This window comes from Argiope bruennichi, chromosome 10 (genome assembly GCF_947563725.1).
Source record: "Argiope bruennichi chromosome 10, qqArgBrue1.1, whole genome shotgun sequence".
NCBI lineage: Eukaryota > Metazoa > Arthropoda > Arachnida > Araneae > Araneidae > Argiope > Argiope bruennichi.
In genome coordinates, this window is record NC_079160.1 from 72,391,670 (window position 1) to 72,459,871 (window position 68,202).

The window sequence follows — 68,202 nt, forward strand, 5'->3', positions numbered from 1 at the left end:
ATCTTTTGATCTGTATTTTTCGCATGTATGCAAACGCAATAATGAAGAAATGCAACGACTTAAATAAAATTTTGAATGTGATATTATTTAAAAGCGTATTCAAAAGGTATTCAAAGTGTATTTATTCTGTATCAAATTTTGGTTTCAATCTGTCCGGAAAAAAGGCTTCCAAATGCATATTTGGTTTTCTTTATTATACTATGAAGCACATAACTCATACGTGCGAGACTCTTAGAATTCGGTGCACTCGGGGCTTTCATAGCCATCCTCAAAATCACAGTTTTATTCAGGGTAGGAGAAAGGGGGGGGGGGAAGGATAACACATTTTTCAAAGATATCCTAGAAAGTTTTATGAGACTTTGATTTTATGCGGTGCTCCCAAGTTTGTGCAAGACACTTTCTTCCTAACAACATTATTCCAAGTGGTAGATCTACACTTGGCTACAGACTTCGCTGGCATACAATTGTACTATATGTTAGAGAATTTCTGATATAAATCAGTAAATAGAAACGTCCCACTGTGTGAAAAAAATAAACAAAGCAAGTAACGATGTGCGGTGATTTCTTCTAATGCTGTGCTGTAGGATGTACAGACTCTGTACAATATGCCTTATTAGCCAGAAAGTGTGAGAAAATCAATATTTACAATCGGATGTGTATAGGACTTAATATGCATTACGAAGTGCAGCGACTAATGACAGACACTTAAACATGTTCTTACTCATCTTCTCCCCTTCCCCTTCTTTCTCTGATTCATTCCACGAAATACCCAAAATCAGTTTCCTCAATATGTTGAAAATCAGGGATTGAATCTTCACCAAGAAAAAAAAAAAAAAAGAATCTCAAAACCTAATTTAAGTGCAGAAAAAAACACACATTTAAAAACACAAAATGGATTCTAAGGTCTTGGAAAAGAAACCAATGATTCAAGTCAGATAAAAACACACATCTACACCAATGTCTGCTATGCTTTATATAACAAATTAAAATCTACAACTTCGAGAAATGAATGGAATCATATCGAACAGCCAACAGTTTTATAAATATACACCCAACAGTCTCAGTTATCACAAAAGGAATTGCTGATCTACTTAGAAACACAAATTTTTACATAATGCAACCAACCGAGGAAAACCCCGTTGAGATAATTATTAAATATCTCCCTGTGGAAACCACTATGTTTGAAATCGAACTCAAAGCCTTTGGTTCTATATCCTAAAATAGCTAAGATCAGACAACAGAAAACGAAAGTTCCATAGTCAAAATATCTAAATGAAATCAAAGGAGATCAGGCAAAGTAAATCGATAAATTAAAAAAAAAAACATTAATGTACTTGAAGATTATTGTAGAAAAGTTTCGAACAAAAACTAAGATTCACACAACGCAGGAAATGTAATTGTTCCCACCGTGCGTCTAACATATGCCAAATTAAGTTTGGAAGTCTGAAATGTGGGAATAGCCATCACTTCAGGGACAATCACATAAAAGAAAAACTTTCTCACTTCTATTTGAAATCCATTTCCATGATACAATAAGAAGATGGCACAGCTGAAAATCAATTTGATTATTCAAGAAAATTTTGACAATTATTTCGGCTTCTATAAACTGAGTTCTCTGTTAATTATGCAGACAGCAGAAAATCGAGCTGTGTTCTTCATTTTTTTTCTTGTATAGTCTCTAAATTCTTCAAAAAAAAAAAAAAAATGTAAAATTTGACAATGGTGCCTATTTTCACGATGCGAGGATTTAAAAAAATCTACACTGACCTAGACTTCCAGGATGGGCGTAAAACCCGTTAATGCGGCTAATTATAATAAACTAAACTAATTAAGAGAAAAAATCACAACGATTCGTATAACTTCAATAGTGATGTGAGTAAACTGCAGACATTTTTCTGAGGGAAAAAATGGCAGTCCTTAGATGTCGAAAAATCTTATGTTATGGAATGGAGAAAACCATTTTTTTTTCAGAATATCTTAAATGATTGCTATGAAAATGCAAAGGAAACAATGAAAATTAGCAACATTCCAGAATACCCCTATTAAAACAAATTAATGTATGAAAACATACTTGTAAAAAGGTATGATGTGATCGGAATAGTAGTTGAGTCTAAGGGAATGGATCTTCAATTTCCTTAATTATTTTAAACACATCGGCGGATAAAATTATCGAAATTAATATACAACAGTTTATGATAGGCAATTTATGAAACTTTCACATTGTGATATCTTAAAATAGAAGGCGATAAGGTAGATGATCATTGTTGATGTAGAAGTCAAACTTTTATATGAAATAAAAATTTGACAAAATCAAAACAGTGGCTGGGAAACTCTGTTGAGTCTCCCTCTCTTTTAAATAGGGGACTATAAATTAATGTTTTTCTCTTGAAAATGGAAACTAGTATGAGGCAGTAAACCAATAATGATACATTAAGAAGACATGAGCTTTTATGTAAAATCCAAATTATTTAAATCGGACAAGCTATAAGGCTGAGCGACTGGTTCTTTGGTTTTCCTGATTGTTTTCAATATAGAAACAAATAACAACTGGAAGAAAATTTATGGACACAATAAGGAGAGAGGTCAAACATTACAAAAACAAATAAATCTTTGAACTATGTGATTTCCTTTGGTTAAACGGGCAATAGCTATTCGGCAGTTTATTTCAGTACCATATGAAATATTCTTTAAGCACATTTTTATTTCTTTCATTGTTGCGTGCAAAAGACGAGTTGAAATAAAGTCTACTACATATCGCAATGGAAAGAAGCAAAGAAACGAAGAAGTAATATCAAAAGATTTATGCAGACATATACAAAAGATGAACATTTTATCAAACAGAGCTTCTGAGAATCGTGGCCCGATAAGAAAGAAACAAAAATAGTTATCCTTTTTCTTTCTTTCGCTTTTTTTTTTCAATGCTAAGTGCCTAAGAGTTTAAGAACCTAACCTATAAGAACCTAAAAGTTTGGAATTAAGAAAAAAAGCTATTGGGAGTATTCTTGCTTTGAATTTCTGATATATGAAAAGGTACGGTATTCAAATGAAAAGGTACGAAACGACACTGTGAGTATAAATGAAGACTTTATTCAAAGATACACCATAGGCTTGAGCACAATGGTTAACAGCCGAAGGATTCCTTGTTCCCAGAATTCCTGCAGCCGTGACGAAACTCAGTCCTTCACAGCGTCCTTGTGTTCGCCGTCCAAGTTGAAGCGCTTCTCTTTCAGAGGTTTTTTTTTTTTTTTTTTTTTTCAGGGGACCAAACACATGAAAATCGCAGGGCGATGTGTCTAGGCTGTAGGGTGGATGGTCGAGTTGCTCCCCCTTGAACTTGACCAGTTCCCCGTGTGTGACTCTGGAGAAGTGTGGACGCACGTTATCATGGAGAAGAACCACATCCTCCGTGAGTAGTCCCGGTCTTTTGTTCTTGATAGACCTGCGTAGTCTTTGGAGTGTCTCACCGTACACATCGGAGAAAGAAACGGTGAGCAACACCTTGCCTGATGACTCCACGGCTTTGAACTTTTTTGTGTTTTGGCTCAAAATTTGACAGGTGTCTACATTTTATATGTTAAATCTGCCTACCGAATCTTATCTATCTAGCTGTCTTCGTTTAGTAGTTATCGTCTTAACTTAGATTCGATTATCTTCTTAACTTAAATCTATTCTGACTTCCTCAGAATAGATTTTACTCAAAATTTGATAGAAATTTGTAAATTCGGTGTAAAGGCCTTAAATCAAATTTCAACCATCTAGATCAAAGCGTTTCCGAGTTATTCGTGCCACAGATAGACGGACGGTCATTTTCCAAAAATGTGTTTTTCAAACTTAGGGAGGTTTAAATCGTGGAGATTCTTCAACATTTCGAGTTCAAGTTTTTTGACGATTGCCATACTTTATACTGCGCATACGAGAAAGTAAAAAAACTTAAAAGTGTCATGTAGTTGACGAAAATGTGAACATATTATGTTGAATGATGAAAAGTATCATCAAGAATTCGTCAATCGTCATCGTCAATTCAGGATTCTTAACTCTTCAATCTTCCCCGTATGTTGCCGAAATATGTTTCTGCTAAGCTTCTTTCGAAATATTCTTCTGTTAAGTTTGGAGAAATCAATCCAGTAAACCTTTGAAATCTCATCTCTCATCGTTGGTAGAATCAAAAGTTCGATAAACAGCTACAGTTTAGATGTTAAAACTACAAACCGAATTTCACATTTCTTGCGTATTTCGTATGAATAATCGGTTTCCAATACTAAGAAACAGATTCATTGAGAGGCATTATCTTCTAATAGAATTGTAATTTCAAAATTTGACACATATATACGTCTGATGATTAAGCCTTTCAAAATTTCATTCATCTAGCTTTTTTAATTTATTATGTTCTCATAGGGTTAAGTGGGCATGTAGACTGATTTCTTTTAGAAAGGTTCCATTAAAAATTTCTTTCAAATTAATACTTCTAATGTAAAGATTAAATTATTAATTCCATCCTTCTAATTCCTTTGAATGGATGTAATTTCAAATATACTTTTTTTTCTCTGTAGAAATTCCATAAATTTTAGTAGAAATTTATTTGAGGACTACAGCTCCTGTATAATTTCCGTATATAACTTGTATACTGACAAGTGAAAATGGTTTATTCCAAAGATTGCAATCATTCAGTTATGTAACCAAATAAGTTTATTGTCACTATCTTGTCTAATAATTTCTTTATAGTATAATATTTCCATAAATTAAAATTTTATTATTATAGTATTATTAGAAAAATCTTCAAATATTTAACATTCGCTTAGAGCATTGAATATATTAAAATGTAGAATTTCATGTAAAAATCATGTGTAATATTTTCATTATAATACAATAAGCCTGCGAAAAAAACTTAAATAAATATATCCGCCATTCTTCCATTTAAAAATACAATTCCTCCCTTTAATAAACACTGATAATTTCATTGATTTAAAATAAATTTACGGTATTAGCAAGCCACTAATAAAAGATTTTTTTAAAAATAAAAATAGATAAAGATTGTATTTTATTCGTTATAAAAACTAAGATGGTTATTAATTCTTTAGGGTAGGATTAATTAAAGATTCTGAATGATGAATAATTTTGAAAAGTAATGGAAATGTTTCACAATTAATAAAAAACAATAAAAAAAATTGTAAAAGCATCCTTATATTGTGGATAAATCTGAATAGCTCTGATCATTCTTCCAAAATTTCAGTGCATAAAAATGAAGGAAAAGACTTTTTTTTTTTTTTTTTTTTTCAGTTAACAAAATGAGATTTATTTTTTGATATAATGTCCCCATTGGGTTGGTTCATTTTGAGCAGGATTTTCAGTAAACAAATTAAATATATCTCAAAAACTACTGCGAATTTAGGAACGAATTTTCATGGATCTGTATGAAATGACCTGCTGGATTATACTGGTAAAAAAATCTGGGTGTCCATATTAATTAACTGTGTTGATTAACTCAGTTCATTAGTTTGTTGATTGGAACAAGCTCGTCCCCTCGAGTCATGTCTATCGACACTATTTCTGTGAAGATCCAATAATGAATTTAAAAAAATAATCACAGAGGTGTTCCATGACTTCCCAATGATTTTTAAGTTTGCAATAAAAAATTGTCACGATTACATTTGGCAAGAAATCATCCGAAAAAAAAAAAATTCAAATTTGGCGAATATACATTAATTTTATAAGTTAATATCTTTTATCGATTGGTTTAAGAAATATAACGCTCGCATTTGTGATCAAGTTTTTTTTTATTAAGCTAATAATGCCAAAGAGATCGACGAAAAGTGAATATGGTAGTCATTCCGAAAGAGATTCGTGTTTGATTTGAATACTTAAAAATTTAGAAATAAAAAAGTTGTCAGATTTGTTATTTTCACTGAATGCTGAAATATAGCAATTGAAAATGAAAATATTAAACTCGAAGATGCTAATTAAAAGTATGGAAAGTCTCAGTTCCGTAGAAAATGCAATGCATCGGAAGTCATACATGCCGGTAAATCAAAATAAACAAATAAGAAAATTCGGATGCACTGTATATAAAAATTAAAATAGGAAGAGTAAAGAAGAGAGGAGGGCAAAGAGGATAAGAGATCGCAAAAAATCACTATGAGTATGATAACAAAAATATCATCACATTAATATTTTATTGATAATAGAGATGCATCATAGTTGCAATTTCAATGAAATGTTCATTTTAATTGCAGAATTTTCCTATGAGAGAAAATATAGAATGCTAAAAAATAATGCGTGATGTTTAAAGAACAGTGTTTTAATTTTAATTTTCTTTTTTTACTTTTTTTTAAGGAAATTCTGTTATGCCAAATCAGAAACAGATTCGTTCCTGTCTCAAGATCGAAATAATTTTTTAACGATTATCGTAATCGTTATCAAAGATGAACGAGTAAAAGCGGAAGTAGATTGTTGATTTCGAAACCGGTTCATTCTCGATGACTGATGTTTCTTGAAGTTTGAGTTTTATTTACGTAAATAAAGTTGTTTTTGTTTTGAACGAAATGGATGACGATTTTGAATATTACATTACTTTTCCAGTAATCGCTGAACCTGTAATTAATAAAGAACCTGTTATTATTTTGTTTGGATGGGCCGGTTGTGTTGATAGATATTTAGCAAAATATAGTGAAATATATCAAAAGAAAGGGTAATAATAATATTTTTAATTTCTTTATGTCATGAAAAACTGTGTACTAAATTATGATTGAAATTAAATTTTATGTTTCAGGTTAGGGTTTTAAATTATTTATTAAAAGCTTAGAGATGGATTAAGCGAATGTCCCAAGTTTTTTTTATTGTTTTGATCGAATTGTTTTTTGCATTCTTCTTAACAAAAATAAAACAATATGCGCATTTTTATAATCAATAAATATCTTGGTGGTGTTTAATTTTATCTCTGCATTATTTAAATTATATGAATGTTAAATTTAAAAAAAATTCTGGAATTCCTTTTTTATTTTTAAAAAATAATTTTCGTTGTTTTCTTTCCTTCTTTAGATGTACTACTATTCGTTATATAACATCTCCTAATGTTGTTTCGCCGAGATGTATTGATGAGAAGAAAATTCACAATCTTGCTGGAAATGTTATAAATTTATTACTTGATATGAAGTTTGACAAGCATCCTATATTTTTTCATGTGTTCAGTAATGGTGGTGCTACTGTATACAGATACGTTTCAGAATTAATGAGAAAAAAACATCCAGATGATTTTCAGGTAAAAATATTAAATTATTTCGTCCTTTTTTTTTTTTGTTACATTATACTAAAATGACTCAAGTTAAAAGTTGTTTAAAACTAAAATTTAATTTACTCTTTCAAATTTATTCATATTACCATCATTAAATTGTGTAATTATTTTAAGCATTTTTATAATTATATTTTTTATATATTTATTTTTTCTTATATCACGACTGTTTTACCTAAAAATGGAAAATGAAATTATTTGTGAAAATTATGTATACTTTTTAATGATATATTTAGATATTTTACTTTTAATTATGATAAAAGTAACATTGAATGTTTCCATAAATTTTATTCAATGACTTGTGTGAAAGCAATTCAATTTCTTTGATTGCGGTTCAAAATTTATTTAGTTCTAATATAATGTTAATTAGTAGTCAAAATGTTTCTTTTTAGAACTATTAATTTCCTCTTTGTCCTTTTTTGAAGTCTTTGATGCTTTTGCTTATTTTTATTATAAATTTGGTGTTATACAGTGCCAAAGTTTTTTTTTTTATCATTACACTTATAATTATCTAAAAATATCTTTTTGGCAGTTTTTAGTCTGTATGAAAGTATAAATCAGTGCTTCTTAGATATTTGCAAAATCTTATAAAAATAGTTTCTTTTAAATTATTCTTAATTCTTTTTTTGAATCTGAACACTAATGCCATATATATTGACAGAAATTATGTAAAAGAATTTTCAAATGAAAAATTAGTTTTTATTTTTTATTTTGATGTGTAATGGATTATAAAATAAAAAGTGTATGAATTAAAGTCATTCAAAATAATAACTTTCACTAAAAAAACGCGATTTTGTTAATTATAAATCTCGTCTGTCTTATTACAGATGAATCCTTAAGTTTGTTGCTCTTTAACTAAAGTTGAATATAAATTATTCTACAGATGCCCTAAATTTTATCTCTTATTATATATTTATCTAAATTTCAGATGCTGTTGAAATTGCTGTAGCAATCTATTGTTTTGAATCCCCCAATATATGAATTTTTTTGCAATTAGGCCTGCTTTTTAATGAAGCCCAAAGCAAATAAATTCAAATTCAAGTATCATCTCAGATCTTAAATTTGGAATGGCATTTATATACTGACTTTTAGCCCAAGTGTCACTGAGGTAAAGAGTGGCCGAAAGCAGTCTTGAACAATATGTATGTACGGACATTTTGAGAAATTTAAAACTTGACATACATGAGCACTTCTTGCTAGCTATCAATCCCATTGGTGAATGCCTTCTTAAATGCACTGCAGGTGTTTGCTTTCTCTTACCCAATGCATTTCTCTCTGGATCCACATTCAGTGAATTTCAATCAAAATGTCTCAGTAGAAATAAACATTTTGATTAGAAGCAGCAAGACGATATTCCATATCATGCTGGCCACCTTCTATTTCACATCACACTGGTTCTGGCCAATTTTCTGTATTAATGGATTTTGTAATAGTTTATTCCATTATAGCTTTAGATTTAAAAAAAAAAAGGAAGAAGGGGGGTGGGGAAGTAATTTTGTATCAATGGCCCCTTTTTTCTTCTTTAATTGTGTGTAGTTTTCTCAGTATAAATCATTTCTTTTGTGACCCTTAACATGGACACTCTGTGTAATAACTAGGTGACCAATTATATCTAAAGTAATATTAAATATAGTTGGAAAGAGTCCATAGAGTTTTTAATGATTGAAATATGTGCGCAGTATTAACAATCTAGTTCATGATTTCTTAAGCTGTAGATTTAATCCCAAGTGAGATTACTGAAAAAATTTTGTGATGATTAAAACTTTTATAGGTTTTTCATCTTTTGGTTTATCCTCTTAATGTAAGGAAATATAATGAAGAAAATTATATTAACTAAAAATATGTCATTAAAAGCTGTTGAATAATTATTTTAAACTTTAATTTATCATTTTTCTTATTTATTGTTTTACTTTGGATTATGAAATTGTTATTTTTCCCAAAACAGGGTAATGAATTAAAGTTTTTATCTGGATCACAAAATTTCTCACTTATATTAATTCATTTATTTAATAAGGATATATATAAATGTTTGGGGCTTTTTATTCTTAAAAATGTGCAGTTTTAAAAACAAGTCTAATTTCTGAAAAATCTAGGTATTAGATATAAAATACTCTCTAAAATTTTGAATTATTTTATTAGTTCCCTCCTAAACTATTGTTTTTATAGGTGCATTCTCTAAGTAATTAATGTATGTTTTCTTTCACTTTATTTATGAAATATCAATATGAAGGAGACATTATGATTCTATTTGCATTAAACCATTTTGTGAAACTTTGAGATTTCTAGGGAACATCTGTAAGATTAAAAATAATAAGGTTACTATAATGAAGTTATAGGTTATAGTGTGAAACAGAAGCAACAAACAAGTAATTTCAAATTATGCATCTTTCTAAATAGGTTTTGTAAGCTGCATTCCTATATGTACTGTCAGGAAGTTTAATGAAATTAGACTGAGATGGATATGTAAGAAATTGAATGTCTGTGTGAAGTAAAGTTTTTGATAGTGCTGTAATTTTTACATTAATAAATGGCATGCCAGCTGTACTGATATGTCCAAAATTGAATCATTAGAAAATTGCACTATGTGACATACAATTAATCTCCTACACATTCTTCCTTTGATTGGCGATTTCACCATTGTTATCCAAAAAACAAAACCATATTGCAGCATACTGATCCTATTCGGAGGAAATTACAGTATGATTTTGCTTTTGTTTCTTTCAGTTCATTTGTAGCTTTAGCATGTGCCATGATCCTTAGTCTCCTCAGTGTGCTGAATTCTTCATATCAGAATTTCTTGATATATGCAATCATCTATTGGAGTTTTTAAAAGTTTTACCAGATAGATTAATGCTGTTACAACCACAATCCGATTTTGGTCTGAGTGTGTTTTTATGAATATATTGATCTTAAAGAAAATAGTGATATTTTTATCAGATCTAGCTTATGCATTTTTTCTTTTATAGATCAAAGGATGCATTTTTGACAGTTGTCCTGCTAAAGTAAGAGCATCCGGTTTTATCCGAGCAACTCTGGCTATGACAGATGGCAGTCTTGTCAAGAGATACATGATTGCCTTTGTAGCCTTAGTGCGTGCCATGATCCTTGGTGTCTATAGTGCACTGCTGAGCTTCTTCACTGGGAAAATCAATTATTACTTGCTGTGGAATGCACTTGTGGAGGAACCCAATATTTGTCCCCAACTGTTTCTCTTCTCAAAAGCGGACAACGTCTGTTGTTGGGACACTATCCAAGAATTTGCTGACTACAGGAAAAAGAAGGGAGTTGATGTTAAGGTAGTTTTGTTTGAAGAATCTGAGCATGTTAAACATTTGGTTAAGTATAGAGATGAATATCTGAATCATGTCTATAGCTTTATAGATGAAAATGTAGAATCGGGTAGCCCTTGCAATTAACAGAAAATGTGAATAATAACTGAGTGGTATTTGTTTGAATGGATTTGCACCTTAATTTAATGAAGTAGAATATTTTCATGAAATATGTGTTTTCATTTGTTATAGGGTGTCAAGAAAATATAATTTGCTGGGATTGGTGCATATATTTTATTAAACATAAAGAATACTTTCTCAGATTTGTCGTAGTGTTTCAGGTGCTTACTTAAGAAATATTTTATTTATTTGCTTTTTGGTTTTATGCACAAATATTAAATTCTGGTCATAATTTTAACATTTAAATTTGTTACTTGCATTTTAAAAATGGCTAACTTTAAAAAATTTGATAGGATTGTAACTTTTAGTTCTTGGCAATTTATAATTCATTGCATCTACACAATGTATTATTTCAGAAACTAAATTTGTTACATTTATAAACCTTTTTTTATTATTATTCAAAAACATTTAGGCTTCAAATTGAGTGTAATTATAGCATATAATTGAGAATTCTTAAAATACAACTTAAACATTTATTATTCTGAAAAAATACTTTAAAAAAAACGTATGATATATAAACAGTCGTTTTAATTTTTATCCTCATTTTAATACTGTTCTTTCATTCAGGACATTTTTAATGCTTAAAATATTCATTAAGAAATTGAAATGCAATGGTTTTCTTGATTCTTTTTAATTCTTTATTTTTCGAAATTTATTGGTAACTAAGAGAAAATACAGTTTTTTGTAACACATATTTTTATTAACAAATAAACACATTCATTCTTTTTCTTTCTTTCATTAAATGATTAAGAAAGTGTCATGCATTATATTTCATTACATCATCATAATTAGTGTAAACCAGAACTATTTATAATCCGGAGCTTTGATCATTGATTATTTATTTCATTTCATTTTCATCAAGTATGAATTTTGTATTTATTTGAAATGTATCATTTTCAATATTTTATTTTAATACATCTTTCATAAGAAGAAAAAAAATTCACAATATAGAGTGTCTGAATTGAAGGTATTCAAAAGTAATGCTTTATACTGAGCGAGCCAGGCATACTTAGTTATAAATTCTAGTTGGATTAAAGAGGGTAGGAAACTCTTCGGGTTTCTTTTGCAAGCTAATAAAGTGCAATGTGAGTACCATTGATATATTTAAACCCAAAAGTTAATTGAACTTTTGATCAAGTATTAGTAGGTTTTATTAAATGTGTCATGTAGGTGTTGTACTATTTTAAACCTTTTACAAATAAACTTTTTTTACTAGTGCATAGTCATTTTACCTCTTTCGTATATGCACAAACATTTTTAAAATTCTAACACATGCCAAGGACAGTTTAGCCCCTAACTTTTAGACAATACTTCCTTAATTGGTTCCTTTAGCAAAACTGTAATCTTAACATTAATATATGATTATTTTTTCATCTAGACAAATTATATTCAGTTAAAAATATGCTTTTGTAGATTTTATTTACCATTTTCATTATTCATGGGATTATTTATTTATCAACCTCTGTTGCTTGCATTGGTTCTCTGCCATATGTAAAATAAATCTGAACAGAATTTAATGTGCCAGGAAAGAATTTAATCACAAATTTTTTCTTGTATTTTCTACTGTGATGTTCTCTATCCATGACAATACAGGAAGTAATAACTGTAGCTTAAAGAATTTTTAATAAAAGGAATTTTTAGATTCAAAAACAGTTCACAGTTAGTTTTCCAAGCTGAAAAGTCTAGCAGCAATAAATTAAGAAATTGGTAGCTTAGATAGTGGAGTATTTCCTTCTCAAATCTAATATCTAGGAAATTTTAATCACTGTCAATATGCGCATGGATAACTGTGTAACAAATTTAGATAAAATAATGACTACACATTGAAGAAGTTGATTATTAACGGCATTACATTTTGATAACTAAATATGCTTGATTCTATCAGTATAAATCTTTATTACTTGATACTGTTAGGTTGGACACTTTGTATTTCAGTTGCACACTATCTCTTTGCATGTCTCTTTCTCACAGGTACCACTCTCAATTATTGAATTTCTATACTAATAAGAAAAGGCATGTTTCAGGTAGTTGTATTTTTATTTATTAAAATAATATTATTTTTCCGGTGATCTGATATAACTTTATATATATATATTATTATCTGATATACTTGTGATATAACACTTTTATGCTACTTAATGATTTCTGTTTAAGAAGTGCAATTGTTAAGTTTTTATTTATTTATTTTCTGTATTTAATGTCCCTATTATATGTTTCTGCTGACGATGCACATTTCAGAAGATCCCATTCCAGGTATTGAGGATCAATATAACTGTTGAATAGCATTTGAATGATATTTTTTAATTAGATATATCTTCTGATACCAGTAATCTTTGTAATATTTTGTAAAAGAATCTGCAATGCCCCCCTCTTCCCCCTCAATAAAGATTATTCAAGCGAATTAAATAACAATTTTTACCTATTTAATTTAATTGCAGTTATCTGTATCAGTCATTAAGGGTATCTTATGTATGACATTATCTAAAAGTCAAATTATCTATTTTGTTTGCAATAAATTTTTTGTAGGAGAAAATGTTTCAAAAGATACTAAAGTCTTTGAATTTTTTTAAACATTCCATTTAAAAAAAAATTCTGGTTGCTATTGTGTTTTATTGAATATATTTTTTTCATATTTGCACATGATAGTTATCCTAAATATGATTTTTTTTCATGTTACATATTTTCAAAGATAGTGCAATAAGTTTAGGTGATAATTAGGTGATTACATTTGCACATGATAGTTATCCTAAATATGATAACTATTATATTTAGGATAACTTTTTATTCATGTTGAGATATATATTCAAAGATAGTGCAATAATTTTAGGTGATAATTATAGTAATGGCAACTAAAGTTGACAGTACATAGAAAGCTATGGCAGAATAGCACAATTTGCAATTGTATATATCTTAAGGATATAGAAACAACTTTAATTCATTTGAAATATATTTCATTGATTAGTGACAATTAAAATTTATTAGTGGCTTTTAGATGCATATGGATTTTTCATGATTATTTAATTGATTATATACGATAGTTTTTCTAATACTCTCAACTTGTATTGTCATTGAATATAATTAATAAATATAAATTTTAACATTAAAAATCTTATGATCAAATTTTATTCTATAAGAGTGATTTTATCAGGTTAAGTACATTTTTAAAAAAAATGTTTATGATTTTATGTTTTTAAGTTTATAATTTTATTTATGTTAATAAAAAAAACTTAATTCTGGTAACCATTTGGTTCTATAACAATTCATTTGAAAATCTTTCTGGAACAGAAAATTTCTATTTAAATGTTCTTATAAGTTGCATCTTCTGCCTGCAGATCTTATGAATCTTTTTCTTTTCTTTTTTTATGTTTTGGTTAAAATGTTTGTCTTTCCGTTATTTATTTATTATATTTATTTCTCTTTTATTTATTGGATTAAACTGTGATGTTTTATGTACTGTTCTTGAAATGAGCAATTGAATATATTTATCTCAGGAAGTATATTTATCTTATTTCAAATACTTAACACTGGAAGCATGGGATCATCATTTGGTTTGGATGTAATGTTTAGATGTGCCAGATGGTTGACATAATTAATAATTCGCTACAAGTTGGTATTATTTATTTTTACTATAGTTATAACCACATATTCTGGCTTGAAGTATAACTAAATCGTTTTTAGTATTATGTTTTGGACTTCATTTGTAGTAGATTAATTATTTATATGCTCTGTTATATTTTTCAGACCCAAAGACAACACATTTTTACTATGATATGCTAGGATATATGTAACATTATTATGTCATTTCTTTAATTTTATCTTCATTATACTGCATGAGACAGAATCTATTGTTATTGTGATATGTTGTTATTGTGTGATATACAATGATATGTGTATATCATTTGTGAAATATTTTATTGGTTAATGTTTTTTTTTTTTTTTTCATCTCAGTTGCCAACTTGCAATGTTCTTGTTTTTCTTATCTTTGATGCACCATCAGTTAATAATAGAATGACTGAAGGTATCTTTATATCAAGGAACTGTAAAGTCATTCATTCATGGGCATTCTGTGCATTTCCATTTTCTAGTGCATCTATCTAGTATACTCATATACTCTCCATGCTACTATCCCCTTCCCCCGTAAATTCCTTGTTGCACTGCAAATCTACCCTTCTTGCCTACATTTACTGAGTGTCTACTCCATATGATGTCGTAGAAGTGGACTGATGGAAGTTATGATGGTTTAAATACTCAACCTTCCACTCCATGCAGGCAGTTCTGATTGATTTCAAAGTTTATGATCAATTTTGGAGTGATCACTCCATTGGCTCGGGAGGTATTGATTATGAATGTATAGTTTGATTGAAATTATTTATAAAATCTTGTCTGGAAAATATTCTCTGAGGAGAGTTGCAATACTTAGCTACATTAGTAAAAAAGATTCTGTCCTGAATGTTGAGCTTTAATTTGCTGTTCATGAAAAGAATGTGTGATACTACAGTAGTGATAAATTGTACTTAACGCAGTTATATATGAATTGATTAAGAAATGCATTCTAACAATACTAAAATATAATAAAAATTCTTTTATTTTTTAAAAAATAATTAATGGATATTATGCAAATTTATTTGAATGAATTTAGTTCATCTAAAATCCAGATCTCTTAAATATGAAACATTTATTTTAGTTGAAATATGTAAGTACTGTGATATCCTGAAAAAAAGTTTTAATGTGATATATTTCTATCAGTGCATAATGTGGTTATTTCAAATCTGCCTTGAAATGGTTAATGTATATTTATTTGAATTCAGCATTTTGCAAATTATGCTGCGATTAAAATGCAGGTAAAGTAGGTTTTATTTTTTATTTTTTATACGAGTTATTTGGTGCCAGATTAATTTATAGAGATTTATAAAAGAAATTGCTGTTGATATGTTTCTCAAAATTCTTTAAATATTAAAGTGTACAAAAATTAAAAAATATAAAATATTACATTTTATAACTCATTTGTATTTTAAAAAGAATTTATTACATTTTCAAGATATTTGTTTGATTAATCTATATTTTATAAATTTAAGCAGCATATAATATGTAAATCTGCGTAAACTATATATTATGTTTTTCAATTTCCAATTTAACAAATTTATTATATAAGAAAACTAAAACTTTACTTCATTAATTATAAAATTTTATGAAAATTTATAAATTTAATTAGATGTTTTTTTGTTTAATTCTGTATATATCTTATTCTGAAATGAATTATACAGATACATGTTAGTAGAATTTATTATTATTTTTGAAATGAATGCATTTTCAAGTATTGGAACTTGTAGTTTCCATTTTAAAAAAACACTTTCTCTACATTTCAAGTACCTAATAATCAGATACTTAACAGCATTGTGTTTATTAGAAAAACATTTTTAGAATATGTTTGGAAATTGCTTCTAGAAAGAATATATTGTGGTTGGTTTTAGATATAAAAATGTTTTAAATCTCTTAAATAGTTATAATAAACATTTCATTATTTTTTATGTAAATACAATTATCCTTTACTGTAGTTTATTTGAAAAAAATTTGAGATTTCATTCTAAATTAACCTATTGTGAAGCATAGGATTTGAAGAGTTTCATATTCATATCAATCTATCAGTGAGAACCAACTCTTTTTGGAGAGAACCGTCTCAGAATATACTATTTATGTAAAATGACGATTCTTAAGTATAAAGAGTGGCCCAGAGTTCTAAATTATTTTGACTTTTATTTCCATCTACAAATACCTTAAACTTTTATTATTCAATAAATTTAACTAATTTATCTATGACCATTGTAGAGTTAAGAGTAAAATTGTATGCATTTGAGTGACCACGAAAAGAATAGATTCTTGTAATAATTTCAAAACAAATATATTTTTTATTTTTTTTAGAAATTTGCATCTGGATAATTAGAACTTATATGAATACAGTAAAAAATTTCTTTACCTTAAATATTAGCTTAATATATTCATATTAAATGTAAGTAAAAAAAACCCCATTTTATGTACTTTTAAATGCTGAATAGTTTGAGCTAAATCAAATATAATCTAATATCCATGGCCTTTGTAAAATATTGAGGATATATTTTTAAATGTATCGGAGCTGTATATCAGAAAGCAATACTTAGAAAGACATATTGTGGATGAAGTATATATTTGTGAATATTAAAAAAAGGGAGAAAGTGCCTCCAAAGAATATATAAATTTCCTGTCATTCACAATTTAAAATAATTTTTTTTTCTTTTCTGAAATCAGAAAAACAATGAAAATATGTTTAAGTAGATTTCATTTTTGAATTCAGTTGGATTAAGTCAACTAAGTTGGATTTTTCATCTTCATGTTACAAGTCATTTAGAAATTTTATTTTTGATTAAACTGAAACATTTTAGATTCTTACCTGTTTTATAGTAGAAGAAAATGATAATTCAAGATATGAATTAAATATTGATTGCAATTGTTACTTTTAAAAATAACATTCATACTATGATATGTATATGGATAAAAAAATGCAATGTATTAGTTTTTTTGCATTTCTGTAAATTAAAAAGATATGGAATAAAGTATTTCACCAATGCATGTTGATCATTATTTAAAACATAAATGTATTTAGCAGGTTTTTAATTTGATTAACCCACCTCCTTATATTTTGCTTATATTATGATCAAAGCAGACACATAACTTTTCAATGTATAAATTTAATCTTGTATAATATTTAAACTCATCAACAATATAATGCAATTTTCTTTCTAAAGCTTTTTATCTACAGGATTGCATTTTAACTCAGTTCCAATTTATTTCTGAGATAATGTTTAAAAATAGGGTATATTATTTTTAACCTTACCATTTGAAGAGAAGCGAGAGTTTCAGAGCATTGCAATTCTGGAGATATTAGAAATGGGATTTTAAATAATTTTTTTTCATTACAAAAAAACCTCTTGTTATGAATCTGAATTTTGAAAATAAAGCATAATTAATGATAAAAATTTCTGAATGGACCTTACATTTTTTGACTTTTTTAGTTAAATATATATATCTTAATAAAGATTGCAATAAATCAATAAAGTTGCAAATGTTTGATTTAAAAGTAAGTTTTTAATAAAAAAAAATTTGTCATTTTTAGATTTCATCTTGTTGAAATCTTTCAAAATTAATTTAACCTGTACTTAACTAATAGATTGTTTAAACTCTTAATGAATCATTTCGGAATATATTTACCTAAAGAATCAAAATAAGTTCTCCTATAATTTTATATTACCCATTAAATATAATGAAACATCACAATTCCAAAATTTGAATATTCATAGCTATCTTAACTTCAGAAATTGAAAGTTCTGTTTGCATTTAAAATAAAAAAACTGCAGAACTGATCTCTATGTTAATTATTTATCACTGTACACATCATCGGAGAACTTAAAATTAAGAAATGTGACTAAAAAGTAAAAATTTGTAATGTAAGCATACTTAATTACAGCTTAGTAAATCATTAAAAATTCACTGAAGTGTAAAGCAGGGTTAATAATTTAATTCCAAAAAGGTAATCTGTTTACTTAGCAGATTACATAAATAAATATAAAGTTATTTAATTACCATACTTAAAAATATACATGGATTATTTATCAAAAATTGTTGTCAATTTTAAACAGTTGTGTAATATCTAATATATAAAAGAGTTTACTATTCTAAAAAAAAGCCAAACCAGTTCAAATAATTTATTTAAGCACAATATTTCTCTTACCATAAATAGGAGAATTCTTTCAGTATTCAAAATACATCTTACAAATATATCACTTTCTATAATTTTACATACACAATTGGTATAATACTCGGGAAAGACACATGCATCCAGTTTATTGTAGAAGTTTTTATGTAGATTGTCTGTTCTATGACAAAATTCAATTCGTAAAGAAATTAACTTCTTTCTAATATTTATACTGAGAGGGAAAAAAAAAATCAAACTTAATATCACAATTTATTGAAACATAAAAGAATGTAATTTTCTGTACTGTAGTATAAAGTATTTAAAAGATCATCAAACAAAAGAGTACTTTTATAATTTGTACATGAACCTTTAAATAGGAATAAGCAAAATGGCAGTACTTAGTAATTAAAAGACATATAAACATACATTCTTAGTCTTTAAATATATTATTAACTATATAACTTTCTCTCATTTTCCTGACTTAATTTCTTTGTACAAACATTTCCACTGAAAATCTCAGTACTCAAATAATGTCTTATGGAAATTTCTCTTTTAAAATATACTATGTACATGTACAATTCTATAAATCTTATAAAATATGTTCCAAAATAGAAAACTAAGAAAAAAGACCAAAGCGTGCAAATTTATCACTGTTTGTTATAATTCAAAGTTAAAATACATATTTTCTCTATTGATGTAAGATACTTAATAAATAAGATATTTATAAGTGATTACATTATTAAAAAAGTTTTGTCAACAATTATTTTCGATGAATTTTTATTGTTTTAAAAGCATAAATAAGAAATTCATAAGATTTAAGAATCAAAAGCATAAGCCTTTTAATGATACACTTTTTAATGATATGAATGATTTTTTATATGATATTTTTAATGTATAAAGTATTTTATGTGGCATATAAAATATATATACCACATTAAAATTTTCATCTACTTTTGAGATAAAAAAATATTTCCTTTCTCAAAATTTCAAAGTAATAATAATCAGAAACTGATTTTGAAGTGATACTATAAATATACAAGGGAAAAAAGTACATATTTTTTAAATACAATACAAAAACATTAAAAATTAAGAGCTGTAATGCAAGAGGATTTTAAAGCTGCCATTTGAAACATTGCTTAGAATAGTAAAAGAGTATAAGTATAGAAGCAATTTTGGCAAAAACATTTATTTTTGAGTTAAAAAGTAATTTAAAAATAAAATTATAAGATTAGCATACATCAGATCTTATAAATAACATTTATAAGCATATATACAAAACAACTCTCCTCTGACATTTTGTGGCATACCTTGCTGAATTGATTTTAAATTAAAATGACAAATGGTTAAACAGGTAATGGTTAACACAGTAAATCCAAGTAAGATGATACAAACATTTATGATTCAATACATGAACATTAATATTCCAATTACATCATAAAAATATTACACTCAATACACCAATAATAATTTTTTAAAAAGTTGAACAATAAATTTCATAAATTAAATTCGTCAGGAAAATATAACAGTGATGATTAAAAGAATATATCAGAATTTAATGTAAGAATTTAGAAAACATTAAATTGATTTTCATATTTTCCAACTTTTACATTTTTCATTTATATTTTTACAAAGAAATGCAGGGGGAAGGAAGATTATAACAAGAAGGCAAAGTCATTACTTTGCTTTATTCATTGAAAATAAATGTATTAGAAAATCAATTTCAGTAAATTCAACTTTCTATCACGATTTTGTTGGAAAATTTATCTTTTCCAGATAAGATAATTTTCCAATAAAATGACATTAATAACAAAAAAATTCCACATTCAGGACATAATCTTCCATTACCTCTTAAACAATTAAAACTATCCAACTTCAGGGATACAATATGCATGCATTGAGAAAGATTGAAATGAATGTTCATTATTTAATTTTCAAAAATTTTAAGGAGAGGGGGAAAAAAAAGTAGCAAAATTTAATTTACTAACACAAGTTGAATTTTAAAGTTTTATTTAACTTTATTTAAAATTAATGCAATTGCTTAGGAGTTCCTGCTTTAATTCTGGATTTGTGAAAAATTTCCTTTTTTTACTAGTAGTCAATTTCAATAATTGAATTTCAGTTATATTTTTAAATGCATGAATATAAATATTTATAAATAGGATAATGTCGAATTTTAAAGTACTTTTGAAATTCAATTTAATAAAATGACTAACATATAAAAAATAAAGATTTCTCTATACTGTAAATATTTTTAAAAAATATATCTTGCTAATTTCAACTCAATTAAAAAAAAAATTAAATTCTTAAAAAGAATCTTGATTATAGATAATAAAGACAAAATTACTTTTCAACAAATGTATCAGTTTGATAAACAAAAATTTTAGAATAATATTTTGGATTTAAAAACGTTTAATTTTCTTAAATTTGAATGAAAATGATGGAAAAAAAATAATCTGACATAATATATTAAGAATTGCTGTAACAGAAGTTTAAATTGTTTTGTTTATAAGCAATTACAAGATACAATATATAAATTTAAAAAAAAGAAGAAAAAAAAAGAGTTGGTTATAATTCAGAAGAGCAATATGCAACAATATTAGTTTTATCTAAATTCTACAGTAAAAATTTTCAGATCTGTTTTGAGTTAAAGTAAAAGAGATTTACAGATTTTTTACCGAAAGTAAATCAAAACAAATACCATTTAATAATGGATACTGTACTTAATAGGTAAAAAATAAGTTAGAAAAATAATACACAATTACATATTAAAAAATTTCAAAACATAATTCACACAAACATATACATATATATACAAAATTTAAATATAAATAAAAAGTAACAGATATTTAGAAAATATTTTTCATTTGGCAGTTTTACAAAAATAAATTAATACATCATTTTAGAAATAAACTGATTTACATTTAATATTGTGGCATTAATGTTCACAAAACAAAATAATTTCAATCTACTTTTAAAAACTAATGAGAAATATGTGAACCAAATATATTCATTAATCAAATCTCTTTCGCATAAGTTTGTAATAAAATATTCAATATTTAACTCTAATTATATTCAGACATTTTAACAAAAATATATACAAGTAGTAATTAAAACAATTGTTAACTTGAAAAATAAAATAATTTGTACTTATTCATGAAAATTCCATATTTGTTATTTTTTTAAATCAATATGACACATAAATGCAAAAGGATACAATTTTAATATAAATAATAAAAAAGTGTAAATATTAAATCTTTCTTACTATTTTTTTTTTAAATTAAAAAATATTGCCTAACTATTTACATTGCTTGTAAAAAAAATACATGCATATATATATAGATATCTTTTTCAAAAAATGTACAACTTTATAGACAAAGCTCATTTTATTTGAAAGCAATAAGGAAAAACAAAACAAACAAAAAAAAAACCTTCTTAACTCTTTAAGAACCAATTTTTTTTTATGTAAAAGCTTGATAATCTGAAAAATAAGCTTTTAAAGTCTATATTTATTAATTGATTAAAAATTTTAAAAGTAATTCACTTCTAGAACTTAAGAAAATATACATATAAAAATTAAGTATTTGCTTTTGAATCTTACTCAAAAAGCAGGAAAAACTTGGCCGTTCAAAGGATTATACAATGCATTAAATTTTTCTTTTGAATTCTTTCTTTCTTTCTACATAATTTTCAAAGACTGATTTCATCTCATTACCACAAACAACAAGATTAATATTATTCAAAAATGCTTAGAACAATAAGAACACCAATTTCCAGGTATAATATATTCTTACTTTTCATTTATTAGTATAAGAAATGTACTACTATGTGCATTTTATTTTAGATATTTAAAAAATGATACGAAAATCTAACAAGTATTATGAAAGTAATAATTGTTTGAAATCTTAAAATACTTCTTTAATCCATATTTTCTTCCATATTTGCTACACAATCACATTTAAAATACAGTAGGACCTTGATTATCTGGGCTCTCAGTCAACCGGAATTTCTGTTAACAATAGCCAATATCAAAAAATTAAATTATGTATTTCCATAAATTAAAATAATGGCTCAAAGGTTTTGCAGGTTTGGGAAATGTTGCCACTAAAGTTAATTTGAAATGTGAAATATTGTCAAAAATTGTTTTCGAAAAATGATCTTTTAAAACTCAAAAACTTATTTAGAAAATAAACAAAAACACAATTCTATTGAGCAATTCAATAATGATGTGAAGAAATTCAATTAAAAAATGTTGCTATAAAAATTTCAAAATGTTTTGCATTTTTGGATGGTGGAAAATTTTTTGGAGAACATTATTAAATAATCATTGGGAAGATGCATGATTATTTAATAATGTAACAGTAAAAATCAGCAATCCTCTTAAAAAAACAAATTAATATTTTTAAAAAATGCATGCAAGTAGTTTGATAAATAATAAAAGCATAGGTAAAAAATTTAATATGCATTAATAATAGCAGATTTACTTATATTTCATATAAACAAAATTAGAAAACTTTGTTAAAAGAAAAAGATTTAAAATTTAATTTCTACTTTCAATTATTCATTAAAATTTAATTTGTACTTTCAATGATTATGGTTCCAAACAGCCTGGATTATGAAGGTTCTACTGTAAACAGAACTTTTATTTCCCATGCATTAAGAATTGCGAGATGAAATTGCATACACCTAATATCATAATGCAAACGTGGATAGCTGCATTCCATACAGAAAGTTGCTTCTTCTCATGAAGAGCTTTCATATAAGTAATACAAGGGAGAGTAAAAATGAAGGCCAATCCTGATACAGCACCACAATACCTAAAAATATTAAATCAGCTTCATTTAAGTTCATATTTGACAGACTGTTTACACTTCTACAAATATTGAATCTAAAGGAGTATCAAAATACGAGGTTGTAATTTGTTCTAAAAAAATGCAGAATATAATAAAAAAATTTAAATGTACAATTTGATTACATAGATGCTTTTCAAAAAGGAAATTTTAAATTATGTTTCAGTAAGATATACAAGTTATGCTGCTGTATTGAAATTATTTCATACTAACCTTATAATAGTGCCAACTTTTGGATAAAAGATGTTGAAAAGAATGCATACTGTTATAACAGAAATATTGAGAATGAACACTGGCTTCCAGCTAGAATGGATAAAATAAGATGTTTTAAATGCATGATAAAAACACATAAAAGATTTACACTTAACATATATATATAAGCATCAATCCTTTGACTGCTAATGGCACATATATACCCCATTAACTTTTTAAAATTAGTTAAAATCATTTTTAGTAAAAGCATGTTTTTTTGTTGTTATTTCATTATTATGCAATAGATTCTGACTTAAAAAACATTTATGAAAGCATTTCAAACAGACCTATCTTATTTAGAATCTATTTTTGTTGCACTTGCATTGAAAATGAAGATAAAAAGATGTTAATAAATAATCAAAGGGTTAATGTATATGACTCAGAGGAACTACATTTATCTATAAATGCCAATAATGCATTAAAATTCATTTCTTTTAAAATTAAAAACTATATTTTTAGTTTCTTACAAGTATCTAATATTCATGCTTTATATTTATTTATTAATGTTTATCTTAAATTATTAAAGAAATCTGAACCTTAAAGATAACTATTTTTCAATGGCTTAAAAAAATTCATTTCTTTGCAAAGAATTATACTTATTTGCAAATTGTAAAAATAATATGACCACTTTTCTTTCTTGTAACTTGAAACATTGATATCCAGGTTTTGACAGAAATATATCCTGTCTGTAATTTAAATAGTAGTAACACTTTTCTCTTTTTCCTATTCTTGTAATGAATAAATAAAATGCAAATATTTTTATTATTATTATCTCTGATTCAGGTCTAAATTACGATCTGTAGATGAGTGGATGAAATGCATAAATGAAGTCTACTCGTAAAAAGGGTTGTGACGTGAGTGTAGTGTGTACTTTTAGCCCTAGATGGCGCTCCTGAAAAACAAGAGACGCACCCTTGGCTTAAAACCACTGATTTCTAAAGTCAGTGGGCTTGTCTATGACAAGTGCCATTAGAAACAACAACAACATTATTATTATTTTCATTCTAATTTATAACTATGGTTAAAAATATAATTTTTTTGAGGGGGAGGGGAAACAAAAAATCATAGATCTTAGATTTCAGAAGAACCAGAACATAAGAAATATACTTGAAACTTCTAAAATTGTAAGAATCAAGTGCCAATCCCAATCTGATGTTTTAAATATTTTGTTCAAAGAAACTCAAAGAGCAAACATTATAACAGTTAAATAAAACACAATATAGGCTTATTAAAAAAGTGTTTAGAAACAAACAGCTGATTCTGATAGATTTTTGAACACTGATTTTAGAAAAGAATAGTCAAAAAATTCTATAACAAAGGATTTTTTTTTTTTTTTTTTTTTTTTTTTTTTTACGAATTGAAAATTCTGATTTTTGTTAACACCAATTGTTAGTATTATAATTAAGAATAGTATTATAATTTATTTAAGGATGACCATATAGTGTCTATCATAAGTCATCATTATACTGGTGAAAATTGGAGACCTTTTTGCCCTGCTGCAGGGTCGGAGGATGGAAACCAATTTATTAAATGTACTATACAACAATAAGGGACTTGTCTTAATTCACCTAATTCCTGCTATATTGGAGAGGAATTTGTTGTGATGAAATACCAAAGAAATATAACAGATTTTGTGAAAAAGTTTATTATGCATATTTTGGCATAAAAATTGGTGATCAGATTATGTCATGGACCCTATCTAATGTGTGTTCCTCTGGTATAGAGAAATTGTGAAAATGATTAAAAGGCACAAAAAAGTCTTCCCGAATGGAATCTCCAAGATCAGGAAAGAATCAAAAATCAGTGATGACTACTACTTCTGATCACATAATGTTGAATGGGTACAATTTAATTAATAAAAAAGAAATATGTTATCTATGTTGCTTATTGGTAATACACCCCTTTTCCTAATAACTTGGAAATATTTGTACCGTAATCAACAGAGAAACTAGATTAGTTTAGTTACATTAATGTCCTGTTTAAAAGGAACATTGGTGTTTTTTTGGAACAGACCTCATAATTTTGAGCCACGGTCAAATGACGAGGGTGACACCTGAGCTGGCATCCCCTCTCCAAACTACTACGCCACACCAGCGAAAAGACGTTTGCCGCTGATGGATTTCACGTGCACCAGACCCTCTTACAAGGCGATTCTTTGGTGCAATCGGGTCTCAAACCTGAAACACTCTGGTTTCGAAGCCAAGACTTTACTACCAGGCCACCGCGGTCCATAGAGGAACTAGATAACATTCCTGAAGACTCTGAAAACGAAAGTGAATCTTATGATGAGGACTATCATGATGTTTCAGTCAGCAGCAAGCGTATACTTTTTCCCCAGTTGGAATTGAGTCAGAGATTTGGAGCTTTCTAATGTATCTGCTGAACTCTTAGATTCTAGGCTAAAGCAAAAGAATTTATAGGCTCCTGGTACCTCTTTCTCATGGTTCCATAAGAGAGAAAACATTTTTCTCAAGATAATGACTTGGTTTATTGTAGCAATATCCCTGGATTGATGGGGAATTTTAATATACAGTATGACATGAATTAGAAATTCATTATTGAATCCCCCAAAAGAAGCCTCAAGACAGTGTTTCTACATAATGACAGTAAGTACGCTTCATTGCTGCTAGGGTATTCTGTGTATCTGAAGGAATCTTATGAGAATTTAGTTTCGATTCTCACCAATTCAAAATATGAAGAACACGGATGAACAGATTGTGGTGATTTGAAAGTGTTTTTCATGCTTCTTGATCAACAAGCAAGATACACCAAGTACCCTTATAATCTTTTTGAAGGGACAGTTGAATAAAAAGGATTATTTATTGGATTAAAAAAAAGTGGTAGCATAGGAAAGCATTAAAACCTGGAAATAAAAATGTACTAAAGGGAAGTTTGGTTGATCCCAGTTAAGTTCTGTTCTACTACACTTCACATGAAGCTTTGTTTGGTGAAACAATTTTTTAAAGATCTATTAAAAGAAGGAGAGTGCTTTAAATAAATAGACAGCAAGTTTCCAGCCAAAACAAAGGTAGAGTTTTCATAGGTACAGATATTTGGAAATGTTTTAGAAACAAAGTATTTAATTGAAAGTAAAACGTTTTCCAGTGAAAGACAGGCCCAAAGAGCTTTCAAAGAAGTTATCACATAATTCCTCTAGAAAGGAACCCAACTTTAAATCTATCATAGAAAAAATGTTAATGAAATAGAAAGACTTGAGTCGTTTGATGAGTTTGAAAGTGCATTTTTCCGATATACATTTGGGCCACTTTCTCCAAAATCTTGGTGCAATTAGTGAAAAAAAAGAAAAAGAAAAAAGGATTTTAATAAGATATCAAGGAGATGGAGTATAGATACCAAGGTAGATGGAACTTTAATATAATGATGGACTACTGTGGAATACTAAACAGAGTAGTCCTGCATACTACATATAAAAAACGACCAAAAGGACCTTTCAGAGAAAAGAAAAAGAAAGCATTAAAGATATATGAATCCAGATGTATTAAACAATGATAACTGTTCTAATTAATATAGTAAATTATTTCCAATTGTTAGATATGTTAATTCATAAACAAATTACTTTAAAATGTTTTGAAAATATCTTCTTTTTCTCAAAATACGTAAAACGAACAATAAATTCCATAAACAGAATATGTAAATAAAATTGCCCATATATTCAGGTCCATTTGATGAAAAATTCATATGTGATTAAGAAAACTGGATATCATATTTGAAATCAGTGCATTAAATAATATAAAAATCGGTCATTACACTGCAAACTCTTTTTCATGGTTTAAATTTTGCACACCTGTTAATCAATATTGCAGGCAAGTAAGCTGGTCATCAAAGATGGCTAGCTTTTAATAAATTAAGCATTTTAAATGAAAAACAAATTAGTCATTTTTCTTTTGCAGGCAAGAATGCGTTTTTAATTTTTTAAAAGCATATGAATTTTTAAAAGCTGTGAAAATATTCAACATAGAAAAAAAAATTATAAATACACATAAAAATTATTAAATTATTCTCTAAGAAAATATAAACATTTAAAATAAGACAATGAAATGGAAATCAGGAAGATTGTTTTCGTATTATAAATATAAAAACACTTTAACAATTATTCTTTGAAAAAGAATTGCAAATCTCACCTTGGATATGTAGTTCCATAAAAGAAGTGCATTATTTGTACACGCAATATATAGACAATCAATGGATATAATGAAATCACTTGAAAAAGTAAAAATATTCTAGCTGCCAAAGCCATACTATCATTACTCTTGAAATTATTCAGCAAATTCTGGAAAGAAAATTGTCAGATTCATTAATACTAAGGTGATGGCAGGAAGCTAAAAGTATATAGTTTTCAATGTTTGCTTATAATATCACAGCTATATTTAAAACAGATGCATAGTACTTATTATAAATGCTTTATGAAAAAAATAATGAGTGCATTTAAAGAAAAAATTAACACAAAAATTACACTTATGTTATTATTACACGAACTCTAAAATACATATATCACCCGTAAAATGACTGCACACATCTTCAAAAGTCATATGCAAATTCAGTCATGCAAAAATACGTTTCATTCTTTTTGGAATGCACCAAATATTGGGACTTACTGATTCCTCTGGAAATTCTGATGGACAAATTTAACAACCTTGGGCTTACACTTAACAACTGTTTGAAATTTCCAACTTTCATGCAAATTATCTGAACTTGAAATAACAAAATTTCGAAAATATTAGCATGAAAAATAACGATAATGAAATAACAAGCACTGCTTTGGTTCTCACTATAAATATTGACATTTCGTTTCAAGCAACTAAGAATAACGCTCTATGCTTATTTGACTGAAATAAATTTTCGACGATTTTTTTTTATTTAATTAAAATAAAATGAATACACCAAAATTTAAGAACTTTTCTTTTTGTACTATATAGAATGAGGCTCAAAGGCTACTACATTCATGTCCATAAATTAAGGATAATTCAGACACGCAGAAATCGAACTCTAAAATACATATATCACCCGTAAAATGACTACACACATCTTCAAAAATCATATGTAAATTGCAGGAAGCCATCAGATGACACCGACAGTACGTCATAATGACGAGAGTGTAAGAGAATGATGTAAAAGGAATACAGGCAAAAAAGTAAAATTGTTCGCAATTGTTTTATAAGCTTTTCAGTGCAATAGCCGCATAGCTATGACACAAAGGACGTATTTGGTTGATTTTTTACGTGGTAGAATTATCGGCCGTCTGGAATGTGAGCGTACCCAGGTGGAAGTATCCGAAGAACTTGAAATCGTCTATAGTATCATCTCCAGGCTTTGGCAACGATTCAAAGACGATGGTAATGTGAGTAGACGTTACAGCACAGGTCGCCCCCGAATTACAATGCAGAATGAGGACCGGTATTTGGTAGTTACTGCCAAAAGAAACAGACGGAGCACAGCATCAGACCTGTCTCGTCAGCTCTCTTCAACCATTGGTACGAACAGTTTCAAGGCAGACCATGCACAGACGCTTAGGGCAGATTGGTCTATATGCTCTTAGGCCTGTCAGATGTGTTCCACTTACTGCAACTCACTATCGCCTACGGTTAGCCTGGAGTAGAGAGCATGCATTGTGGACACTGCAACAGTGGGCTTGTGTGATGTTTTTCTACGAGTCTAAGTTTAGATCACAGTCTGATTCTCGCCGGATTTTCATATGGTGAACACCAGGTACAAGTTAAAACAAAGAGAACATCATTGAACGACACCGTAACGGTGGTGCAGGATTGCACGTTTTGGGAGGAACTATTCTGGGTTCCAGAACTGACCTGCATGTTCAAATTGGAACCATGACAAGCCAAATCTATCGGGACGTCATTCTGGAACAGCATGTACATTTGCTTAGGGGCGCCATGGGCGCAGAATTCGTGTTTATGGATGACAACGCCCGTCCTCACCGTGCAAGCATCGTAAACGAATGACTTCGATCGGAGGACATCATCCGTATGGACTGGTCAGCATTCTAACCGGACTTGAATCCAGGAGAGCATGTGTGGGACATGCTTGGTCGACAAGTTGCAGCCCGTCAGCCACCTCCTACATGTCTACCGGAACTTCGGAGAGCATTGCTCGATGAGTGGTGTAATATTCCCCAAGATCAGATTGATAATTTGATACTCGGCTTGTTTAGGGACTGTGCGGACTGTATTGCATCGTCTGGGAGGCCTACTATGCATTAATCATCATACCAACCATGTAACCATTGGTACATACCATTGGTTTGTGTAAATAGGTTTTTTTTTTTTTTTTTTTTTTTTTTTTGTAATTTGCTTCAGGGAGCAAAAAATTGCAATTTTATTAATTATATCAAATATATAGCATCTTTTTTGCTCTTTACCTTTTGTTTAATAATTGGCATTACAAATAAGTCACATTTGTTTTGCTTCTGACTCTTTCTTTTCCTGAACTTGCATTATCTTTAATTTTTGGATACGAGTGTATAAAGACAAAATGAGAGATTTTGATTATCTCCTATACTAACATAAAATACCACATTTTATATTTTCTGGGAAAATAAAGAAACGTAAGTATGCATTTGGTGTTTCTTTTTGCTGATTGCATTTTAAGATTTAATACATATCCACAATGTTTACATACTAAATTTTATTTCAAGGGTTAGTTACATTCACAGGAGTGTCACTCAAATTTGGAGGGAGGGGGGGGGGAATCGCCAATGTATTTCTTATATGTAAATGTAGTATCAGAAGAACTGCATGAATAGCATCCACATGCTAGTTGCAATAGATAATAAAATATCCCCCCCCCCAGTTTTTTTCAGTGGAAAAGGAAAGAGAAGTTCATTACCTGAAATAATACTATTCTGCTTTTCTAATGCTTCATAATACTTCATGTGCACTAATTTTGCATACTACAGGAAGTCTCTTGGAATTGGAACATTTAAAATACCTCCCTAAAAGTTTGTGCCATCTAACACAGTTCATAGACAAGCAAAGGAATTTTCTTTTACAGTTTCAACACACATACCTTTGTTAATACTAAATCCATTTTCCAGAGTTGCGTTTAAAAACTCTTTCAAAATATTAGAATAACGATTATTTAATTAAATCTTTTCATTAAATGGAACAAGCAATTCTTTATATTTGCTTTTTCAGAAAAATTTTAAATTAGATTTTTGCAAATTGTAAACATACAGTGGAAATTGTGCTTTGGAATAAAGAAGCAAATCAGCCATTCACTTTTTCTACAATAATGCACTGTTTCTCAGTAAATGTAGATTTAAACAAGATACAACTTTTAATACAAAAAAAATTGAGGATATGCATTCAAATAGCATTTTTGTAGTATTCTTTGCTAGTATTCAAATAGTTAAGTCACTATTCCAATATCAAAATTCCCCCCCCCCTCAGACTTGGAAACTGGGCAGAAGAAAATGGAACTAAATAGAAAAGAAATAAGATTCTAAAAATAGTTTTATTTAATTTTTAGAGCTATGGTTACAATCTTTTATGCTTGCAATAATTAAAACAATCAGTACTTTTTATGGCAAACCAATAAAATAGCCAATCTTTTTTGCTATATTTCGTCCAAAAATACGACGCAAATCTGGTGGTGTATCTATATTCCTCTATCTGGTTTGTTGTATGTTTTTCCGTTATTATTACAAGTGCTGAAAATTAATTTAGAGAAATATTATACCATTTTTCATGAGCAAATTGTGAAAATTCCAGGAGAGATACCAGTGAAGGATATCGGTTCTGGAATGAATGCTCTAAAATAGATAATAACAGTTCAATTACATCGAGGTTGTGGACTATGCAGGCCAAGGTAGGTGTTTCTCTTCATCCTGGTGTTCATCAGACCATGAATGGACAAATCTCACAGCATGATTAGAAGCACTATCATCGTGCAAAAATTCCATCTCCTACAGGAAACAAAGTTTGCATTACAGAATGGACCTGGTCAACTAAATATTTCTCTATACTTCTGTCTAGTGATCCTTTTTTTCAGGGTTACGATTGGGCCAGCAGAAAATCCTGACATGATTACCTTATCAAACAGATCCATATCCATGCCCAAATGTTGGAAGGAGACAATGAGATTATGGCACTTGTAGATCAAATGTGTAAAGTGGCTTGGGATTTGCTCTTTGCTGTAAATGTTCTGTTTAAGAAGGTGCCTCCTAACTGTAATTATTGACAAGGAGAATCCAGATAATGAGATTTGTGGTCACTTTGGTTGTTGTTGCTGTTTTCTTTTTAAATATTAAAATTAACTTAATACCCATTAGTTTCGTTCACTATGCTACTCCTTCCATCCACTGTTTTACTTTGTTGAGATTGTCTTGCTGCACTGTGTGAATGCTGTAATGACTTTAGACATCATACCTCTAGAAATGCCTAAAAATTGTGTTTCAGTCACAGTTGCTATAAATAGTTGGACTACTAAATTTGAACAAGAGTAATTTTAGAATCTGTAGAAACAGAGTCTCAGGTTCAATACACATGAAAAGTCAACGCGGAAAAATACGAGCCCATGTAACTCAATAATTAAAGAAAGGCCTGCGTACAAGTGATCAGAAAATAATTTTAAAATTTGGATAAATTGAAATATATAATCTCTCATTAATTTGTAATATGGCATTTTAAAATAATGGTTATATTTAGTTAAGAAACAAGAAAAAAAATTGATTACAGAAAAAACCTGCTGGCTAATGGTTTTTCAATATATTGAAAATATACTAAAAAAGTACTTCAAAGATTCTTTTTCTACAAAGAGAATATCCATAATCCAATATTCAAAAGGAAATTCATAGAATAATAAGGCTAAAGAGTTACTTGCCATGAAATCAGGATATTTTAAAAGCCATGCTACATTAATATTCTTTTTCAAAAACAAATGCTGGAAGAAAGACTAAACAGAGCTGATCATTAATACATCATCAGAATACCTTTTACCCATGACATAAAAAAAGATATTTTGAAATTGGAAATTATTAATTTCTCTAACAAAACTATATAGAAATCATAAACTAGATTAATGATAATAATAGCATATGGATATCTAATCATTCATTACTATATAAACCCTATCAATAAAGGTTAAAACCCAGCCAGTTTTTTATTTGAAATCGAAATGTATTGAAAATAATTTTCAATAGCTTTTCATTCCATAACTTTGGAGTGGGGTGATGATAAAATGTAACGCCTTTGTAAGTAGGTATATTTATTTCGTTGTGGACTTACACATGTAATGGGTTCTCCAGCAAGAATCTGCCAAATTTGTACTTTTATGTGATCCAAGCTGAATTTAATTACATAATATTATGCAACACCCCTCACCCCCTCAAAATTCAAATACTGAAGACATAGTTTTAAGTTGATTGCAGTAGAGTACATTAGCTTCATTGCATTTCAGTTTCAAAAATACTTGAAAATTAACTGGTATATAATGAAACACTAGTAAAATATATCTCACATTGGATATTAAAGTATTATTTTATCAAAGGAAGACTAATAATATATTTTAAAATATATGGAAAGTTGAACATTGACTTTTCTAGCAGATTTTGAAATGATAATACAAACATATTTTCAATATGAGATATGTTTGCTTCCATTTTACTCTATGTATTTAAGTTCGAATTGGGGGAAAATTAACTTTATAAAAACATATAAATCTTAAATTCTATTAAGGTGATTGGAATAGATACAAACAGCCACATATACATAAAGCGTATATATATACAATCTATATCAAACTATATCAAGATGGACAATATCTATTTTACTAAATGTATTAAAGATTCATTTTGTTTAAAAAATTCAGCATTCCTGAATCTTATAAAAAATAAGAGCATGATAAAATTAATTTTCATTACTTACATCTTCGATACATTCCTTCTGTAATGGAAATGTAGCAAAAAATACACCTCCAACAATTAAGTATGTTGTACCAACAAGAACATAAGCAATAGCCAGATCCCGAGGCTAAGAAAAACGTAAAATTGCAATTACTTAGAACATATTACAGGCTGATAAAAGATCAAAATATTTTAAAAAGAAGCTCAGGATAATAAGTATATCACTTTTAAAAAATTAAATGTTTGAAAAATATGTCAAAAAAAATTATGACGACTTTAAAACTTAAAATGACTGCAATTACATGAAGACTAAATTTTAACAGTTCATAACACTTTTAAGTTCAAAGAAATCTCTAGGATTATTTTTTGCATCCTCATATAAGCATAAGAAAAAAATTTTTAGCTCTCCTAATGGTAATAATATTTGTATTCCTTATGGCACTATAAAATAACTTTTAAATTTTATTGTCAATATAAATTCCTCTAATTCCTTGAATTAGAATTTAAATAACATCCTGCAACAGTAATGTAGAATTTATATTTCTAACCCAATCATGAATTGATATTTGATTTTTTTCTGTCAACATTATCTCATCTTATTCTGAGAATCATATGAGTAAACATTATTTTTTAATATTTTTAGAAAGTGATATACATGCCAAAAACATTCTTGGAAATAAATCATATTCTGCAATCTTATTCTTTCCCGTTAGTATTTTTGCAGACAGAAGATGTGAAATTTACACAACGTCAAATAAATCAGACATCAGTGATGTAAATTAAAGAGAGTCCCAGTCTTTCTATTATATTACACATTTAAAAAATTTTTTATTAGACAGATAAAAAGAATTAATAATGATAAAAAATATTAAATTAATATAATTATTTGAATTAATTTTAATGGCAAGTTTAACTATACAGATTTTCTTAGTAATATATGAATGCTAATAATATTGAAGACTTGAACACAACAATGTGCTTTGAGAAATTTTGTAAGTAAAATCACATTAAAACATCATTTGAAATTTGTATCAATATTGTAGATCATATACCATATTATTACAATATAGGGTGATAGAATAAATTTGCAATCTAAGCAAGAAAATTCCAAAATTAGAAAAGTTTCATGAGTTTATATTAGAATGACTAAATAAATAATATGTATAAATCATGAAAGTTTTCAGATTTTAACTTCAAACAAAATGTAAGCAGATGTGATTCTACAAAATCATATTCAAGGAAAGAAAAATCTTTAATAAGAATTATACTATATACAATATTCTCGCCATAATTTAAAATTTTACTAACTACCAAGCAAAACATTAAATCTCATAAAATACTTGAGAGCTTAAACTAAATTAATTAAATTCATTTAGGAGAGAGATCTAAGACCTGATAATAAGATGCTGTCATAATTTAAAATAAGAAAAAGCTCTACTGATACATACATTATTTTCAGGTTTCTTCTGGTTTCGCATTAATGATAGAACACAGTTATGTATGAAGAAAGAAAGTGATAATGTTCCAACAAGGACAGGAAATGTAGATTTAAACACTGAAAGGAAATAAAAAAATACAGTAAAATTAATGATGCACAGTTAGAAAATTAACCAAAGGATAGTATAGGAATTTCTTAAAAATAAGAAAAGGAATTAAAAATATTATTCTTAAGATGAGAGAAACCTTTATTCCCAAAGTTCTGCAATTTATTAACTGAAATTTACCTAATATATTCTGTTTCAGAGAAAATGCATAGAATCATATTTGCTTAATCTAGAAACAACAATAAAATTTTTTTCAGCAGTGTTTTCTGCACAATCCAATGTTTTTATCCATTATGACCACTGTCAGTAAAAAGATGGACTAAAAATTTCAAGCATAATGTTATAAATGCAAATAAATACAAGTATTTCATGTAATAACTTCGATTAAACACAGTAAAACAAAAACTCAGCACTTGATAGCAAACAAAAATAAAATGTAATGTAATTTGCTTTTGAAATAACTTTTATAAATCTATAACATATAATTTATAGTAATTTTAAATAATATGTATACTACTAATATTATCATTTGAAGTTTGCCACTCTTCATGAAGTATGTCTAACATCTACTACATAATCAAAATCAATAAACTATATATTCAATTCAGTTTAACAATTTTTCAGAAAGCACTTAAATAAGATTAAAGCAATTAACAGTAATTAATTGTTAATGCAATTAACAGTATAACAAATAAATTCAAGTAATTATGCACAAGTTCTAGCAGTTTATGGGGATGTTAAAAATAATAAAATTATCAATTGTTTGATGATTTCTATATGATGTTCAGTTTAAAAGTTTCTAGCCATTGTGGTCATATTAAGCTCACAAATAAGTATCACGCCGATTGGATTTATAAATCCACTATTTTCATTTCCCTGTATTTAAGTATTACTGGAACTTTCTAATTATATCACTCATTCCTTCAACATAATTATGTCACTATCAGAATCACTAGCACAAAATTTTTACAAAACAACAGTTATCACATACTTTGTCAAAATCAATATTCAAATGAGTTAAAAATCAAATTCCCTATTGCTACCCTCTATTTCAAATTATACTTTTAGCAACTTTCTTTTTGCCATTTTGTAGGACATTATTTCGAAAATATTTTAAAAAGCATAATAATAATAATAATAATAATTACAGTTAAATGAAATTCATATTTTGAATGCTATGCATCTTCCAAACCTGTTGATTTCGTATAATATAAAATCAGTATGGTCTTTTTACTGTAGTGGCTGAGTGTAGACATACAACAGGAATGGTAAAACTTTGGAGAATGAGAGTAGTCATATGACTGGAATGGCAAAAAAGCTTTGGTAGCCAAGAGCAGTAATATGACTTCATAGGGTAACTCGAATGTAATATTGAATGTAATCTGCTAATTCAGCATTTCTAAAGATGCCCCCCCCCCCAAAAAAATAGAATATGAAAATTTCGAAGATAGTCACAGCAAAGGAAAAAAAAAAGGGGGGGGGGTTAGAACTGCATTGCTTCATACCAAATAAGATGAATAATGTGTATCCAAATGAAAGAGGGGCTGTAAGTATAGATGCATTATTCCAAGAGAAGAATTTAAAAATTGCTTTGGTAAATGGTAATGTTAGTCAGGAGATATCATATAAAATGAATAATGGCAATGTACCATTAAGTTAAACAAAAGCAAAGCAAGTAATACTATGTCATGGATTCCTTCAAACAGGCTCAACATAATAATCAGTAATTTTTTTTTAGCAGTAATTTATAATTTATGGACAGAACATGTTAGTAGAACAAATACAATAATGCAGAATGTGCACAGGACTGAGTGTATATGCATTTTTTTGCTGATATAGTAATTTATTAAACTGTTATATAACTTTTTTTATTTTATCCCCATCATGAATTTGTAGCGGTACTACAAAGTGCAACTAAAAATTGACATTTGCCACGAGGTTCAAATCAAATTGATAGTGCCACTTTGTGGTTATTTTTGATCTCGGCAAGTATGCAAATTAACGACTCCTTCAGTCTCATGCGCACGCTCTCTACACGCTTACGCTCGCGAAGCAAGAAGAGAAAAAAGAAAAATAAAAACGCTGCCACGATGCTGACTGAATCTTTAAGCGTTTTTTTTCCACTAATCTCGCAATTGTACAAAATCTTGTAAATATGTTGTAATTAAATTTTGTTTAATTTAAACCTTGTTTTCTTAACTCTAGCATATTTTAAATTAGGCAGGCAAATTTGTAGGTTAGGTAATTGAAACTAGCACTAACTAGCACTAGCACTAGAACAGATAGTAGTGTAAAAATAGGGGAGGATTGTGAAGGATTATATATTGCCCTTGTCATCAAGTTAGGATATAAAAATGAAAGCTTGTCTCAAAATAGTCTATTTGTGGCATCACAATGCAAATTAATTAATTTGGAGCAGAGTAAAAGAAGAGAATCTCATTCCATACACCATAAAATTCCCTGTAAATGATAACAATTAACCAATAACATCCAAATAATGGTACTTTTGAAAAAATTCTCTAAATTTCAAATTTAGAGAATTTAGGCAATAAAAAAAATATGTATATGAGTAAATGCATGCTTAAATGAATGAAGGTGATTTTGTTCCTATCATACTTTCTTTTGATGATGATGAAATAACTGAGAACATTCTGGTAAAGGAGAAAAATGATACAAGAAGGAATGAATTAAAGAGGAATATGGCAAAAAAAAAATCTATGGAAGGAAACAGAATGATTAGACTTTGCCAAGCAATATATAGATCCAAGTAAGGATTATAGATCTAATTTGCAAAGCAATGCATGAAAATCATGTGTTCGTGCATAAAATTTTATAATACTATAATTTTATATACCGCAGATTTCCACAAAAATATATTAATTATAAATTTTTTCAAAATATAAATTTATAAATTTTTGCAAAAAATATGTTAAGTGGACTGACATTTGAAATCGTATAAGATATACAAAGCATTCAAATGATAATAAGCATGAAAATTTGGAAATACCAGATTACAAATGTGTTTCAACTCTAAACAATCAGAACTAATTTCTATATTTATTTGAGATCAAAGGATAAAAAAGCATGTGTAATCATGAAATTTCAAGAAATAACATCACAAAATACAAAAAGATAAATTCTAGAAATAAACTGTCAATTATTATATGCAACTCTTATTCAGCACCCAGCTTGTTGATACCAATGAAATAAGAATTTATTATATATGTAAATATGGGGAACAAAGAATGATCTACATTCATTTAATTTGATAGTTTATACCTAATGATGTCATATCTTCAAAACTAATTTTAAAGAGTAAGTTGATGAATTTAATTTGAATATTAAGGGACAGTATTTAAAATAACCGGACATGTTATCAATAAGTATAAATGTTATACTTACACTGAACATAATTTATAGAATAAGGGTCAATAGTGTTGAAATTAATGCCCCATATCACACCTTTTGCAATGATGAATAATATTAAAACAATAACAGCTACTGTACCTATAAAAGAAAAAGACTTAAATGTGAAAGGTACAATAATATAATATGGATTTTTAAACATACAGGCAAATTGAAAAATTATTTACATAATAAATTTTATCAAATAAATAAAAAAGAAAATCAAAATGAACTCCTTGTCTTCAAAGTATTATGCAACAAATATTGCCTTATTTATTAGACAGATACTTCAAAAAAGGTAAAATGTTTTAAGTTTTTCAAAACTTGTAAAATAAATATTTAATATTTGCTTTTTTTTTTTTTTTTTTTTTGCTAAATAAGTGAATAAAGCTTAATTCAATCCTTACTAAGCCTTCTATATCATATCTATCAACACTGGCAATACCAACCATGATACAAGTTATTAAACTATTGATGGACATTCGATATGGAGGCACTGCGTCAGTAATGGATAATAGCAACAATGAATTAATCACTCAGTTGAGGGAGATATAATTAAAAAAAAAAAAAGTTGTTATCTTGGCCTCTAGGATACTCCATCTGATTCATTTTGAAGAGATTAGAAAATAGCATGTAATGCCTGCATATCCAATGGTCATTACTGATTTGAAAGCCCATTTCATAGTTATATCAGACATACTACAGAAAAACTTGATGGAGGAATATCCTAGATCAATGTTTGCAGTCATAGCTTGATTATATTTTCTCTTGAATCAAGTACCATTCAAATAAATATAGCAGTTATTTGTTCCCTAATAATGCTATGAAATCAAGGTACTCTTTTTGATTTGTCATGTGTCTGTTGATCAATGTACAGAAATTAATTTCAAGAGGAAGAGGGGCACTTATGAATTTTTAAGAATGTTTGATTGTCTTTTTATAGCACAAGGACCAGTACTGTTCAAGCTGTGCAAAATATTTTAAAGAAATTATGCTAATACTCTACATAGAGATAAAATAAAAGGTTAATGTTAGTTCTGTGTAAAAAATAATTAGAGTAGGAACTTTGTACTTTATTATTATTCTTACTATTTATTTATATTTTATTATTATTTGTATTTTATTATTATTCTTAATAATATAAATAATATATAATATCAATAAAATAAACTATTATCTAAACAAAAAAAGTGACATTAATTGCATTAAAGCAAAATTAGAATTATCAGAAAGCATTCACTAACTAAATGCTGATCTTGTATATCTTAATCTGATAATAAAGTTTTTGGTAGAACATCATTCTCATTCAGTATTAATTAAAATAATCTTGGTATAAATCATGACATTGTCCCAATATTAGACTTTTCAAAAGACCACTATAATAGTGGTATACATTGAAACAAATGATTTACAATATGTAAAAATGGTTTAGGGGCGGGGAAAGTCAAACAATTCATACTAGATTCAAAGCATACAATATTTTGTTCTAATTTTTAGCACCTCAAATTAATACAAAATGTAAATTAATTATTGATACTACTCTGCCCCTGTAATCTTGCTAATACAATGGACAAGAACAGTGTAATTAAAATATTGAAAAATATTTTATTTTTAATTTGGGTATCTTTCATTTTATTTTCATTGAATTATTTGAGAAAAAAAATCTCTCTTTGCATGAAAAACATTTAAATTCTAATATTCATTAATATATTCAGAATATAAAAAAATTGTATCTAATTCTAAATGCAAAATAGAATTACTACTGCCTATCCCATTCACTGCTCTCTACCAAATCCAAATGAAATGCTTGTACACAAAATCCTCAATTTGTTAGTCAAATTCATAAAAATTAATGAAATTATTTACAACAGAAACTTATTTCAAAGTCTTTCTGGCTGGTTAAAGTACTATTATTTTTATACTCTCCTTCAATTTAAATTGCTTACATGGTGGGAAATATAAAATGTTATAAACATATACTTGTGGAATTTAATACAATATGATGATAGGAAACAATATCTCATAAGAGGAGAACAAAAATAAATATATAAATAAAAAGGATATCAGTAATGGAAAAGATTAAAGAAGAAAATTTAAAAAAGAAATAACGCATAATTGAAAAGGATGATTTAAAATTACACATTTTTAGTAACTTTATTTTTTAAATTAAATTTTAAAAAAATACCAAGCATGGTTTGCTTCCAATAAAAAAAATCTTTTGATATCAATTTTTTTAGTAATAAAATTTTTTATTTGAAACTATGTATGGCATTCAACAACAAATTATTTATTTAATTAAATCAAAAAAATCTAAATATGTTTAATAACACAAAATTCATGTTAATTAAGATGCAGTTGTTTATCTGTCAATTTTCAAAAAAAAAAAAAAAAAAAAAAATCAGAGGGTTTTAAACACTATGTCATATTTTAAAATTAGCAGATTAAAAAAATTTAAAATTTCATGAAGTAGTGAGAAACAATTTAAAATTAGAAACAATTCAGAATTTTAATCTGTAGAAATTATATATTTAGAATACATTATAATTTCTTACATATTTTACACCAATTTCCCATGAAATAAAAGAAACAGACTCTTACCCAATGCATTCAGTTTTGAGAAAAATGTAGGTGACTTTAAACTCACAAAGGGAAGGAAGAAAAGTGCAATATAGAGGGGAATAGGAAGATCCATATTCCAATATTTGTAAAAAGCATCACTGGTACTATTTCCACCATGGTGTAATACCAAGGTTTCAGTCACAGGAATAGTAGTGGGGCAATAAACTATAAAAAAAAAAAAAATATCAATATGGAAAATTTTACTACAAAATTTTTATAATAAAAAATTTTTAATTAAAAAAAATAATTAAATTAATTTAAAAATAAGTAACCATAGAAATAGGCAGATTCAATTTACAAATAATTTTAAAATTTTATATTTAGCTTTTTAAGATTCAACAATGTGAAATACTCGAATTATATCATACCCTTTCAGAAATTTGTGCATGCCTAACTTGGTTCAATTTGATGCTTCATTTTGAAACTTAACCAAGGTTTATTTTTAGATGAGCCTCATAATTTTGAACTACAATCAATGGCATATATAACAATTTGAATCATGACTTCATGAGGAGGAAGGTCATCACCTCTTCATATTTCTGCCCTACTTCATGAGGAGGAAATTTGACTCAACAAACATAATATGCATCGAGTTTGCATATATGCAGGTCATCCAAGAATCCGGCTAGAATCTATGAGCTTCTAGTCATGAAATCATAACACAGTCCAAATTTGTATATGGAATCAATAATTAGATTTATATCCAGCACTGATCCAATTCTGAGATTAAATTGTTGAATTGGATTGTGAATTAAATCCACAATCCAATTCTGAGTAAAGCACTAATTTCAATAAACTAATTCAATGAAAAATAAACCATTCTTCTAGGTAAAAAAGAATCACTCATAGCGAATTCAAATATGATAAATAAAAAGAAGTTCATAATAAAATAATTCAGAATTTAACATAAATGTTTATGAAGTAAAATTTCAGAGAGTTTCAAATAACATACTAATAGAAGATGCTAGAATGGCAAATAATATTTAAAAAATGTGAAGAAATTAATAAACAAATTAAAAAAATTCTCAAAAACCAGGAAGACAAGAAGTTTTTTTGCTAAATTTCACTTATTTAGCCTAGAACAAATTTGAAAATTCTAGTAATTTGAACATAAAATCATTTCTCCTCTAGCAAGTATGAACAGATTAACAAATTAAATCATATGAATAATTAATTATAAATCTGCATACATAAACTAAAACAAAAATTGAACATATGAAAACAACTTGAAAAACATTATGTAGACCTATAATGTCTTTATAGGATAAGCTGTTGAAATTGATGGAATTTTTAATTTTTCAAAAATAAAAACAAACAGCTTTTACAAAAACAATAGCATCCTCAAAAATTCGTCAAGATTTTAATAAATCTTCATGATTAAATTTCTCAAAATCCAAAACCCCAAAGAATTTTGAAATAGTGTCCGACAACCTGAGAGCACAATTAAAAAAATAAATAAATAAAACAAGCTAGATACAGGAAATTTAGCATATGGCTCTATTATTAATTATTAAAATTGTAGATTCATATAAAATTTTAACTCAATCTTTCAAAGGGCTTTTGGTCTACCTATCAGTACATTCTTTGGTTGGTGACCATGGCAATTCATTAATACAACAAGCTAATACACAAATATGATAAGTAGAACTGTCCAATACTGTAAATGTGTACTGTATTTTGAATACAGTCAGACAATGAGAATCCCCCAATGTAAATTTGAAATGAACTATAAAGCACAATATGTCACTTGTTGCTTGAATATACAAAAAAGTTCAAAGAACAATATTCTCGACAACTTGAACATTCTCTATAAGAAAATTTATTTTATAGATTTCCTTCTAAGTGAAAAATACATTAGATAAACATCAATATTATATAACCCAGTCATGACTTCATAAATATAAAAAAGAGTTTAGTTTGTATTTTAAGAAAAAAAATCAACATTGAATATTAGCTGAAGATTTAGAAAAACAGTACAAAATAATCTAAGAAAAGTTCAAAATATTTATATATTAATATAAAAAAATAATTCATTACCATCAGGAAAACTTGAATTATCCACATTACTATTATTTACACCAATGTGGAAAGATTCTGCAAAAGAAGAATTTCATTTACAAAAACAAATTATATCCCGTAAAACATTAAGGCATGAAACAATTTAATTTTTTAAAATCATAGTTGATGGGAAAAAAAATAAACAATCAGTATCGAAGTGCATATTTTAGTAAGAATGTGAAGAAAAAGTGCATGAACTATTTAAAATCAATAACAAAAGAAATCTCCCACAAACAATCACAGAAATACAGTATAATACAATAAAGGTAAAATAAACTGATGGTTACAAGACAAATTTCTATTCAAATCAATAAACTTTAAATAGAAATATGCATTGCTTTGATGACATGCTGATTTGAAATTGACATGATTACAATAATAATTTAATTTCTTGAATTAAGAAAAATTGATTTCAAAATCAACACTGGAAGAGAAATTTTAATAATAAATAAACAGTAGATAATTTTAATAAATAGTACACAACAATTATATTAGACAAACATTAAAATTAATAGGACAATTCATACTAAACTTTTTTTCTTAAAGGAATTTTCATTTACTTTTTGATTGAATATATTGTACAATAGTAAAGACTCTGAATGATTTAAAGATCATATAAAAAATTTTCATTAGATATTACTCATGCACAATATACTTAAGTAATGAAAACAATTTTATACAATTCATACATTATGAATTACAGGTGATATTTTAAGTCAGTGTTTATAGAAAAAATTAGATTAAAAAATCCTAACTATTAAAAAATTCAAATAAAACAAACACCGCTGTATTTATAATTATCTTGCACATAATTTTGCCAATTTCATCGCTGAGCTGCCATTTTAAATTTTCCATTTCTCAACATTCTTTAGCATGCACAGAACTAGTAACTAGTATCTATTGAAAATCAAAATCTTTTGTAAGACAGAATATTTTATAAATAAATAGAAATGATCTGATTGGTTAATGACAATTTTTAGACCCATTTTGTGTAAATATTCCAGATCACAAAAGTTCTCAAGGTAACTTTTAAAAATACTTTTTGCCTTATTTTTATACATCTAAAATGTGAAAGAAACAGCAACAGAATTAAACAGAACAAATGACTTTTAAAAAACTATCTATACAAACAACACAAAAATGATCTACACTTTTTCACTAGCAGTAAAACAAATAATAAAGTTAAAAACTTAACATGATTGTCTAAAAAAAAAGCACTTCATAACTTTGCCTTTTTGCAAATATTTAAGATTAAATTCATATAAAATAACTATTCGAAGGCATATAAAACTATTAATGCAGTATATAAGGAATTTATAGAAGTCTACAAATTATTTAATATGTATTCTTACAATTAATATACCTTTACTTGTTTTCATGTTTGTAAAGAGAGAATTTCCAAATAATTCTTTACTCCTCAGGGAACTAGAATTTTGGAATTTGATAGTCTATGTTTGATGAGAATATAATAACTTCAATATTTTCAGTATTTAATCATGAGGCAACTGATTATTTTAATTTTGTAGGTGTCAACAGTTTGTGAATTGGTGAGAAACAAGTTGTGTAAGATTTTTTAATATTCATAATAATAGATTGGATTCAAAAGTAAAAAACATTTAATTATAATTGAAAAAATTTCTCATAAAAGTACTTTTGAAAAATTGTTTTTTACAAAATTCCTTTCAATATGACTATAAGTAGCTTATGCTAAATGAGTATAAAATAATGTTACTTTTCCAAATCTAAATTCTTTTAGATGGTACAAAATTTTTTTACTACATAGACTGTTCAATTTATTTCTACAATACTTATTTTTAGATTATGGCATAATGTAATAATTTTATAATCTTGTTAATAATTATATTTTTGAAAAAGAAACCATATTTAAAATGCAAATATATATACAAATGTAATAATATTGCCAGGAAGTTGCAATGAACACATATAAAAATTTTGGAGATAAACATGTATTGAAATAATTAAATCCTTAAATTATGAGTTAAATTTGTCTTATTTAATTCCAGTTATTTAAATGAAACCATCATATTCAGATTTCAACAAAAACAGTGCTACTACCAAAATATTAAAATAGTACTACTAAATGAAAAGATAACTGAATTTCAAATTTTTAAATACATGATGATATTACCATAAGAATAAACACCAATGAAATATAAGAAATTGGACATGAGCACCCAATAAACTACAGCTCCTCCAAGTAGAGGGATGAGAGAAAAAAATGTTGCTATCCACTCAGCCCAAGGACCAAGCAAAAGCCTACAGAGATCAGGGAACTCCACTGCAGAACTAGGCAAGTCTACAAAATAAGGAAGCAAAATAATTATATAATTAAAAAAAACCTATAATTTCATATTATAAATTAAGTAATATTTGTAATTAGATAAATCCCTAATATTTATATAATCCATAAAAGGCTGTCTGAAAGCAGTATTTCTTTACTCATTACCATAAATCAAGTGATCAAATATAAATTTCAGAAGTAACAATGTTAGTTTTTTTAAAAGAAGCTCTAACCAATTTGATTTTAAAAAAATAATACAGAATAATTTCTAACAATTTGCTTAAGACTACTTAAAATAAAAAAAGGAAGATTATAAAGTTAAAGGATAAAGTATTTCATGTACATTTAACAATTAACACCCAAATTAATTTAAAGTAAGTTTCAGTTAAATTATATTGGAATTATAGATTATGACTAGACTTAAAATTAAGACTAGACAAAATTTCATTCCTAAAACATTATCAAAATTGGTAAAAATTTATTAAAAACTTTTTTAGCGATAGTCATTGAAAGATTTTTCAAATACATTAAACATTAAAAAATTAGGACTATTTTCAACTTCCTTTTCTTTTGATTATCTTAAGACTCAAAAGCTATCTTTTTAATGATATCAGTTTCATCTTCACATAATTTCCTCCCTAATTCTAATATTTTTTAATTCAATTTGACACATAAATTGTTTTGAAATGTTATGAAGGAATTCAAACTCATTTATCAAAACAATCAATCTTATGCTCTTGCCAATCACTAACTCAACAGCAAGATTTTCATTTTTGCTTTTATTTTCATATACATGTTTTTTAGTTTATAGTAAATTGATTCAACTGATTTCAAGCTTCCCAGTCATATAAATAATATGGTAAAATTTATTATATTAATAAATTTAACAATTTATTATATTAATTATTTAACAGGTAAAAAGTTAATAGTCTAGGTGGATAATCTGGACACTGATGGCATCTAATATCCTGAAATTTACCTGCAACAGATCTATCTGAAGTACTAGTTAATGGGAGAAGCAGAAATCTCAACATATTAAAGAGTTAAATATCACAATTTTTTTTTTGTAGCTCTAAATCTGAAAATAAGTTTCATACAAAATGTTTCAGCTGAGATGTTGAAATGTCATGGGCTAGTACTTCTAAAGTTAATCTATAATCTTATTACTGATATGAATATTACTTATTACTGATGAAATAATGCCTTCTAATTGGAACACAAGCATTATATGCCCAATATATAAAAAAAGGTGATACAATGGATTGTTCTAATTATAGAGGCATGAGTTTGTTATGTACCATTTATAAAATTTTGTGCTAACATCTTATATAAAAGACTTACACAGTATATAGACCCTTAAATTGGAAGTTATCAATGTGGTTTTTGCAAGGGAAAATCTACAAAAGATAAGATTTCTGCACTTAGACAAATTCTGGAAAAGACCAGAAAATTTGGTATTACTGCACATAATCTTTTTATAGACTTCAAAGAAGTTTTTGATAGTATTAATAAATATCGCTTGTATGAAGTTCTGGCTGAATTTCAAATACTGTCTAAACTAATTAGACTTGCAGTTACAAGTACATCCAATACCACTTGCAGGGTCAAATTCTTAGGATCTTTAACAGAAGAAATTAGTGTCAATAATGGAATCAGGCAGGGTGATTCTTTAACCTGTCTTCTTTTTAACATTGCTTTAGAGAAAATCATAAGAGATTCAGGAATCACCATCGAAAGCAATATATTCTCAAAATCAACACAAATTTTGGCCTATGCGGACATAATTGACCCCATTTCAAGAACTGTTTCTGCATTAAAGGATGCTTTTCTTTCTTTCGAGCATGCTGCTAATAGCATGGGACTTATCATAAATAGTGAAAAGATCAAATATATGCCTGTCCTAAGTAATGGGATTTCCCATTAATCCCATATGGAAATTGGTTCTCACAAATTTCAGGTTATCCAAAGTTTTACTTATCTTTGCTTTATAGTTACCGATGACAATGGCATAGTCAAGGAGATTCAAGGTCGTCCAATGAATGCAAATAAAGCCGTTTGCAGACTAAAACGATTTTTTAAATCTACTATCAAGAAATACAAAACTTTTACTATATAAAACCTTAATTAGACCAATACTTACCTATGGCTCAGACACCTGGACCCTGACCAAACCTAAAGAAAATAAAATAGCCATTTTTGAAAGAAAAATTCAATGAGCCATTCTTGGTGAGATAGAAATAAACAACATTTGGAGAAGAAGATACAACTTTGAGCTATATAAAAGAGAGCCTATAGAGTTCATCCTATAGAGAGCCAGATATTATAAAGTTTCTAAAAATAAATCGGATGAACTGGACCGATCCATTCAGTTCAGATCATACATTCTGAACTGGTATTTAGAATGGATGATGATTCCATATTTAAAAAAAAAAAAAATCTTTTATATAAACCTCCAACAAATAGGAAAAGGGGTAGACCCAAAATGAGATGGATGGATGGAGTCAGTGGATACAGACTTCCTGGCTATCCAAGAAAGAAATGGTGCACGAGTGTCAAAAATAGAATGTGGTGGAACAGAATTCAGAGGAAAGCACTGTTTAATCAAATATGATGATGATGACAAAATATTTACAAATAATTAATTTGAAAATGAACAACATTCTTCTTATGAATATGGTAACATGAAAATATAATTTTTATTATTTGCATGTAAAAAAATAACAATTAATAATAATAGCAATTCAATGTTTACATGAGTATGTTTCATGAACTAATTAGCAATTCATAAATTCTATGATTAGACAATTAAAATTCATATTTATTGTCTTATCTCATTTGTAATAAAGACAAATTTATATGATTGTAGATATGTCAATAATTATAAATTACTTGATTTTATAAAAATTTGCTGGCAGCTTATTATTTTAAACTAAATATTTTAAGCATTTTAAAACACATATATTTAAGAGCAGATAACATGATACTATACTTTTTAAACCTTAATAATGAACTTTCATAAGAAAAAAAATCCACTTACCTGCAAGGCTGCGCAAACTAACTATTCTGTAAGCAGTGTAGAAACAAAGACCACCCATGACAAATAAAATGATTAAGCCAGCAGCAAAACCTGCCTAGGGAGGAAAATATTTACATATTCTTTGAATTTTAATTTGTGTCAAACAAAGTAAGCAAAATCAAGAAGAAACATTAAAAAATACAATATGATCGACAAGAGAATGCTCTTAATTCCTTGCTAATGATTTCTAACAAAATTTTTAAAAAGCAAAAGCAATGATTTCAAATGTATATATCTTAAATTAAAAATTGAAAAGAAAATATATTAAAGCATATATCTTACATAAATAATTACAAAATCCAATTAAAAGAAATTAACATAATACTACTTCTTGACTTAGTTAAAACAAACAAACAAAAAAAAAAAAAAAATCCAAAATGCATAAAATATTTAATGACAAGATTATATCTCATTAATAATATCGAACCTTATAAAGAGTTAGAATTATAACTTTCTGCTCATACAGATGCTAGAAGAATTTTTAACATAATGCTTATAAATGGTGTATTTTCAATAAATCGTGCCATAATTGTACCTAGTGCTATCAAATTAGGAAGTAGGTGTTAACTATGAAAGCTTTCCAAAATTTGAACTAAATTTTTGATTAATTAATTTGGAATAACATTTTAATATTTCCCTCAGCAGTTTTACAAAATATTATTTTGCAAAACTTTAATACTAAAATGGCTTATAAGAGTTTGCTTTTCAGATATATCAATTTTATTTGTGCTCATACTATGCTTCAATTTTATGAAATTTTTAAAATTTAATTTTAGCAGAATTCTTGGTGACTAGCTGGCCACCTAAGGTTGAAATCGGCAGAAAATTTCAAATTTTTGATACAGGGGGAAAAGAAATTTTTCTATTAGACAATATTCTGTATATTTTTCACAGCAATTCATTTATTGTTTCCAATAAAGAGTATTATAAATAGTGGACACTTCAGACAAATACTATAAATGTGTTCTTGAACTCCGGAATTAGTTACTACATTCAAACATGACACAGGCATGGAAAAAAAAAAAGCTTAATTTTATAAAATAATGAATTATACCAAATAAAAAGGCTGAAAAATAAAATAAGTATAATTAATTGAACATTAAAATGAATGAATATATCCAAAATTGCTTGATCATTTTTCAAATTATTACATGAAAGAAAATTAACCTATCTCAAAAATGACAAAATGTGATTCTGAAATGGCCACATTCCTGTGGACATGCGTCATATGTGTATATAACAAAATTATGAAAACAATTGAAATATTCGAAATCTTCCTACATATTTGATCAATTTGATATGTTTTTAAAAATGTACAAAACCAGATAATTTCTTGGATTTAAATATAACATAAAAGTAAGGCAGCAGAAATTTGATAAAATAGTCTTTATGTAAATAAGAAAAAAAGTACATAATAATCAATTAATTCAATAAAATTATTAAGAATTGATCAGTAATACAGGAAGATCATTGACTATTTAATATTAGTCAAAGTAATTTTTATGAAGTATAACCATAAGAACTTTAAATTTCAAAAAATACATTTATAAATTTAATTAACAGTGGAGCCATAAATTTATTTTAATTAAAAGAAATAGCTTGTTATGAGGTAACGAAAAAAATTATTACTAAATAATTGTATTAATCAAATGTTTAAGAATTTATACTCAAGAATAAAAATATTTTATTTACAAATGAAACATACATATATAAATCTATTTATAGTCAAGCTTTTTTAACTTTAACATAAAAATGCACAAAAACAGGAGATAGGAGCTTTTCTTAAAATTTATAATAAATGTGAAAAGAATAATTGGAAATTATTTACAATCAAAATGTAAAAACAAAACATAAATATCAGTGAAAATATTTTATTATTAGCACTTGCAAATTTCAGTATTTAATTTTATGCACAAGTATGCATATTAAATTTTTTAAAACTCCATTAATTAGTAATCTGATATAAAATTTTGACTAAACAAACTTAACGGAAAACACTACATTGATGTATTTCTTGATATGTCTGCTTATTTCATGAAAATAGTTCAGACTACATATACATAGTTATTATTAATCTAGAAGAAGTTGAAATATAGATAATTTTCTCAGAGTTGAATGACAGATATTTGAAGAAATACTTTCCAGCAAGATAAGTGAATGAAAAGAGAAAATTAAAACTTTTTATCTAGCAGAAAATTCACACATGTAATTATGACGATATTTCTTATGAAAGAGAATGAGAAATATTGGATTAGATAAGATAGAAGCTTCAAGTACTAAAGCTTATCTTATCCAAATAAATGAAAGTAACAGTGGAATTAGTTCTCATCATTTTTTTTTCTTATCATTTTAAGTTGATTGATAATGATGTCTGACTATGCAGGTTGATAATAATGGAGTGAATCTGGGTTTAGCTGAGTTAAAAATACTATTTTATATTAATTACTATATCAATAAAAAATAGTTACCTCTTGAATTGCCCATGGCATACTTAACAATGATGATCCCATCATAGTGTTCCAAATTGAAAAACTAAACAAAATATTAAATTTGTTGAAATGAGTATTAAAACATATATCTGTTTTTTAAAGCACTTTTCAAATGTATGTGCTTTTTATATTTTTTAGTATGAGATTAATTTAAAGTTTATAATGGTACCTGTAAAAAGTTTACATTAAAAAAAACTGTCCATTTGCAGGTATATTAAATGAATTAATATTAACTAAAAACACCTACTTACTTCCAAATCATCACAAGCAAAACTTTAAGAATTTACTAAGAGCACTGACATAACAAATTGAATTAGTTTGATGATAAAAAAATTACTTCATATAAAAGCAACCAATCTGAGTTTCATTATTCAATTTGAAAAATTTTATAATGTATACTTACATGGTGACAAGGCTGCCTTGTTTGCCAGTTAGGATTGAAGATAAAGGAAATAAAAATGTATGTGGCACTACATGATTAGGAATACTCTAAAAGACGAGTAAAAAAAAAGAATTAATTTATAAAACTCAGATTATTATTAATAACTTCAAAGCCTTTTTATAATATTAAAACTAATTCTAAATAAATATTTTTTATAAAAAAAATTCCATCTATATATTAATAAAGTTAACAAATTGTACTTAGTATATCAAATTTCTTACAAAAATTAATTTAATAATAAAATGAAAATGGTGACATTTTCACAATAAAATGCCTGATTTAATTTTTTCCCCTGAAAAAAAAAATTTTTGCAGTGCCCCTGACAAAAACTGCATTTTTTTTTTTTTTTTTTTTTTTTGCTTAATTTTAATGCCAGCATTAGGCATGGCAACAATTGGGGCCTTGCGAACACAATAAAACTCAATTAAAACTATACTAAATTATAGTTATTACATTATTTAATATTATGTATTATATATCACTTTGTCTCATCAATAAACTGATTTGTTTTACTTGCTTTCAGCGATAGAAATACGAGTTCCAAATATTGCTTTTAAGAGAAAAAAAATTCAGACCAGCTGCTAGTATTGATTATTAGGAAATTCTTATTCACCATATAAGATATGCAAATACAATTTTGGTGTATGCATAAGTAATTTTGCTGAATACTGAAAGATTAAAAAAAAGTAATTTAGAGACTTTTTAGAATCTGAATTTCCTGGTACAAGACCTTTGAATTTATCTCTAAAACTTAGAATGCACATTAGAGAAAAACCCAGTATGAAAATAGTTAAAACCTAGTAAAAGTAGCATGAAAAATGGAATTAAAAGACGTTTAGAAATGATTCAAATCCATTCACAGATCTTCGATCATTCCTAAAAGTTGATGCCCCGGATGATGCATAGATAAATATTACTAAGACTTGCACTATTATACATATTATTTACTATTATATGTCATTTGACCCCCCTCTAAGGAACAGTGTTATATGAACTAGTCCATTTAACAAACAATAACAAACATTAATCTATTATACATATATTTGGCAAGTAGAATTTATTAAATCACTATTTATCTCTCTCATGATTTTGAAAATTTTAAAATTATTAATAACATAATCCAAATATTAGAATTTGGTACTATTCTCTTAGTGAGGACAGAGAGAAACCAGCCAAATTTAGCTATAAATGTTGCCCCTTATGGCAAAACGGCTAACATTCAAGCTTGACAATGATTGGCTCCCAGCGAAATACAAAAGTATCAAGAATCTATAAAAGTGAAAGCTGTAATCTGACTTCAAACAGCTATTATATGTAATATAGAAACAATTAATTTAAAAGAACAAAAAATACTGAATTATAATATCAATCACAGCAAACTTTCTTTACCCCCAAAGCAAATATTTATAATACCAGAGTGTCTATGGTGGGATCAGCAAGTTTATTATAATATCTGTAACGATGATAAGTAGCAATGCCTCGTGAGCCTGCTTCTCTTCGCATACGAGCACTTTTATGGACATGAGGATAATGAAATGGTAGCCTAAAAAACAGAATCCATCTAAGTATATCAACATGTAGGTAAGAAGACAAGAAATAAATGTTATTTGGTGACAAAATTTTTAATAAACACAAAATTAATGTATTAATATATTTCAAAAGATCTGCAGTAATGATCCTTTTAAGAATTTCAAACAAATCATTCAGGATGATGTACATTTCTGGTATAAAATTAAGGTAAAATAATTATTTATTCAATATTTCAATCATTAAGATAAACAGTAATTAAAGAATTAAGAACTAAAGAACAAGTTTTATTATAATTAGTGTAATTATAACTTGAGTTTTGGAACTAAATAATAGAAATTTTATATAAAAAAAAGACCTTAAATTTAAAAATTGGTCAAGACAGGAAATATATAGTAAGGTGTTTTAATTGCACAACTGAAAAGTGCATATTTTAAAATTATATACAGTGTGCAAATATATTATAAAGCATTTGAAATTAAAAATTCGTCAAAGGCATGATAGTGGTTATAAATAAAAGATGACTGAAAAAAAGTTTTTCTGTCAATATATGACTTAAAAAAAATTTAAGCAATAAGGAATAACATGGATATATTTTTCAGTATTTCAATAATTTATCAACTATGAGTTGAAATGCAAACAACTTTTAGTGTACTTTTCTGTTAGCTAGGCGAAAATGTCGCCAATTGTGAACCAAACGTGAATTTGATGGAATTCTACATTATTTGGCGATTTTTTACTTGCGGCCGGCTAACCACTTTTTTTAGCATCCAATCATTTTGTATTGATAAGAAATTTTTTAATCACTTTTTCCCTCATTAAATAGAAGGGGAAAAAATGTTTTAGAAAATTAATTTATGAATGTAAGCAAATAGAACAAATGAAGTTATGTGCTAAATAAACTACATAAATAATTATTACATCTATAATTTGTAAGCAAAATTGTATTTATAACATAGTGCATTATCAAGAAATATATTTCAATATGTAGTTTGCTTAACATAATTATAAAAACTATTAAACATTATAAATATATATGACATCTAATGATATCCCTTCTTTTCCTAGAAATGAAAATTTTACAATAGAATATTAAATGAAATAAAGTCAATATTCTTAGAAATCATTAAAAGCAGAATATTTATGAATATGTGTTCTAGAAACAATTGCAGTATACTTAGATATAAAGTACAAAGAAAAGTTAAACTAGAAAATAAAATAACATGTATCTAAAAAATATGAAGTAAACAGATGTAAAGGATAATATTTTTAATCAAGAAGATGTTTGAAAATATTACAGACATTGAAAATTAAAACATAGACATTCTAACAGAATATGGATGTCATGATTGCATTGTAGGTATGTAAAAGCCTGTTCTTCTAGTCAGGGCCGCCGCGTGAGGGTGGCAAAATTGTTCACCGCACAAGGGCGCCTGGGTCAGGGGGCACCAAAATTTATAGTACTTATAGTTTTTTAATTTAATGTTACTCAAATAAAAATTGTTAATTATATGCTTGCAATTTAAAAATCTAATTATTTGTAACAACAGAAATTGGGAATGTTTTGTATCGGCATATATTTATTCTTTATGTGCTGTGAAGCTGTTATGGCTCAACGTCGTTGTTTAGTTTGCTTTTTTTTTAATGATGGTGGCAGCGCCACCGTGCGCGTGTGCCCTTGAATTAACAGGGTACCCTTATTTTTAATCATATACGTAGTCACTGCTCATAAAGTGAGTACACTATATACCTAATTTCAAAAACTGGAATGACAATGAAATTTTAAAACATTAGAAAGAATTAGAGCAAAAATTAACGGATACTAAAAATGTTAATGAAAAGGATATTGATGGATTAAATTTTTTCGAAGAAATAAAATCTTTGCGATGTTTTACCAAAGAGGATAAGTCACCTATTGATGTTTTAAATTATATTTAAGAAAACAATCTTATTGATACATTTCCAAATATTGCAATAGCTTTACGGATTTCTTTAACCCTGCCAGTTGCGGTGGCTACTGGAAAAGGAAGCTTTTCAAAACTTAAAATTATAAAAAACTACATAGGAGCGCAGGAGAGATTATCGGGCTTGTCAATTATATCCATAGAGAGCGAAATTTAGGATAAATTGAATATAAAGAAATTGGATACAAGCGTTTGTAGCTGCTAAAGCTAGGAGAATCAATATTTGAATACATTTTCTAATTTTTATATTTTACTTTAAAAATGTTTTATCATTGTCTTGTTTTTAAAATTTATGAAATAATAAAAACAATAAGACAAACGTGTTTTAATATTGTAATTTTAAAGCTTTTCAGTTCGAAAGTCAAATCTTGAATACTATAAAAGAATATTTCACATATAATTTGCAGCACTTTATAAGAGTGCAACAGAACAGAATTAAGGGGCGCAAATTTCAATTTGAAGAAGGGTGCCTAATACCCATGCGGCGGCCCTGCTTCTAGTAATAATTGCCAGTAATAAATTTAGTGTGTTCAATATTGCACTTTGATTTTTTTATTTTTTTTTCAGAAATAAAAATAACTTTTTCTTACAATTATATATTTAGTTGGACGTGGATAATTTATTTTATACAGGTAGGTAACCAGTAAAATAAATAGAAAACGACAAGAAAGGTGTCCATCATAAATACACAAAACTGTAAGAATCTGGAGATAAATATGATGATGATATGAATTTAATGACCAAAAAAATATTTATAGATTCAATATATACCATATAAAACAAGGAGATCTGTTACAAATCTCAGAGCAGTAAAAAGACTGCAGTGATTTCCATTGTAAAAATTGTATAAGAAAGAAGCAATTTAAAACAATAAATGCTTTTCAGAAAAATAACTGTAAATAAGATTTAGGTAGTTGATTTAGATCCATCATTATGAACAAAAACAAAATGCTTAGTTTTATCTATGTTTAGAGAACACTGAAATTTCTAAAGTAAGGTACTGAAATAACAAAAAGCATTAACCTTCTGAGCTGAGATAACATCTATAGGCTGCTGAATTACATAAACAGATCAGAGTTGTTTCAAGATTGATCTCACTTCATGATGCAACATAATGTATTCTGCAGTCTTCAGAGTTTCTCAATTAAAATTTTGCATATATATATATGTAATAATTTCGAATCCTGTCGGCTTTTTAATATGTAACATTATTTTATGTGAAGCAGAATGCAGTTTGAAGACAGTGAAGAGACTTTTTATCTTTTTAAATTCTTTTTAATTCCATCTAGAAGACATAATTATTTACAAGCAGAAACACGGACAAGACGTCCGCCACAGCGCAGCACACAAGTGAAAGTGGGGAAGGGCCGAAATAAATTATCACTCGTCTTATATAACCTTAGATTTTGATAGGGAAAATATTTCTCCACCGTGCTAATATATTATTAAGATTCTGATAGGGATTTCTGACGCATGTCAATCACATGTAAGGGAAACACAGGGATCTTTTAAGAAAGAATGTGCTTACTGGACATTTTTTACCCCTTTACGCCGAGCGTGTGAAAATATCGGCGTTTAGCTGATTAAGCAATTTTCTGAAGCTTCTCTTGAATTAATTAAGTAGAGAAAGCGGAATTGGATCACGAAATAAGAGAATTTTTTAGAATGAAGTTACTATGGGCTAAATTAAGATAAAATCTTGGAAATTAATTAAATTGAAATTAAAAGTTTAAAATATCATTACATATATATATATGAAATTTATGTGTGTTGGAGAGCCCTGTTTTTGATATGGTACAGCATTTGCTGTTTCTGCATTATTCCTTTAGATCCAAGATTCCTCTGCATTATTCCATTAGATCCAAGTAATTTATTTTATAATTTCAGGATGACATCTTATCTGTTTTGTTTATATAAAGTAAGAAAACATAGTACAGAAAAAACTGCCAGTTATCTAAATGTTCAACACTGATTTAATGAGTTAAGATGATGAATAGATGAGGAATTTCACTATGAAGATATGAATTTTATCCTCAAAACCAATATTATTCCAAATTTGATAGTTTGAAGAAAACTTTTGCAACATATTATTTACTGTAATCAGGCTACTTATTAGAGGCTTTCTTTTTAAAAAAAACATAAATGTGGTTCACATAATCTTAAAACCATTCAAAAAGGGTAAACTGCTCTTCTCTTCCAACACATCAGAGCTAAAGTCAGTTTGTTTAATAGATCAGGCAGTTTGGTCTCATTGCCCTTTTATCAACAAGTCCTTGACACAATATCGTGACAAGTGACAACACATTGTAAAAAAAAAAAAAAAAAAAAAAAAAAAAAAAAAAAAAAAATTATCATCTTTTGTAAACTATTATCGATAATATCCTCAGAATGTCCAGAAATTATTTATATTTACTATTATTCTTTGTTAAGTCACTTATATTCAATTATACAAGTCAGCACATTTATTTAATAATATAAGCATTAAATCTTATTATCTAATCTAAATGCACATGCTTTTATAACAAGTTAAAGCAATAAAATACTATACAATAAATGACAGCAGATGTGGTGATAGTTCAAATATCTGTAATGACATGAATATTTTTTTAATACTTTCAACTGTTTTTGATAAGATCACCTAGTGACCCACTTTCAAAAACTGGTTCTAGTCTTTTTATCAAATGACTTTAAAACAATTTTACAGATTATTATTATTATTATTTTGCAAAGACCTTGAAACCTTTTTTCTTATATTACACATGTTCAGCAAATACAGACATTTTTACAATTACTTCAAACAGCTGTTTTTTAATACTGGAGTGAAAAAGATAAGAAGGGTGAAGTATCAAATAATTAATTTCATTAAAAATTTAACACAATAGATCAAAACTGAATATAAAAAATAATGAAAAATACTTGGTATATGTGCATTAACCACATAACATCAATTAATTAAAAAATAATAAAAAGTGTCATATTTGTCCATTGATTACATTTGTTAATGACACGTTAATGAGCTTAAAGTTTCCTAATGGGATGTGGTTAATACACAACTAAATATTCATGCAAAAAAAAAAAAAATAAATTAAATAAGTACTAAACTTATTTTTTTCTAAACACAAATAAAGTGAAACTTTTTTTTTAAAAAAATTTCAAGTACATTAAAAACATTTCTACTTTCTACGTGTCTTAATTTTATTTAAAAAATAATTTAATTTTCAATAAGAGTACCTGAAAAATTCTTCCAAAATTATTTCATTTGCTTATGGTTAATTCATACTCAGAATTTTTAAAATTAGCATAGCATAGCATAGCAATATATTTATAGATTAGTATAGTCTACTACATATGGCACACTACAATTTCTTATTTTAGACTACAAATTTCATGTAAATATTCATTAATAAAATTTATTCTTATGCTAAATTATTATTAGATTTACAAATCACATAAGTAGATATTGTTCTTTATGGATTGTTTTGAATTTAAAAGCATGAAATACAGATTAATATTTTCACTACACATAACTTACATAAAAATGTTGGTGAAATTTTAACCCCCCCCTAAAAAATTTGCTTATTTACTAACAATTGCACTGCATTTAAATACAAACTCTGTAATGCTGTAAAATTTATGATTGTCAAATCTGAATTTGAAAGATTAGTAATAGATGGGATAATTAATATAAAAGATTAATAAAAAAAGAAGATAGATTAATTCCGAAGATTATAAGAAACAATTTACATAACTAAGAAATATAAGTAAAAAAAAATGTTTAAATTTCATCATGATGATTATTTGGAAAATTCATTAACTAAAAAACAATTCAAACTGCCAGAACACTAAAAAAAACTACCAGAACACTAAACAGGACAAGAATAACTATTTAAACAAACATTTCCGAACAATATGTCAAAAGAAATGTATACTATAAAATTCTTTTTGTTAAAAACATTTTAAATTACTGCAATTTGTGGAATTACATAAACTAACGGAATACCTTTTATTAAGATTTGTATTTTTTGATTGGTGCTTTTAATTGAGTTTCACTAAGAAATTCTTCATTGAAAAGTTATAATAGATCTGTTAGTGAATATTATATTTTAGACACCTTCGAACATCAGAAATAAGCAAGATAATCTATTCAAACAGTTGTAATGAAATTGATCTTAAAAAAGTTAATCTGAAAAAAGTATATATAATGATGTTACATTCAGGGAATAAAAAAATAAAGCAAAAAAACTTTTACCTTTGTCGACGCTTCTTTCTATGTGTATTGTCAGTTGAATTACCAGAATCACTGGAAACTTCGTCTTCCGTGTTTAATCCACGGTTTAGACTTTCATCAGGTGTAAGCAAAGGAGTACTAGAGTCAGGTTCCATTTTAATTAAAAATTCATAATCAATGCACTGTCTAAAATTCAATTATAGATGAGGGATGCACGCACACAACAGCTGATGTGCAGCAAACGAAAAAAAAGAAGTAAACAAGAGTAGTCGCAGTTGCAGTAGACATTACGAAACATTATTATCTATTTAGCCACCAAAATGACTTGGTGAATAATACAAGATAAAACTCTAGATGGAACCAAAAGTGATTGAAAATGAGAAATAACGAACACCCTAGAGAAATTGACAGGTGTAGTGAAGTGTATAACAGTTCGCTTTCCTACATCACTTAATCAGATATAGCTAAAATTAATTTCGTCATTATGTAGATAATTAGTTGTTTGGTCTTGATTGTTTACGTCTGTAATCTTTGTTTGAATGAGGGGGATTTAGGAATTTTTAGCTACAAACGCTGTCATTCCAGCGGTCAACAATATCTCCAATTAATAAATGTCAAAAAATTTCAAGTGTTGAAGGAAAATATGGAGAGATAGTTTATCTGCAAATGTTTTGCTCGATCTTTAATCTTTAAACCATATTTCTCTATCGCTAAGATATGCAATATTCAAAATTTAATGATATATATATATATATATATATATATATATATATATATATATATATATATAAATTCGAGTTATAACCAGAAGGTAAAGCGCAATAACTAATTGGACAGATTCTAAGTCATTTTGTAGATAATGAGGAAATTAGGGTGGAATTTGTGTAAAAATTAAAAAAAAAAAAAAAAAAAAAAAAATCCTAATTTTCATTGAAGCACCCTGTTATTTTGATCTACTTCATAAAAAAAAGAAATCTAATAATTTTTTTCAGCTTTTTTTTACAAAAAATTTTAGATATCACTACCAAAGCTGACAGTTTCAATTTCAGAGAAAATTTGAATTGAACTCACTTAAATTAAACTAATTTTATTTCATTGCAATCTAAAAGTATTTCAATTTGTTGTAAATTAAAGAAGGCTGTTGAGGCTTCTTTTGAAGAAGGTTAAAAATAATTACAATTTGTTTATGTATTTACTTTTAAGACATTAAAGTACCTTTCTAAAGTATAGATATTTGCTTTTAAATTGCTTTACTGAAAACAGCATAATTTTCTTTTTTTTTTTCCCATCTACTCTATAAAACTTGTTCTACTTTTCTATCAATGCCACTTCACGTACTTTATATACTTTATCACTACATATACTTTAATGAACCAACTATTGTTTCGCATTTCTTGTAGCATTCGTCCTTTTTTTTTTTTCTTTCTGTACCACATTTTTGCAGAAAATCGGATATGTACAAGAATTAAAAAAAAAAAAATCTCATTATGTTAGTTGATAAAACAGCATGTTGATCCTTTTTAAGGACTGTATCTGGATGAACTCGAGCCTGTTTCATGGGTATATCATTTCTCTTTCTCTCTCTCTCTCTCTCTCTCTTTTTTTTTTTTTTTTTTTTTTTTTTTAGCATTAACCACTTTCTTTTTCGTTCCTTGAGAAACACAGTAAAAAACTCAAGAGCAGCAAATTCCCCTGTAGGTACTAAAAATGTCCAGGAAGCTTGTCCATTGCATACTTGGAAGTTTTATAATTGATGCACTCGTATTCCTTTAGGTTTTTCAAGAACTAAAAATAACTTTGGGAACAAGAAAAGTAGTTTAACAGCAAATGCTGTTTGTAGATGTTAATACGGTCGTTTTGCCTAAATCAATGTTTCGCATGTTTCCAAGCACGCTTTGTCTTGTATTAATGCATTTGGGTAATGAAATAATTTATACATCTCTTATTATTATCGTTTCTGATTACCATTTGGTTACGAAATAAAATAAGGTTGTTATTAGAATGTATAGTTTTAAAAATAAACAAACAAAATACAAATCAAAAATATTTTATAGAATGTTAAATTGCTAGTAAAACATGAAAGAAAACTTATTTACATCTATCAATGAATTAAACGCTTTACATTTTTATATACTTGTAAAATAAAGTGGAACATCATTTCATGTCTCGTTATGAATAGTAAGCAATGATTATAAAACTAATTTATATTGTTAATGAATTGACAGAATAAAGTGCAAAAAGAATAAAAATCAATTAATTTTTTCGCTGCTTCTATCCTTGAGAAACAATATGAGATATTAAATTTTAACAATAAAATTACTATTTCTTTTAAACATTAAAAAATATTAAATTTTATTTCTTTTGCTGATAGAACAAAGCTTTCTATTTTGATGCTTTCAGTGTAACGACGATATAGGCAGGCTCAAATGAAATTTAAGCAAACATTTAATGTTCTTGATTTTTTTTCGAAAAAGAATTAAACTTCTTCCAACTATTTTTACAGCAAATATTTTATTATATATGAAGAATAATTCGTTTTTAACTTTTAATTAATCTAATAACATTGAAACTTCAAAGATGTTTTTAAAGAAACATAAAAATATTAGGATTATAAACAACCTAAGAATATACAAGGTGAGTCTAAATTCATGGGGCAAACTTTGAAGGGCGGTAGAGCTCACTATAACAAGCAATTATTGTATAGGAATATATGACTGGAAGTGACACGTTGAAGCACAAACAGAAAAAAAATTAACACATTAACCGAATCATAAAATGTTCATTAGCAGGAAACTTAACCAGCGATTCCGTACAGAAAATGTTAAAAAAGTTGCTGGAAATTGGATCCAACAGCAGTCACACATGCTTCGCAACCTGTATGGCGTGATTGGCTGACATAGTTGGCGATAGTTCAGGGCAGTAGAGCGATGCGCCAGTGATCTGCTGCATCAGTAAAAAGCGGCATTTGCACTTAAGATTTTGCCCATGATGCATTATTTTACTAATAGCGAAAAGGCAGAAATGCATCTGATGTATGGTGCTGCTAATGGTAATGGCAGAGCAGGGCTACGGTTATATCAAGAATGATTTCCAAGTAGACGCATATCGAACCACAAAATGTTTGAGCGATTACATCGGCAACTTTATGAAAATGGTTCATTTAACGCCAGTACTGATGGAAGGGGTCGATCAAGAACTTGCGACAAACACACATGGAAGAAGCCATCTTGAACCATGTGGACGAAACACCCGACACAAGTACAAGGGCTGTAGCATGTCGTCTACATGTCAGTTAGAAAACCGTTTGGAGAGTTTTACACGCAGAAGGTTTGCACCCATTCCACATACAGAGATTCCAAGCTTTAAGGTTTTCTGCCAATGGTTCTTGCAGCAAAGTGCGTTGCTGCAGGCTTTTCCAGCTCATGTACTATTCACAGATGAGGCGATTTTTAGAAACTAAGGTATTTTCAATGCTCACAATTCTCATGTGTGGACAACAAGAAATCCACACGCCCACATACATTCCAACAACGCTTTTCTGTTAACGTTTGGGCCGGTATTGTAAATGATTTTCTCATAGGTCCATATCCTCTATGAACCCGAATCAATGGCCGCTGTTATCGGATTTTTCTGGAAGAGGATTTACCAGAATTGCTGCAAAAAGTTCCGATTCGCGTTCGCAATCAAATGTAGTTTTATTATGATGATGAGCAACACATTTCAGTATGGAAGTCCGCAATTATCTGGATGCTACTTTTGGGGTGGTCTGGATTGGGCGTGGTGGGTCAGTCCAATGGCCACCACGATCGCTAGATTTATCGCGTATCGATTTTTTTTCCTATGGGGGCATTTGAAAGCCCTCATTTACGCGACTCGATCTTGTGCGGCTGCAAGCGTACGTGAAATATCCTGGGAATGGAAATCTGTTCGCCTATCACTCCACTGACGCTACCAAGCTTGCATTACTGTCAGTGGCAGCAATATTGAGCATTTTTTTTTGTAGATATTGCTGTAAAAAATCATTTAGTGATGACGTTGTAAATAAACAATGTTTTTCATTTCATGTGTTATTTTTTGTGTTTGTGCCTCAACGCGTCACTTCCGGTCATATATTCCTATACGATAATTGTTTGTTATAGTGAGCTCTACTACACCTCAAAGTTTATCCCATGATTTTAAACTCGTCCTGTATAAAAACATATCGAAATATGAAAACAACCGCTTAACAAATCATGTCACAATCTGCCGGTGTATTATATTGACCAAAATGTGTATGTCCATGCGGAATACAGGGCGTTTCGAATTCGACAGACAAATTCAGAGGGGTAATAGCAGGCATCAATAGGATAAAGAATTACCATACAATATGGGGCCCCAAACGACGTTTAGTTGGTGAAAATCGCAAAAGTATAGGGAGTCGGAGGACTGTTGGAAACTGTAAAATATTAATAAAAAAATAACAAATGGTGTTTCAACCACGAATTTTTTTTTCAAGTAAAAGCCCATTCTTAAAAGTTTTTTTTTTTTTTTTTTTTTCATGTTGGTAACATGCGGATTTGATGATTTAGGGGGTTGTAAATTATTGAAAACGAAAAAGTAGTGTAGCACTCATATTTGAAAGCATATTAAAACTGGAAGAAAAATAAAAGCTTAAAAATGTAAGGAAATTTATATTCTATAATTTGATATAAGCGTGCAGTGTGAGAACTGGGGAGTTTAAATAATATTCAACAAAAACTAAAATGGAAACCAGAAAACATCGCTGCAACATCAGTACCGATATTCGGAGAGAACGCGTCAAATTCGAAAGATAAATTCAGAGCAATGATAATAGGCATTATGTAGATGAAAAATTAACAGAAAACATAGGGTCGCCGGTAACGTTTTCCGATGAAAATCTCAACTCGGCTGGAGTTTGCACGCTGGATGCTTGATGCCACACAGGGAGATGCACATTTTTCTGCTAGAGTTTTATTCTCAGATGAAGCCTGCTTTACGAGAGATGATGTCTTTAACACGCACAATGCGAATATTTGGTCATTCGAAATCCCCATATCACTATCTGGTCGAACATATAACACGTTTGATATTAATATCTGGGCAGAGTCATCTATGAGGACCGTATCTTCTGCTCGAACGCCTCAGCGGCACAAAATATCTTCTTTTCTTCCGACACGTTCCTCCGGATTTACTGCAGAGAGCACCGAGAAGCCAGAACATTTGGTTAATGCATGATGTTGCACCAGCACATTACTACAAACTTGCTGTTTGCGAATGAAATTTAACGACCATCAATTCTGTAATGCTCATTTACGAATACTTGCTAGCTGCTGTTATTTTTCTCGAACGCATGAAAAATTTATATATGAGAAGGCTTCTTCTCGATTACCTTGTTCCTAATCCTCTCATTCATAAGGCCTCTGATTCGTGATGCCTACTATCACCCCTCTGAATTTGTCGTTCGAATTCGGCAACACTCTGTATATATATTAGATCAAAAATGGATGAGCACATTTATATTTAATGGGTGTTGCGCGTGCATTGATATTAATAGAAGTATACCGAGTTTTGGTTTATAAATTTTTAGCTACGTGCTGTATTATGTTGGTATTTTTATTATTTATTTATATAATATTCTTTTACAGTTCGTGACATTTTTATTATAAAATTTTTTCCATTATCGAAGTTTTGATATTTGTAAAACAATTATTATCGTTATTAATGATCTCATATATCAGTTTATGCCGTAAATAATTTCTTTATTTGTAATAAAATTTATCTTTGCTGAGTTATTTCTTGCTAGATAATTTTAATTAATTGAAAATTTCCTTTCGTATTTCCATTATTTCTTTTTCATATTTTTCCATTCCCATCCATGATATTTTCCTCATACTTATTATTTTTATAGGGATTTTTTTACTAAGGATATCGTACTCCTCTTCACCTTGAAGCGGCAGAATTTTATGAAGTGAATAAGAAAGTCAAATGTTATAAACAAGAGAGTCTTTATCACTGACATCATTCAAGCTTGATTTAAAATTTTCATTCATCTTTTCCTGCGACGACGGTCTTTTAATTAAAAATTTTCCTTCATTGTTTTTTGTTTCGATGAATTTTTAATTAAAAATTTTCTTTCATATATTTGTATGACAATGAGTTTTTTTAATTAAATATTTTCTTTCATCTTTTTCTAAAACGACGTGTTTTTAATTAAATATTTTCTTTCATCTTTTTCTATGACGACGTGTTTTAAATTAAATATTTTCTTTCAGATTTTTCAGAGACAATGAATCTTTAATTAAAAATTTTCTTTCATCTATTTCTGCAACAATTGGTTTTTCGTTAAAATTTTCTCTCATTTTTTTCTGTGACGATGGGTTTTTAATTAAAAATTTTCTTTCATATTTTTCTGCAGCATTGAGTTTTTAGTTAAAGATTTACTTTCGTCTTTTTTTGAGACGATGAGTTTTTAATTAATTAAAAATTTTCTTTCATATTTCTTCGTTATAATTCTCGATATAAACAGAGATAAAATTAATTTATGTGCATTTAGTCAAAAAATTTGTTTCAAAAGGTATGTTTCTTTTCATAAGACACTGAGCAGTATTCCACCAAATTTCGAAAGCTTATTACTTAGGAGAGAATTCGATTATCTTTACAAAGTGGTAGAAGTTAATTAAATATTTAATTAATTAGAAATTAACTGAAACTTTACTGTTCCTACAATGTAATTTCAGAGGAAATTAACCTACCAGTTTCCATATCATTATAAGATGCAAAATTTCACCTTATAGTGATATAGATTTTATTTCTGTGAAATTTTTCCTTGAAAGATGCAGACGATTTTGAAATAGTAATGGACACTGCTTAGTAGGGCTGGGCGATGACTGAATATCGTCCAACATATATCGATTTCATTATTTATTTATAGCTATACAGTTGCCTGTTAAAATGCGAATTGCGAATAAAATTTTGGATTTAATCTGAATTAATACTTTTTGCTTTTATTTCTGGAGATGAATATTTAGCGATTAAATAAAGAATAGTCAATAACCTTCTGATAACCGCAATCATTTTTTTTCCATAATGGTATCATTCAGTTAAGGAACAGAAAACAATTTATTCCAAAATGACATGCTTAAAACAAGTATTTTTATATATTAGAACATGCCAGTATTTATAGAAATATTAACAAACATTTAGTATGAAAGTGAAAAAGAATGAATAGCAAGAAAAATTAACACTAACCCATAACCAAAACGAAATTGAAAACGCATATTAATTATGAATATCGATTTATTGTATCGCAATTCGTCGTGAACTATTACTCATGAGCATGATTTCGATAAATCGATATTTTTCGAAAACTGTCATCGAAAAATCAATTTTTCAAAAATATCGATTTTTTTCGATAAACAGAAAATCGGTACAGCCCTACTGCTTAGCTAAATAATGTTTATATTTTAAATTATTACACCTTTAATTTCTATTTCTATTGAGATTTTAACAGTATTTTAGCAACATCTTTTAATCGTGTTAAAGAAATTCTATTTAATTAAATGAAAAAAAAAAATACTTTTGTTAAAAGCTCCTGTCATCTTTACATACTTGTTCTACGAAGCAATAAATAAATATTATTGTAATTGAGAATAGAGAGAATATTATTATAATAATATTATTGTATGTGAGAAAACAAACCCATCTCTAAAATTCAAATAAAAGTAAAGAAAGCGAAGAAAAAGCAAATATATAGACAGATGTTCGACGACAGCAGTGGTTTATGACTATGAGAGGTCGAGTCGAAACCGCCCTAGCGGGTGAACAGGGCATTTTTAATTAAACGACCATTAAAAATGTTTCTTATTCTTTAATATTTGCGAACAAAGTTGAAGATTTCTAAAACACTTTATAGAGATATTTAGTTGTCGGAGATTTCAAAAATCGTCTGCTATTGGTAGTAAATAAGATTCTCTCTGTTTAATAACGGTTAAGTGTCTCTGTTAATAATGTAACCTACGTGCTTCGAAACAAATTGTGTTTAATTATCGCCATGCATTAAGTACTGGAAATATATAGCACTACATTGCCAAGAGTTGTCTTTTATTTTGGAATATTGTTTTTATCTTTACTTAGTTGTCTTGAACTTTGGTAAGATACTATGCAAATATTCAACCAGTTGAATTTAAGAGTTTTTTTGTGATCTAAAGGTAACAGTATTTTTCTCTGATGTAAAAATATATATTGGGAGTAAGTATATTTTCTCTACTTTTTTAGATAAAACCATTCTCTGTCATAATCAAATTGCAGTTTTTTAAAAAAATTGTTACTTCAGATTACCTTTAGTCCCGACATAGACATTCATACACAACCCATTGTTACAAAAATTGCGTCTTTTTATGAGAAATTTATTAATATTTCATAATGAATTTAAAAGAAGTCTTTCTTAAAAGAATGTTATCACAACATCCATTTATTTATTGTTATGTATAGGTATCCCGAATAAAAACCAACAGAATGGCAAATCAGTAACGACCGACAGACATCACAGGTGTCAATTTTTTTTCCATGAATGGAAAATGCAGCTCTTGGCAATTTAATACTTTTTGTCTTATAATTGTTGCAATTTTATTTATATTGTGAACTATCGCCTCTGACGACCAGCTGATTCCCCGGGAATATTAGTTATATTTCATTTCAGGCAAATAGTTCAGATATAATTTCATGTTTACGATTCCACCATGCTGTTTAACATTAAAACCGTGTTATTTTCACTAAATTCTCTTTATCGTGTACATGAAAATTCTTAATGGAGATCAGTTTCATATCACGGCAGTATTAAAAATGTAAATGTGATGTTCACCTATTTTATAAATTTTGCCGTATTGTAACTTCATTTTCTTATTTGGCTTGAAAATTTAACGGATGTTAAACATAATACTTCTTCTATAATTTTCAACAATAGAAAAAAAGTCACGCGATTAAATATTGAATTTCCAAATGACAATGTAATCTGTTATTGGACATCATTGAACAAATCTTTTTAAAAAATCACTCAAATTGAGCAAAACCCCGGCACCACTATTAAACTGATATTATTAAAGATACATTTTTT

At 27.6% G+C, this 68,202-nt stretch overlaps 2 protein-coding genes across 3 annotated transcripts; one reads left to right on the forward strand and one right to left on the reverse strand.

Moving 5' to 3' along the window:
* The first annotated feature begins 6,452 nt into the window (after positions 1–6,452).
* Positions 6,453–11,270, forward strand: LOC129989081 (transmembrane protein 53-A-like). The gene is made up of 3 exons (XM_056097402.1): positions 6,453–6,685; positions 7,036–7,255; positions 10,252–11,270. The coding sequence occupies exons 1-3, from the start codon at positions 6,540–6,542 to the stop codon at positions 10,699–10,701; spliced, it is 816 nt and encodes a 271-aa protein (XP_055953377.1). The 5' UTR covers positions 6,453–6,539; the 3' UTR covers positions 10,702–11,270.
* Positions 11,271–18,456: 7,186 nt separating this feature from the next.
* On the reverse strand, positions 18,457–59,337 carry LOC129988314 (sodium-coupled neutral amino acid transporter 9 homolog). Of its 2 annotated transcripts, XM_056096514.1 has the most exons (14): positions 59,112–59,337; positions 52,785–52,914; positions 51,333–51,418; positions 50,909–50,972; positions 48,402–48,495; positions 45,212–45,379; positions 43,042–43,098; positions 40,984–41,169; positions 38,383–38,487; positions 34,885–34,991; positions 33,459–33,563; positions 27,702–27,850; positions 23,521–23,610; positions 18,457–23,274 (listed from the first exon to the last, which is right to left on the reverse strand). In XM_056096514.1, the coding sequence occupies exons 1-14, from the start codon at positions 59,243–59,245 to the stop codon at positions 23,100–23,102; spliced, it is 1,650 nt and encodes a 549-aa protein (XP_055952489.1). In that variant the 5' UTR covers positions 59,246–59,337; the 3' UTR covers positions 18,457–23,099. The 2 variants fall into 2 exon arrangements, with proteins under 2 accessions (XP_055952489.1, XP_055952490.1); XM_056096515.1 differs by lacking the exons at positions 18,457–23,274; positions 23,521–23,610 and adding an exon at positions 31,374–31,498 and having other exon boundaries at positions 27,717–27,850.
* Positions 59,338–68,202: the final 8,865 nt, after the last annotated feature.

Excerpts from the sequence above, each read along its gene's own strand:
- LOC129988314 (XM_056096514.1), bottom strand. The coding sequence starts at position 59,245 with ATGGAACCTGACTCTAGTACTCCTTTGCTTACACCTGATGAAAGTCTA. Across the intron at positions 50,973-51,332 it reads CAAGGCAGCCTTGTCACCAT|TTTTTCAATTTGGAACACTA; the intron begins GTAAGTATACAT and ends TATTTTGTTTAG. Across the intron at positions 23,275-23,520 it reads AAAGTTGGCACTATTATAAG|GTATTGTGGTGCTGTATCAG; the intron begins GTTAGTATGAAA and ends TAATATTTTTAG.
- LOC129989081 (XM_056097402.1), top strand. The coding sequence starts at position 6,540 with ATGGATGACGATTTTGAATATTACATTACTTTTCCAGTAATCGCTGAA. Across the intron at positions 6,686-7,035 it reads GAAATATATCAAAAGAAAGG|ATGTACTACTATTCGTTATA; the intron begins GTAATAATAATA and ends TTCCTTCTTTAG. Across the intron at positions 7,256-10,251 it reads AACATCCAGATGATTTTCAG|ATCAAAGGATGCATTTTTGA; the intron begins GTAAAAATATTA and ends TTTCTTTTATAG.